The 60,948-nt window shown below is 50.4% G+C and overlaps 3 protein-coding genes across 4 annotated transcripts; all 3 read right to left on the bottom strand.

The window, feature by feature from the left end:
- Positions 1-2,772: 2,772 nt before the first annotated feature.
- LOC108521565 (keratin, type II cuticular Hb5) lies at positions 2,773-10,278 on the bottom strand. 2 transcript variants are annotated; one of them, XM_017861440.1, is made up of 9 exons: positions 9,739-10,278; positions 7,715-7,923; positions 7,062-7,122; positions 6,823-6,918; positions 6,004-6,168; positions 5,587-5,712; positions 4,981-5,201; positions 4,199-4,230; positions 2,773-3,778 (listed from the first exon to the last, which is right to left on the bottom strand). In XM_017861440.1, the coding sequence occupies exons 1-9, from the start codon at positions 10,156-10,158 to the stop codon at positions 3,585-3,587; spliced, it is 1,524 nt and encodes a 507-aa protein (XP_017716929.1). In that variant the 5' UTR covers positions 10,159-10,278; the 3' UTR covers positions 2,773-3,584. The 2 variants fall into 2 exon arrangements, with proteins under 2 accessions (XP_017716929.1, XP_017716930.1); XM_017861441.1 differs by lacking the exons at positions 7,062-7,122; positions 7,715-7,923; positions 9,739-10,278 and adding an exon at positions 7,143-7,176 and having other exon boundaries at positions 3,585-3,778; positions 6,823-6,938.
- Positions 10,279-21,589: 11,311 nt separating this feature from the next.
- Positions 21,590-29,427, bottom strand: KRT84 (keratin 84). Its single transcript, XM_017861439.1, has 9 exons — positions 28,821-29,427; positions 27,359-27,567; positions 26,773-26,833; positions 26,210-26,305; positions 25,134-25,298; positions 24,851-24,976; positions 24,131-24,351; positions 23,641-23,672; positions 21,590-22,158 (listed from the first exon to the last, which is right to left on the bottom strand). The coding sequence occupies exons 1-9, from the start codon at positions 29,364-29,366 to the stop codon at positions 21,812-21,814; spliced, it is 1,803 nt and encodes a 600-aa protein (XP_017716928.1). The 5' UTR covers positions 29,367-29,427; the 3' UTR covers positions 21,590-21,811.
- Positions 29,428-37,750: 8,323 nt separating this feature from the next.
- On the bottom strand, positions 37,751-50,065 carry KRT82 (keratin 82). Its single transcript, XM_017861438.1, has 9 exons — positions 49,543-50,065; positions 47,563-47,771; positions 45,165-45,225; positions 44,404-44,499; positions 43,865-44,029; positions 40,774-40,899; positions 39,903-40,123; positions 39,564-39,595; positions 37,751-39,000 (listed from the first exon to the last, which is right to left on the bottom strand). The coding sequence occupies exons 1-9, from the start codon at positions 49,951-49,953 to the stop codon at positions 38,780-38,782; spliced, it is 1,542 nt and encodes a 513-aa protein (XP_017716927.1). The 5' UTR covers positions 49,954-50,065; the 3' UTR covers positions 37,751-38,779.
- Positions 50,066-60,948: the final 10,883 nt, after the last annotated feature.

The raw sequence follows: 60,948 nt of genomic DNA, 5'->3' as shown, positions 1-60,948 counted from the left end.
GAAGGGTCTGTGTTTCCTTTTTGATGGTGGTGGACGGACTATTATCTGAGTGCCTTGGGTATTTTCTTCATTTTTAATGCGTAAGCTTATCCTGAGTGCTGTCCTTCCCCGCCTCACTTCACTCCCTGGCTGCTCTCTTGCCAACATGAGGGAGCCCCCGGTTTTTGAACAAATCGGAAATGAGCAGGGATTTCCAGGCATACACAGGTTGGGGATTGGGGGAGGCAGGAAGGAGGCCTGAGGCTGTGTGAACTAAGCCTCTCCCATTGCTTGTTCTGCCTGGCACATCCCTACACCCAAGGAGAGTGGTGCTTAGTGCCCATGTCATTTTTGCTCTAATCTTCAATGAGCAAAGCACTTAGTACAGTCACCTCCTAATGCTTATGTTCCCAGAGAGAGGCAGGGGTGTGAATAACCCAGACAAGGGGACATGAATTCCCACATGGTCATGTCCGTGTCTACACAGAACACACTTGGTAATTTTCTTGATAATGTGGTTAATTTGTGTTCCTAACTATGCTTGGCTAAGGTGAGTAGTAACACAAAATTCTATTTTTCTGAGATCCCAAAGATTGAAGTAGGGAACAGTTAGAGACACGGGCTGGGGAAGGAACTCTCTTGGGCATAGGTGTTTGTGAGGATGGGTTGAAGCAGAGTGGGTTGAGAATTGGTGGAGGAGTGTTAGTGGTTTCAGGAGAAAGGAAAAGATGACAGATCCCAAGCGTATCTGTTTCTTTGAAAGGATTATTTTCCATGCTTTGAATCCTCTGGAAGTTTTACGTGTTTGTGGGCAAGGATATCACTAATATTTACATAAGAATTGCATACAGACAGCAGGTCTAATTTTCTCTGATGCTGGTGTTAGCTTGGTTTGTGATGTTTCTAAGGAGGAGGGAGCCCAGGACAGAGATCTGGGATCACTCCCATGGCCCACTTTATTGTTTGGGCCTCTTGAACTTCTGGCTTTTCCTCGATCTCTCGATTTCAGGTCACTTGATGTCTTCAGAATTTTTTTCTTTCTAATAAAATGTTAATCCCTAGTTACCTTTGGACTGTACCCTTTGCATTCCATGGGGAATAGTTCTTTGATCAGGAGAGAGCTGCAGGAGCCCTAGCATCTTTTGAGCCAGAAGAGCTTGCTGTGGGTTTTTGCTGTTGGCTGCAAGGAGGGCTGGGGCAGAGGCTTACCTCCCTATAAGCAAAAGGCACCTCTGGCCAGCTGAATCTGTTGAATGGTATTTGCACACAAAGCACAGAAATGTGTGAAAAAAGTTATTCCTATCTCCCAGGTTCTGGCTGTTTGACTTTTCAATCCATGGTGCCATTATTTTTTGGGTATCAGATTTGGCATTTTAGTTTTGCTCAGCCCAGATCCATGGGAGCATTAAGCTGTTTTCCCCAAGCATAGACTCACTGTAGCATCTCAGAACCACAGGAGACAGCAGACCTGGTAAGGACTCTACCTACTCATCTCACAGACCCCAGACTGACATGCAAGGCATGGAAGCCACTTTCTGCCCAAGGACTCGCCGAGACCTGGCAGTCTTGGCAGAATTGGGGCTCAAATTTCCATTTCCTGATGTTTTAGCCCCTGGGATTTAACATTTCCTGTGGGTGAATAATATTCCCTAAGTTGAAAGTTGGCCTATTGTGATTGTCACCATGCTCTCAGGGCCCAAAGAGCTGGGAGAAAGGAGGCAGCAGGCAAGAGACCTGGAGGAGGCCTGCCAGGTGTCTGCTAGCAAACCTCAAACAGAGCAGCAGCCTGAGCACTCAGAAGCAGCCAGCAGCCTCCTGTGGGGCTACAGCCCTTTGGGCCTGAAGTGAGCATGCATAGGGCCTTAGCTTCTCCTTGCAGGGAAAGAGGATGTGGGATGGATCAGCATGGAGGGGCTGGCAGACGCCGGCCTGATGACAGTGACAGCTAATGGGACTGGATGTCTCTACCTCCGGCTGCACCAGCTGCCTGCATTCATCCAGCACATCCCAGGCCTGGCATATCTTGGAGCTCCATCCTGGGACTCAGTGGAAGGTCAGAGCCAGGAGGAGATACTTCCTGTCCTCATGGAACTTCCAGCTTCATCCAGGTCCAGACACACCCATTGACATCCCTGGCCCAGATCCACAGAGACAGAACCAGAGATTCTCAGGGTTCCAGACACTATGTGATGGGGGAGGGGTGTGGGGTGGAGGGTGTGGGCATAAGGGTGGTAGCTATGGGGAGCAGAGGAGGGCCCTGAGCAAAGGCAAATGGGAGGAGGGATGTGGAATGAGCTATGTGTCCACAAGGGGTATGTAGGAGAGAGTGGCTCTGGGCTGCCTCAGAGGGTAGACTTGTCTTCTTGGGGTAGAGTCCATGATTGGGAGGATGAGCGCTGCGTGGAGGGGTTAGACAGAGCTGAGGAGTAGCTGGGGAAGGAGGTGATGGAGGGAGCCTGCATTTGGCATAAGAAGCACACACATGTGTGGGGAAGTGACTTGAGCCAGGCAGGAGCAGGTGAGAGCGGTGAGTTTGGGATGGAGTTCTGGCTGCTGGGAGTACGCAGGGTGGGTGGGGGAGAAAGAGGCCATTCGGGGGGAGCTGGGCTGTGGTCCAGGCCTGAGGGGATTGAGGGCGACCAAGTGGAATCAGACTGCGGAAGTGGACAGGAAGCAGCAGAGTTTCTGGGGGGTGACTGGGGAAATACTACATGGGGAGGGGGCTGGGATTGGTCAGCTGCAGAAGAAGCAAGAAGGGAGTGGAGAAGTTGTTGTTCACAAGACCACACATCCTTGCATCGCAGCGGCGTTTATTGAAACACAGATTGAGACAACCCAGAAGGCAATGCACCCATAGACAGTCATAAGAGGGAGACCTAGGAAGTGGCTGGACTCTCTGTCCCACCAGCTCTGCATTGGACAGTCCCCACCCGCACCCAGCAAGGGGGCATCTGGAGCAGCCGTGGAGTCTTCTTTGAAATGTACAAAGGTGCACTGAATAGCAAGACCTGTCCAAAGTTCCCTAACCAGGGGCTGTAGGCAAAAGGATGCCGCACAATAATGGGCCTCTTGACTGCGAGGTCACATGAGGAGCCTGGCTGGAACAGGTTAGCCCAGAAGCAGGAAGGCAGTCCGAGAGAGAGGCAAAACATGAACGGGAATGAACAGGCAAGTGCTTGCTGGGGGACCATTCTACCCAGCCAGGAGGAGGGGGCTGCTGGAGAGGGACTTTCTCCCTGTTGTGGCTGGATGGTTAGGATGGCGCCTCCACCCAGGAGGTGGAGCTTCCCTGCTGACCACCACGCTGGGGGACTGGTCTTGTCCCTGAGAACTTGGGGAATAATGCAAATTGGCTACTGGTATTTTGGAGCTAAGTAGGAGTTAAGTGAAGGGCTGGGAACGCCTCTGTAAACGCTGCCAGGAGGACAACTAGGACGCATCTCCCTAGCACGAGACGATGCAGGGGAGCAGCCCGAGGGTCTTTCCCTCTGTAGGAACATCCGGAAGATTCTGGAAGCAAGCACACATTTTACATTCACATGCCATTCAGTGCAGTGATGCAGGCATGTAGGCGGTTGGCAGGAAGCCCTGGCTCCATGACTCTACTAGGCAAAGCGGACCGACCGGCTACTCCCGCAGCTGAAGCTGGAGGAGCGAGGCTGGCAGGGGGCACAGGAGTCAGGGGCCATCACTGTGAAGCTGCCCCCTATGGCTGAGGGGCCAGAAGTGATCTGGCGCCCTGTGGTGGTGCTATAGGAGAGGCCCCCAGAGGAGACTCCGCCACGGGAGCTGCTGACACCTGTGGAGAGAGGAGACATGGAGGGGTGAGCAGCTCCCTGCGATCTCACCCACCCTACAACAAGCCCCAGGGCACTGCAGGAGCTGCCTCCCTCTCCAAGGAATTGGTGGTCAACAACGCAGGCTCTATTCCTGAGATGCACAGTCCATCTAGGGGACTGTGGCAGGAAGGAAGTGAGGACCCTTGGACCCTGGGGAGCAAAGCTTCCAGGCCACAGGTCTATGGCCTATAGCTCACTGTCAACACTAGTGAAGAGCACTCAGCTCTGCTTTCTCTAACACCTGTCATGGCCCCCACTGAGGAGCCAGGGGAGGGTGAAACAGTTGGGGGAACACTCGAGGCTCCATGGGTTAGGCCAATGAGTTCAGCTTTTCCATCGAAAAAGCCATTTTTCTAGGAGAATTTCAGGCAGATACTCACAGACATTCACGGAGCCCACACCTTCACACAGCCTAGGGAGAAGGAAAACTCTGTTAGTTGCAGACACTGAGTTGGATTCCTTGAGACTGATGGTTGCTTGGGGACAGAGAGGGTTATGCTGTGTACAGAGTCTACCTCTGAGAGGGAAGAAGGGCTCCCCCAAATCTGCATTACATGCTTTCTTTCTTTGCTGGTTTTAACCATGAAGACAAGGCTGTCTGATTTTCAGCAGCAGCGGGTGAGATTATGAACAGTGCCCCTAGTTTGAGTGATGGTGACCAGCCTGGATGGTGCCAATCAAGCTCACAGGAAGGAGAGTTGAATCAGATACAGCAGGGTATGAAAGGACTTTGTGGTTAATGAAGAGCTAAATGCATATAGAAGTGCATCATCATCATAACACACAGGACTATGTGGCAGGCCACGCAGCAGCTTCAGTAGGAAGCTATTCAACAAGGACGGATTTGGGAGGCATGAGACTTGGGTGCAGGTACCAGCTCTTCTGCTTATTAACTGTGCAGCCGTGATAAAGGCATTGAATTCTGAGCCTACTTCTTTATCTTTACATGGGAAAAACCATACCTATCTTATTGGATTGTGAAGATTATAAAATAAACACTTAGCACAGGTTGAGCACAGAAGCATTCAGTTATCATTATTATTATTGGAGCTATTGTACTAGCCATGGCCAGAGTTGTAGCTCACACTCAGCTCAAGGAAACTCACTCCTGGAGGACCACAGCCTCCACATCTGAAATCCCACAAAGTCCTCTTAGCCCCACCTGTGTTCCTCGCCCTCCAGCAGGCGCCTGTAGGTGGCGATCTCGATGTCCAGGCCCAGCTTGGAGTTCATCACTTCCTGGTACTCCTTGAGCAGGCAGGCCATGTCCTGCTTGGCCTTCTGCAGGGCACCCTCCAGCTCAGCCAGCTTGCAGCGGGCATCACTGAGGGCCGCCTCACCCTGCTGCTCTGCCTCGGCCACAGCAGCCTCCAGCTTGGCACGCTATCAGGGTGGAGATATGAGGGCCAGGATGAGAGAGAGAAGGCACAGCTTGGCTCGCCCAAGCTGATGGAGCTAGGGCAGGGAGAGGAGGGTCCTGGAGAGAAGGTTGGCCTATGGCCAGGTAGTTAATGGGGCTGTGAACACAAGGGAGGAGATGGGTGGGCTTTTCACCATCTCTCCTTGATGGCAGTCACAGGGTGGCCAAGGAAGTGGCTGGATCCTCCTTTTGGAAGTTAGTGACATGGCCTGAGTGCTGTGAGATATGATAGAGCCCTTGCCCTCCTTCTGGGTCCCTGCTTCCTCATGGGCACGATGTGAGGCCTGATTAAGGGCCAGGTGCTGCAGCCTGCCCGTGCTGGATATTTGAATCCTCCACAGACCCCACCTGGCACTTGGCATTCTCAATCTCGGCCGTCAACCTCTGGATCATGCGGTTCAGCTCGTTGATCTCCTCCTTGGTGCGGCGCAGGGTCTCCCCATGCCTGATCACCGTGGCCTTCATCTCCTCACACTGGGGAAGTAGAGATGCTCATGAGGCTCAGGGTGGGACCTCCCATTCATTCAGGGCACCACGGATGATTGTGCAGGTTGTACAGTGCTCAGCCTGTGCAACCACACATGGCAGTCCTGCCTGGCCACCCTAACCTGAGAACTATTGGACTTTCGCGTACTGTCCTCATGGATCAGAATCCCCAGGCAAGAGAATAGGTGCCTCACATCCCTCTAATCACATCCCTTCTAATAGATGCCTCACATCCCTCCCACTGCCATGCTTAGCAGGCAGGTGTCCTGTGCCACTCACCTTGCTACGGTACCAGGACTCAGCCTCGGCCCGGCTGCGGCTGGCAACATCGTCATACTGAGCCTTGATCTCAGCGACGATGCAGTCCATGTTCAGGTCTCGGCTGTTGTCCATCTTGACTATGACCGAGGTGTCTGAGATGTGGGCTTGGAGAACACGGATCTCCTGTGGGGCCAACAGCCAGTGCATTTGCTTCTGGTACCTGATCTGTCTGGGTCATGTGATCCTCCCCAGGGGGCAATGTCCACTCCCTAGACCAGGCACTGGTCATGAAGGTTACATGACTTCTGCTCCTACCACCTTCACTCATGCACAGGCTCCTTACAAACAACAAAGCTGAAAGGGGCTGTAGAGGCCATCTGGGAACAGTGTCTGCCTTAAAAGTGGGAAAACTGAGGCCCAGAGGGTGAAAAAGGTCTGATCCAAAGTCACCCAGCAGGGAAGTTGGGGTTTGGATGCCAGGATGAGTTATTAGTCCATTAATGAGGACCATGCCCTATGTGCAAAGCCATCCTGACCCCCACCACACATGCACACTTGGTGCCCATCTCTAGACTGGCACCCACACAGGCAGCACACCAACACCCAGAGGTCACAGACACAGAGCAGCCCAAGAACATGTACACCCCATGCTCCTCACACACATGAACTTGGACATGGCCTCTGTATTGTGGGCCGCGGCACATATGTGCAAGCTCTTTTCACACTTACGTTGCACATTGGCAAACATAGGCACACACATGCACCCTGGCCTCACTGCTCCCCTGTCTCCAAAACACCTCTCCACCTTCCCTGGCTGGGTGGCAGGTGCCCCCTTACCTCTTCATAGAGGCGCCTCAGGAAGCTAGACTCCTCCACCAGGGCCTCCACATTGGCCTCCAGGTCTGATTTCCGCAGGTAGGCGCAGTCAACGTCCTGGCAGTGGGACAAAGAGGAGGGGACATGCATGTGAGAGGAAACCAAAGGAAGGTGCCTTTGGTCAGTATGGTGACACTGCCCCTCGCTGGAGTTTGCACTGATGGGCCCCCCTCCTCTTTGCCCCATGACCAGCCCCTCACCTTCTTTAGAACCACAAACTCATTCTCTGCCGTGGCTCTCAGGGCCACCTCCTCTTCATACCTGGTGTGGGAGAGAGAGAGGCCTGGAGCTGAGAAATTGGACCTTGAATACCATCCCACTCCTGGGCAAGTTCTTCAGGGGATTGAAAAGGGGTTAATCCCCTCCAGATGTTGTCTTGGCCCCTCCAGGATCTATTCTCTGTATTATTCATGGGCTAGCCCTTGTCCCAGCCTGGCTTCATTCCACTGCAGTGCTTCTGCCTCTGAGATGGGGTTAGGAATGCACATTCCTTCCCCCAAGTCTAAAATCATCTGTGCATCCTAGGTGCCAAGAGAGCTGGTTCCATTGGCAGGGAGATCACAAAGCCCATGCCATAAAGGTAAGCAGAGAAGGGCAGGGACATACAGTGTGTCAGAATTCCACTGGATTTCCTCTCTTCATTCCCCAGAAGTAGCTCTAAGCTCACAGGGGTGGAGTCTTAGAGGTGAATCCCAGGAATCTGAAGACATCTAGGCCCCACTGGATATCTGCTCTGGGTTCCAGGCAGCCTGCTAGAGGAATCTGAAAGAATCTGTGGCAAGAGGGCTATGGGCAGAGCCTCCCAGCGTTCTCTCTGAGTTTCCCCTGAGTCCCCCCAGCTTGCTGCACTCACTTCTTCTTGAAGCCCTCCAGCACCTCCTGCACGTGGTTGAGTTCTGAGGCCAGCCTCCCGCTGTCGGCCTCCACACACTCGGCCTCCCGCCGCAGAGTCTCAATGTAGCCACTGAACAGTGGCTCCAGGTTGCTCTCGCAGCAGCGCTGGTTCTGGTAGAACTGCCACTTGGTCTCCAGCAGCTTGTTCTGCTGCTCCAGGAAGCGCACCTGCCATTCAGGTGGAGAGAAGAGGGTCAGAGGGAGTCTAGCGGAAGGCGCCTGGTTTCCCACAGCTCTCTCTGCCCTCGGATGCTGGCTGAATGGGCTGAGCCATAAAGCTGAGTGTCTGCGGCTCCAGGGGCCCATTCCCAGGCCCCCAGGGAGGCAGTTGTGGGTGTGAGGGAAAGCAACCTGACTCAAAGCCAAAGGTCTGTTTCAAGTCCCAGTTTTGATACTTTAAAGGGCAAGTTGTTTAACCTCCTGGGGCTCAGTTTTCTCCTTTCTAAAATGGAGCGAATAGTGCCTGTCTTAGCACTGGTGTGAAGATTGAACAAGTTAATGCATATCAAGTGCTTAGAACAGTCCCTGACATGTAGTAAATGCTCAGTGTATTTAACTATTATTATAATTACCAGTTGTCCTTCACTTGCTCATATATGCAACAAACACTTATTAAATATTTATTACTTAGTGCCAAGGCCTGTGCTAAGATATACCTATCCATGTCTAATATCTGTGTCTATGTCTATATCACCTAACAATTCTATCCAATTATCACAGCCCTGTGGGATGTAGATATTACTTAACCCATGTTGCACATGGGGAAATTGAGACTCCAAGTTATGAAATGCCCAGTTCATGGTAAGCGATAGTCTTACCATGAGATAGGCATGTTCTGCCTGCCCCTACGGCACGTCTGAGCTGCTCATATACACCCACTCAGCTCCAAGTTGCTGTCTGATAAGTGGAGATGCTGATACCCACCCCAAACCATCACTGTGAAGATAGACTCAGATTACTAAAGAAAGAGTGAAAACGGGAAGGTCACTGCATCTGCCCCCAAACCCTGATCCTAGACCCCCAAAGCTGGTCCTTCTGCTCTGCTAGAGGCCTGTGGACACAGGAGGAGCCTGTGAAGGAGGCTCCCAGTCTCTCCCTACAAAACTTTCTTGAGAGGCAGACTCACAGCTATGCAGAGTTCCCCACACTCTGGGTGCATTAGGGGGCCTCCTCCTGCCAGCCTGGCCACCTCCCTGTCTGCATTTCGGCTCTCTCTCGTGAAAGGGCTGCCAGGCCTGGGTTGGCTGTCACACCTCCTCACCTACCACTGTCCTTGGAAAATAATGATAATAGCAGCTAACATGTATTGAGTGCTATTTGCCATTATGTTTCATGTATGGACTCATTAATCCTCACAGGTGGATAAGGCAGGTCCTGTTATCCAGCAGAGTAACCTGTCTGGGGTCTCACATGCTGAGTGATGCAGCAAGGACTTGGGGGAGGCAGCATGGCTCTGGGCATTACCTCAGCCCCTTCACTGGCTGCCTGGCTAGGAGCACAAGGCCTTTTGGTCTCCCCGTTATCTCCCACTCTTCCAGCATCTGCTGCCCAGTCTGGTTTTTCAGACACAGTTCTGATAGTCCGATGTCATCTTGGCTCAAGAAACACACTCAAACACATATACACACTCACATGCAGACACACACATATGCTCACACATGTACCCACACTCACACATATACACACACCACACACACACATACATGCACACACACCGCTACACACACACACGCACGCACACACATGCACACACACACATACACACACTTTGGATCACAGGCTCAATTTCTAGACCACACCTGAACCTCATTAAATACTGCGGGAGTTAAGTGATGGAAACTGACCCTTCCACCTGTATGGGTCTGCACGTTATTCCCTCTGCTGCCTCAAACCGGCAGCCATCCTGTCTCCTCAGCGGACTGGGACCTCGCCAAGGGAGGGCAGGGCTGGAGGCTTCTCTGGACCGTCTCAGGCCTCACCCACCTTGTCGATGAAGGCTGCGAACCTGCTGTTAAGGGACTTGATCTGCTCCTTCTCCTCCTGCTTCACACACTGCGCGTTGGGGTCAATCTCCAGGTTGAGGGGCGTGAGGAGGCTCTCGTTGACAGACACGGTGGTGATGCATGGGGGGCTGGGCCCGCACACGCCCCCGGAGCGGTAGCCAAAGCTGCGTCCGCAGGAGCCGGCGCGGAAGCCACCCACAGCTATCCGGGGCCCGCAAGAGCCCAGGTTGCAGAGGCTGCGGCTGCCGAAGCCGGTCAGCCCCCGGTAGCAGGACACCCCTCGGTAGGGGGCGGCGCTGATGCAGCAGCGGTTGCCAGTTTTAGGGGCCACAGCTGAGCAGGAGCTGAAGTTCCTGGTGACCCCGCATCCTGAGCTGATCCTGTAGGAGCGGCACGACATCGTGTGAGGCTGAGCAGAGTCTGAGAAGCAGCGGAAGGCGATGCAGGCGGCAGAGTGCGAGGCTCAGGATCCTTCTGGTCTCTCTGATCCTCCCTGGTCCTTTTATTGGTGGGGAGAGCTGGGGTTGGCTGCATAAAAGAAGTGAAAAGCCATTTTATGTTGTTTATGAGCTTGGGAAGTTTGCCAGCAACTCCCCACGGACTCATCTTAAAGGTGAGCTCAGCAGCGACTCTGGGGCTCCGTGAAGTCTTGAAGATGTTATTAAGGAGACTGCGTTTGCACTTTTCATCTTCAAAGCTCGTTTACATACATTAAGTAATTATTTTTCTCACAGTCTCTCTGTGAGATGGCCTCAACCCACACTTGGAGACGGATTTGAACTCCACAACAGCCTGGGGGTGGCTGGGTTTGGGATACAGGCCGGGGCCATTGTCTCAAGGGAGAGGTTGGAGGGTCCTGGGTTAGGTGAGACTTGGCGGATCATTGCATCCATCTGTCTGGTTCCACAGAGGACACATTCTCAAGTAAATAATTGCATTTCAGGGGCCAATCGGTCAGGTGAATCCCCCCTCTTCTAGGCAGCATTGCTTGGAATGTGGTTCAGGACCAGAGCAGTCGGTTTGACTATGCCCGCGTCAGGATAGAGGTCTGGGGCAGATGATCTCTTGGAACCTTCTGGATTCCAGCCCAGAAGGCGCTGGTCGAGAGCTTTCATTTCTCACCCAGCAAAAGTGCAAACCACACAACTCTCAGTGGCCACAAGAATGGCCACTTGCGGATTATGGGGAGACTCCCTCTAGCCACTTTCTTCCATTTGGTCGAAAGGATTGGGGAACTCAACTTTGGGATAACCTGGGAGCTATAAGTTTGCTGTGGGCACCTTTCCTTTGCTCTTTAAGAAAAAACGGGTCATGTGAGTCTCGCTTCCCAGACCACCAGTTACAGGAGGTATTCCTTCTGTTGGCCAGCCCTTGAATTGTCATCCCTAGAGGAATGTTTAGAGACTGCATTGCACAAAGCTGGAAGTGGGATGGTGGTTTACTCTTGTCTAAGGTTGCTATGATTTCTGGCTCCTGGGGGTTCTGGGAGCCCCATCCTTCTAGTTTCTGCTTCCCTGCGTGTCCTTGGGCCACTTATTAGGATAATGAGTGCTATTCTTTTAATGTTTATGGAGTACAAACCTTGGGGATGTGGATCTTCCCCCGGGGAGGTTAGCCAGACACCCAAGTGTTAGGAACTTAAGGAAGAAGAGCCGTTGAGCTTCCTCAGAGGGTGACTCCTCCTCCAGGAAGCCTTCCATAACCAGACACTGCCATTGTGCTGCTGTTCCCATAAGTCCTTCATGAAATGCCCTGTACTCTGTCTTGCATCTGCTCTAATCTCCACAGCCAGCTGACCTCACCCAGGACCTTCATCCAGGATCAGGCTGATCGATTCCCACTTCACCTCCACACTCCACATTGTTCTTCAGGGCAGGGTAGAGAGACCTTGGCAGCTGGTGGGGGAAGAGCAGGTGGTCTCACCAGCTGACCCTAGAACATATGCAGATCATAATCATCCACGGAAAAGCAACTGGGTTTGGCAACCCGGGCAATGGAATCAAAGCTGGAAGGCCTGGTTCAAGGGCCAGTTTGGATCCTTCCTAGCTGTACGGCTTTGGGGGAAGTTCTTAACCTCTCTGAGCCTCTGTTTCCTTAACTGTAATATGTATTCATCCTTACCTTCCCGGACTGTTGGGAGGGTGAAGAGAATGATACGTGAGAAGGTGCTGTTGGGACAGGAAAGCTCTGTGTAAAGGAAAAGTCCTGTTGCTTCCCATGAGAAACACTCCCACCTGCCTCGCCCAGCAGAGAGGGCCTGCTCCTTGCCCTGCCACGGCCTTCACCTCCTCTGCACATTTATGACTCCTTCACCCTTTCGAGGCTGCTTTTAATGTTTCTTTAGTCTGATTTCACTTGTATAGCAATTTTGGGTGGAGTCTGGGGACAGAGAGAGGAGGCTGTATGGGGAGCTCAGTGTGGGGCCTGTTGCTGGGGTCCAGGGATGTTTGGACAGTGAGTTCACTGACTGAGTACTGTGTAGACCTGGAGCTGGTATGCTATGGGCCAAGAGGGATTCCTGGAGGAGGGTGGGGACTGAGCGTGGCAGGTGGAGGGGCCTGAAAGCCCATAAGCACCTCCCCCTCTCCACAACTCCCGTAAGCCTCTGCCTTCCTCCAGGTTCTTAAAGATGATGGGACCAGAGACATTTCTGTTCCTTCTTGTGGGCAGGAGGTTTTGTCCTGGAGGGAGGCTCCTGTTTCAGCTGCTTTCCCTTGCACCCAACACACACCCCATCCAACCCTCCACCCTAAATTGGGAAGGGGAGGTGAGGCTAGGGGATTCAGGAGTCTGGGGGTAGTCCACTATTTCCAGAGCTAAGATACCTCTTTAGGACCAGCAGGTCTTGTCCAGCCCAAGGGTGTGAGCCCCTTCAAGGGTGTGCGGGAGTGAGACAGGCCCACCCTGCCCACAGGAAGGTGCTCGTGTGTGCTGGGTGAAGCTTGCATCACTGCTGATGGCAGTGCTGAGCCCAGGACTGGGGCTGGGGGCTGCCCAGGACTCTGTCCAGGTGGGGCTTCAGATCGGAGAAGCTGGGCTGAGGGCAAAGACTTGAGGGGAGCAGATTCCTTACGGGGCTGGTCCCAGGTGGTCCAGGGCCAGGGAGCAAGTCAGGCCAGGTGGATCTGGCACAGCTGTCCTGGAAGGGCCTGGGCCTTTGCTTATGGTTCTACCCAGGGAGGACACAGGGAACACATAGTCTCGTGCCTGCCTCTAGCCATCACCCAACCACCCTGCTCAGTGGAACCCAAGTTGCTGCCTGAGAGTCAGGATCTTTTGGGGGCTGGAAGCCCCATCTCCTTTCAGTGTCTCATCCTCATTTACTGTACCCTCATTCACCTGTGCCCTATTGCACCCCTCTCCCTTCCACCAACCTTCTCCCTGTCACACCTTGGCCTGGAATGTCTCAGAACAGCTGCCTCTCCCAGGAAAGTTTTGTGAGATCATCAGGGGGAGGCTGTGATTTCTCCTCCCTGCTGTCTCATAAATGCCCTCTCTGGGACTCCCCAGGTAACACCATGTATCCCCTTCTACACCCTCTTGTCCTAAGGACTGTCACTCATCACCTCCTTTGGCCCTGTCCCCTCTTGCTCCCTGCACCTTTTGAAGGCCCCATCTAGTTTCGGGAACCTAAAGAGTCCACAACCCTCCCATAATTTAAAGAGCTCCCAAGATACTTCTTCTTCCAGAAGGTCTTCAGGAACTACTTGGGGAGAGAAGTTCTTTACCCTGGAGGTCCAGAAAACCTCTGAGACCTCCTGTGAATCTGCTCTGCTCCAGAGTACATATTCTGGGGTTTTTCTCAGAGGTCTCACTGCTCCCACCTCAGCCCCAGGGAGCTGGGATGCTCCCTGGGGAAGCTGACTCTCCCTGACCCCAGAGGCCCACTACCTTCCTTCCCTTCTGCTTTGTCTACTGTGCTAAAATCCCCTCCTTCTAAGAAGAATTCCTGGATTTGTCCAAAGACGGGAGGGTGCTGACACCTTCCCCATCCCGCACTGTCTGTCCTTAGGACTGCCTGTCCATCCTCCCAGTTTTGTGTTTGTGTCTGCCTGGGCTCTTGTGGGCTGTCTTCCCATCCCTCCTAGTGGGTTGGTCCTCCTCAGTCAATCCTGATGGGCTCCCCATGGACAAGGCCTGCACAGCTGATTCAAGTTGGGTACTGCCCTTTGCCTCTGCTGGCCACACTTTTATTATGCATCCAAGGCTGCGCCACTGCAGCTGCTGAGATGCAGCTCTTGGAGGGTCTTCTTAGCCCTCTTTCCCTCTCTTTGGCTTTCACAAGACTTGGGCATCATTCAGGGACTCTAAGTGAGAGAAGGGAGGGTCAGAGCAACTCTATGCTCTCCAGTGTGTCGTGACAGGGTTCCGTGCCCAGCTGACACAGCTACTCCCTGGCCTACTCCACGGGAGCTCCAAGAAACTCCCTTCTGCTCCTGAACTCTGTGCATGTGCCTTCCTATTGTCAGCATTCCCTGGTGCTTTGCTGTTTTCCCTGGTTACTCAGGGTCAGAGCAGAGGCTCAGTCATTACAGAGCCTCTGATTGCAGGAATGGACTGCATGAATAGTTTTGAAATTTTTAAAATTTCTTTTCTTTCTTTTTGGCAGTTGAACCATATTCCAAATCCTAGGAGGAAAACAGCTATATAAAGCCATGTATCTACTGATGTAGTTGTAGAATAGATAAGATTGACATGCTGGTCTCCCTGTTTGCCCCTGGCCCTCCAACTCCATTCTCAACACAGGAGAGTCAGCCCTGTAAAACATAAGTTGGATCATGTCACTCCCCTGCTCAAACAGCTAGCTCCCCATTTTGCTTGGAGTGTTAATGATGGCCAACAAGGCCCTGCACTGCCTGTCTGTGTTGTGGCCTTCGTCACCGATCTCCCTGTGTTCAGCAACCACAGTGATCTCCCACTGCTCCTGGAGCACCAGGACAGGGTGCACTCTTGACTCAGGGCCTGTGCTCTGCTGTCCCTTCCGCCCAAATGCTCCCTCTCATGTACGTGGCTTGCCCATCACCTCCTGCGGGGCTTTGCCCCAGTACTCTCTCTCTGACCCTTAAAAAAATGGCAACCTGCCCTCCACCCCAGGACACTCTCCATCTGGCATATCTTGCTCTGATCTATTTATTTTTCCATCACGCTTAGCACACTCCAGAATTTACTTATTTATTCTATTTATGGATTTTGTCTGTTTTTCCCATTATCCCGAAGTAAACTCCATGGAAGCAGAGATTTTGTGTGTTTTGTTCATTTTGTTCACCTAGAACAGTGCTGGGAATACAGTAAGTGCTCAGGAAATATTGCTGACCGATGAATGTATAAATGAATGGATATCTCGGATACTTTAGACATTTGAGATTTGGCAGAAAATGACAGCTTGTGGGAAGCCTTGGCCCTTGAGCCCCGAGGAGCACATGCAGTTTGAAAGCCATGGGACTAAGACCGCTCCCTGGCTCTTTCCTGCTTCAAGGTTGTAGTTTTCTGAACACCCGTGGAGACAAAGAGCACAGAACAGTGAAAATGGTTGTGTTGGGCTGGTGAGAAAGGAGATAGATTTCTTCTTAAAAGCTGTTACTTACTGTTTTTATGTTTGTGTCCTAATTACAAATTTGGAAAACAACAAAATGGCTTCACAAGACTCTAAGCTCCCTCCTCCCCTTGCTATATTGCTCAAGCCAATGCTGCTGGTAGCCTGCTTTGAAATTCTCCTATGCCTTCTTGTCCGAAGCTGGTGGCCATAAGAGGGCAGCAAATTCCCACAACTGGCCTGGCAGCAGTTCAGTTGTGGCAGAAGCAGAGAAGGCCAGGGATCTGCCTGTGGCTGGCTCTGGTTTCCAGAGCTTTGGAAGCTGGAGACAGTCCCTGATGCTTCTGCGTCCACCTGTGGTTGGTACTGGAGTGGCTGAGCTGCTGACAAAGCTATTGTTCATTGATAAAAGAGAAACACCACCACCACCACTGCTGAAGCAATTGTGTACCCACTGTGTGCCAGGTTGAGTGCCAAGCACCTTGGATTACCATTGCATGTCATCCCCACATCTCTTTGAGGTAGGACATATTTTTTCCACTTTACAAATGAGGCAAGAGGCATATTGAGATTACGTGACAGGCAGAACAGCACAGTGGTGGTGAGCCTGGGCTCAGGAGCCAGAGCTCCTGTGCTTCACCACGTATTTAACCTCTCTGGGCCTCAGTTTTGTCATCTGTCAAATGGCAAATAATAAAAGCACCTACCACCTAAGGATAGTGAAAGAATAAAATGAGCTAACCTGTGAGAATTATTTGGAACACTACTCAGTTCAACATATGTTAGGTATTATTGTTACCTCTCATTACCTTTTGTCATGCAGCCAGTAAGTGGAAGACCTGGGATTGAACTCAGGTCTGCCTGTGCCCTTGTCCATGGGTTTGACCCCTGTGTCATCTTTGGGAGATAACTGACATATTAATAATATTGAGTCTTCCAGTTCATGAACACAGTATATCTCTCCATTTATTTAAGTTTTCTTTGAATTCTTTCATTAATGTTTTGTAGTTTTCAGCGTACAGATCCTCATATACTTTTTAAAGGTTTATGCCTAAGTATTCATCCTTTGGAATTAAGTGGTACTATTGGAAATGATACTTCAACAATTTTTTTTATTTCCATTGCTGGTGTATAGAAATACAATTGATTTCTGTATATTGACCTTGCATCCTGCAACCTTCCTAAAGTCACTTGTTAGCTCTAGTAGATTTTTAAAAAAAGATTTCCTAGAATTTTCTATATAGAAAATGATGACTTCTGAGCTGTATTTCTTGCTTTCCAACCTCTGTATATATTTTTTTTCCTCTGAGGAAAATAATAAAACTTTATTGAAAAATTTAGCCAAAAGAAGTACTAGTCTATGTCCTCAGATTGGAAGAGTCAAATTTTTTTTTTATTATTCTTTGTGTTCTAGGGTACATGTGCACAGCCTGCAGGTTTGTTACATATGTATACATGTGCCATGTTGGTGTGCTGCACCCATTAACTCGTCATTTACATTAGGTATATCTCCTAATGGTATCCCTCTCCCCTCCCCTACCTCAAAACAGGCCCCAGTGTGTGATGTTCCCCTTCCTATGTCCAAATGTTCTCATTGTTTAGTTCCCACCTATAAGTGAGAATATGTGGTATTTGGTTTTCTGTTCTCATGGTAGTTTGCTCAGAATGATGGTTTCCAGCTGCATCCATGTCCCTACAAAGGACATNATTGGAAGAGTCAAATTTTTTTTTTATTATTCTTTGTGTTCTAGGGTACATGTGCACAGCCTGCAGGTTTGTTACATATGTATACATGTGCCATGTTGGTGTGCTGCACCCATTAACTCGTCATTTACATTAGGTATATCTCCTAATGGTATCCCTCTCCCCTCCCCCTACCTCAAAACAGGCCCCAGTGTGTGATGTTCCCCTTCCTATGTCCAAATGTTCTCATTGTTTAGTTCCCACCTATAAGTGAGAATATGTGGTATTTGGTTTTCTGTTCTCATGGTAGTTTGCTCAGAATGATGGTTTCCAGCTGCATCCATGTCCCTACAAAGGACATGAACTCATCCTTTTTTATGGCTACATAGTATTCCATGGTATATATGTACCACATTTTCTTAATCCGGTCTGTCACTGATGGACATTTGGGTTGGTTCCAAGTCTTTGCTATTGTGAATAGTGCCACAATAAACATACATGTGCATGTGTCTTTATAGCAGCATGATTTATAATCCTTTGGGGATATACCCAGTAATGGGATGGCTGGGTCAAACGGTATTTCTAGTTTTAGATTCTTGAGGAATCGCCACACTGTCTTCCGCAATGTCCAACCTATATATTTTTGCCTTAGTTCAGTGGCCGGGACAGCTTTTAAAATACTAAGAGTGGTGTAAGCAGACTTCTTTATCTTGTATCTAATCTTAGAAAGCATTTAGTCTTTTACCATTAAGTATGCTGTCAGCTGTAGGTTTTTTTTTTTTTTCAGATTCCATTTGCCAAGCTAAGGAAGTTCCCTTCAATTTCTAGTTTGCTGAGAATTCTCTCTCTTTTAAGCCAACAATGGATGTTAAATTTTGTCAAATGCTTTTTCTGCATCTATCAAGATAATTATATTGTTTCTTCTATTTAGTCTGTTGATATCATGAATTACATTAATAGACTTCTGAAAGTTGAAACAGCCTTGCATTCCCAGGCTAAACTCTCATTGGTTATGATATACTATCCTTTCATTTGTTACTGTGCTTACTTTACTAATGCCTTGCTGAAGATTTTTTCATTTCTGTTCATTAAGGATACTAGTTTATAGCTTTCTTTTCTTATAATGTTACTTGGTTTTGGTATCAGGGTAATACTAGTCTCAAGAGGAATTGAGACGTTTTCCCTCCTCTTACGTTTTCTGGAAGAGTCTGGGTTGAATTCTTCCTTAAATGTTGGTAGAATTCACAAGTGAAAATGCTTAGGTCTGAATTCTTCTTTGTGGGAAGGTTTAAAACTGTGCATTCAGTGCACACATACTAGACGTAGAGTTATTCAGGCAGGACTGGCTACATAATTTACAAGGTCTATCTTGATGAATGTTCCCTGTTGTCACTTGAAAAGAATGTATATTTTTCTGTTTGAGGTGGTGTGCTCTATAAATGTCAATTAAATGAGGTTGATTGATAGTGACACAAATTACCGAAGACAGTGACAGTAGCCATTAAACTTTCCTTCTGTTAATCTGTCTTTTGTCATTTTAATTCACAGACTCCAAGCACTAAAACTAAGTGGGTAAAGGAAAGCTTTTTCTCCCTGACAGTGTGTTTTGACCATTTATGCTATATGTAATTATTAATATTGTTTTATTTGAGTTCTGTGATCTTATTATTTGTTTTCTTTTTAGCCCTTCTGATGTATGTTTCTCTATTTCTTCTTTTTTTATCTTCTTTGGATTATTTAGATATTAAGATTTTTTCTTTTGATCTATGACTTTAAAAACTCATTTATTATTATTATTATTATTATTATTATTATTATTGCAGAGATAGGATCTTCTGATGTTACCCAGGCTGGTCTCGAACTTCTGTGCTCAAGTGATGCTCCTGCCTCAGTCTCCTACGGTGTTGAGATTGCAGGTGTGAGCCACCACGCCTGACCTCTATTGATTTTTGAGTATATCTCTATGTATTATTTTTTAGTGGCTACTCTGGAGATACAATGTATGTAATCTACTTTTTCACAGTCTACTTAGAGGTAATATGTTATCACGTACATTTACCTTTCCCCATTTATGTGATAGTCATCATAGATATTGCATCTACATAAATTAAAACCCCACCAACAGTTATCATTTTTATTTTCAATAGTCATATATATTTTAAAGAACATAAAAGAAACAAAAATAAGTTTTATATTTACCCAGATATTTACCGTTTCTGTTGTTTTTCCTTCATTCCTGAAATTATGTTTTCCTCTGACATCATTTCCTTTTAGAGCAAGTCTGCAGATGGCAAATTCTCTTCATTTTCCTTCATCTGAGAATTTCTTTTTGTTTCATTGTTGGTTTTGTTTTCTTTTTGCCTTGGCTTCTGAAGGAGGCTTTTGCTGGCTGTAGAATTCTGTGTTTACAGTCCTTCCCTGGCTCCACCGCCCTTGGCACTTTAAATGTGATGTGCCACCGTCGTCTGGCTTTCATGGTTTCTAATGAGAAATCTATGATAATTTGAACTGTTATTCTCCTATATGTAATGTGTTATTTTTCTCTAGCTTAAAAAAAACTTTTTAAAAATCTTATTTTCTCTTTATTCTTCAGGTTGGATAATTTCTATTGATCTGTCTTCAAGTTATTCACTCTCCTTTGTCTACTTCTTTTTGTTATGGGCCCATCAGTGACTTTTAAAATGACAGATACTAAAATTGCCCCCAAGGGGTGTGTGTGACTTTGCACACAGAAGATGAAGTGGGAAGTCATGAGCTCCTGGGAGCAGGAGGGCTAGTGGCTGGTGACCCCACCATCAGGCAGGGCCTGAGGCTATGAGCAAGGCAACCTCTACATCCTCAGAGTGCTGGCTGGGGTCTTGGCAATGCAGAACATACAAAAATGCGAGACGTGCTTCCTGCTGCCTCAGAAGAACTGTCTTGGAGGGAGGCTGACCAGAAAACCATTCCTACTGTGAGACATGTACCCCAATGGAGCTGTGCTGTTCATGACTGTGCCTTGGCTGACTCCTGTCACCACCTGATGCTATGTCTTGCACTCTATGGTATAGTCATGGTCAATTTCAACTCCAGGCAAATTGTCAAGCTTCTGTTCTCTCCAGCATCTGGGTTTTTGCACATGCTGTTGTTGCCTCTGCTTGGGACACTTCTTCCTTCTTAGTATGGCTAATTCATCATCCTTCACATCTCTGCTGGGACGTTATATCCTTCAGGAAGTGTTTAATGATGCCCCAAGTCTGGGCTGGGCCTCTCGTCTGGGTAGTACAGCATGAGTTCTACTTGTAATATAGTACTTAGCATATTGAGTCAAGTGCTTGTGCACTTGTCCATCTATCAGACAGGACTGTAAGCTCTTCGAGGGTTGGGGTTGAATCTTGTCCATTACCATTTTCCCAGCATCATGCCTGGTACGTGGTAGACACTTCTCAAATGTTTGTTGGATGAACAGACAAAAGATGAGAGTGGGCAGTGGGCTGTGTGGAGGGGATGGCTGGGGGTGGAAGTCTATGGGCAGATCACACAGGGCTTGTATGCCATGTTAAGGAGCTTGGGCTATTTCTGGGAGGCAATAGGGAGCTACTGAGGGATATGAGCTGGAGGGAACCACAGCCAGTTTTTTATGTGAGAAAGGCCTTTCGAGCAGCATTGTGATGAATGAGTTGGATGGAGACACGAGTGGGAACAGAAAGACCAGGAAGGACCTATAATGAACTGGGGGAACTGAGAGTGGGTGAGACCTGGGAAACTAGAGATGGAAGGGTTCACTTTGGTCAAGGGAGGGTGCCTCTGGACACAAGGCTATTCCTGGTGGTGGGGGGAAGTGGGCAGTGGGCCGGCTGGCACTTGTTTTTGGAGCCTTTGCTACCTCTCCTATGCCCTGCAGAACTGTGAGTCCCTCCAGGGAAGGGCCTGGGCCCTCTTTCCTCAGTGCCTTCCCTGTGCCCAGGACACCAGTCTTCGCCCCACCTCAGCTTGGTGGGCTGTGATCTCGTGGGGTCTAGGAGGCAACTCCCCCAACCCCAGTGTGATCCAGAAGGAGAGGCCAGAGTCCCTATGAGATGAGCTTGGCAAGTTTATTGAAAACCCAGGAACACAAAGAGCAGCACACACAGGCAGCCCACCCCACCCAGCCCCCAGGCCTCCTTGGAGCTTGCAGTCACAACCCTGCAGCGGACAGGGCTGGGCCTCACACCATGAGCAGGGGCAGGAGTACGGGGAGCATTGCAGAGCCCGCCTTTCTGCCTGCACCCCACCTCGTGGACTTGCATGCCGGAATTACACCAACAACGCAGGAAGAGAAACAGCAGGACAGAAGCCACTGGGAGAAGAGCCATCTTGGGGCTTAGGGAGCCCGGGGTCACCAAAGACTGGGATCCCCTGGATCAGGGAGAGAAGGAAAGAACCTTCTCCTACCAGGGAAAGGAAGAGGAAGGAAGTGAAGGATGTGGACTTAAGGATGCCTGCGGTGTGGACAGTCAACTCCAAATTAACCGGAAGCCACGGGTGGTGAGGGCACTGGGTGGATTGTTGTTATGGCACTGAAAGTGCATTTCTCCAGGCTGTCGCTGACAGGGAGAGAAGTGATCCAAAGGAAAGAAACTGGGAAGCAGGTAGAAGCCAGCTTGGCTGGAATTGCTAATGGAGCATCTACATGGCAGAAAAATCCTCCAAGAGGACATGGGGCCAGGCAGAACAGCTGGGCGAGAGCTAAGAGGTGGCTTCCTGGCAGGAAAGGGAGCTGGAGACCCTCAAGCCCAGAGCCCATGAACCCTGGGGACAGAAGTGGGAGCCGTGGAGCTGCTTCTTCTCTGGGCAGCAGCTGTCTGGGGCTGGGCTCTCAGTACTTGGTCCGGTGGGAGGTGGTAGTGGATACGAAGTGGACACTGGAACTGCGGCCGCCACTGCAGCTGCTGAAGCCCCCCTGGGTGGGCAGGGGGCAGGGGACGCTGGGGACACAGGCCTCGCTGATGAGCACGGAGCCACTCCTGGTACCAGTGCTCAGCAGGTCCCCAGTGGCCGGGGCGACCCGGGCTCCACCCAGGTTCGGGCCACAGGAAGCCAGGACACCACTGGTGGCACAGACGCTGCTGCTGCCTGAGAAGGTGACCCCACTGCGGGAGAGGGTGGAGCTGGCAACCAAAGGCTCAGGCCCGCACACCAGGCCTCCCCGGGAGCTGCTGACAGCTGTGGAGAAAGAAAGCATCAGGCAAGCTGCCAACACCAGGGCCCTCCACCTCCATGCTACCCCTGGGCTGCACCTCCGGGTCTGGTGGGGAGGGAGTTGGGGCAGGGTTGTGGCATCTGGGGAAGTGGTCCCTATTGTCTACACAGTCAGTATACACTTTTTCCCTCTCTTGTCTGGATGGCTCAAAGACTGTGACTACATTAAAATCAAACATCCAGATTAAAATGATGAATTTGTCCAATTCCCCAGATGTTTGCGTACATCCATAGGTTGACTCATTTATATATGGCTAACGTCAAATTGGGTTGTGAGATGTAGATAGTGAACTGGATTATCCAGACAGCTGGAGCAATAGCTTCCATAAAGCCATGGGCCTTTTATCTTCCAGTTGTATTATGCCCCTTGGTGGTCTCCACATTTCCCCTAGCCCAGCACATAGGAAACTCCTCCAACACTAGTCCCTTGTCACCTCTCTCCTGACCCACTGGTGCCTGTGCTCTGTAGCCCTCTGCTCTCCCCTGGACACACCTCCATACCTCAGGACTCGAATCCAGTGAAACCTTGCTAGACCAGCCCCATCCAGGGAGGGGCACACTCTTTCCTGTCCTTTCATCTTACCCAGAATCCTTCCTGCCATCCACGAAGTTCACTCAGGCTTGACCTCCTGCAGAAAGCCATTGCCTGCCGCTTCCCCTGCTCACTCACCGCCTCCGTGGGAGTGGGAAGGGACACTCTCTTCCAAGTACATGTAGCTCTGACTGTCTGACCCACCCAGTTTAGCACTTGGTTCCACTACATGTCAGTGTTCATTTGTGTTTTTGGAGTCAGAAATCTGGGTTTGAAATCTGGTTCACCTTGTGAGTTCTGGCAAATCATGTGCTTTCTTTGAGTGGGCAAAACAGGAATGCCAATATCTGCTCTTCTCCCCAGGGATCCTTCCGGGGTTAGGTTGACCACCATCAACCTAGGTGATGAGCTAGGACTCATCTTCTCAAGAAGATTCTATTTCTAGAGAGCAGGGGCTGGGGCTTGCCTTGCCAGTGTCCCCAGCCTGCCATGTCCAAAGCATGCAGGGCATCGATGGTGGGGAGACTTCCATTCGGCCTTGCTGCATTCCCTGCCATCAGGGGATGAAAGTCTCCCTTGGCAGAGGCCTTCTCATTCCTTCTAAATCCCCTAGATATTTCCCTTGAAGGACAAGGCCACTCAAAGCAAAAATGCTGGCTGTCCTCCACTTTGGAGGCCTTGTAAACCTTTGTGAATGTTTTGCTCTGGGGAAGGCAGACTCTGGGGAGATCTCGGACCTCAGCTAAGAAGGTGCTCCCTGTCCAGGGCTGGATGGTCCCAGCTCCCCTGACTGTCGTGGTTAGACCGTCCTAGACTGGCCATCTAGGACGCCTCCTGACCCCAGTGTGGGCCTGAGTTTAAGGGAAGTTTGAAGAGGAGAGAAATGTGTGAAGAGGAAAAAATAAGTTTCTTACATATGTTTACTGGTCCAACACCTTCACAGAGCCTGGAAAGGGAAAGAAACAAATCATTTCACATGCACTATTGTTTACTGAAAACCTCTTTGCCATAAAAAGGGCTTTCTTGTCTGAGCAGATCTGTGGAGCAGTGGTTCTCACCCCTGGTTGTACACACATCTGGGGAGTGTTGAAAAACTACACGTTCTTAGACCCTATCCCAAAACCATTAAATTAAAATATTTAAGGAAATTTATCATTAGTAGTAATTTTATCAAAATTACTAATGATTCTAGTGAAGCTTGTCTAGACTTGCATTTGAGAGTCACAGATCTAGAGCCTTCTTCTAACTCCCTGACAAGGACAATGCAACTAATGTTTGCAGAGAAGGTATTGTCATCTTTAAAGACTAAGTATTTCTGCAGTTCTTCACTGTCCCCTTCTCTTCCTTAATCTTTCTAGATGCCTAAGTCTGACTTCACTCTCCTGCTGGACTGAGAGCACTCACCGGCTCTCCTCGCCCTCCAGCAGGCGCCTGTAGGTGGCGATCTCGATGTCCAGGCCCAGCTTGGCATTCATCAGCTCCTGGTACTCGCGCAGCTGCCGCGCCATGTCCTGCTTGGCCTGCTGCAGGGCACACTCCAGGTCTGCCAGCTTGCATTTGGCGTCATTGAGGGTCGCCTCACCCTGCTGCTCGGCCTCGGCCACTGCAGCCTCCAACTTGGCACGCTGCAGGGAAGGTAGTTTGCAGGTAGGCTTTGGCAGTGCCAGAACATCCCCAGGTTGGGTTAGAAACACTGCCCCTCTTAGTGGGAACATAGCCTGGGGCCAAGGCAGGGATAGACCCCGTGGTGCTTGCTTTCCAGGGCACTGGAGATCCTGTAGTTTGATGTCACTATGGGGTAGGGCATTGCTCTTCTTGTTTCCATCCCCACTGAGTTTGTCCCTCCTGATTTCAGCTGCTCCAGAGCCATGGCATCTAGAGGGTAATCTTATTCTTTCTGTACCACCTTTCCTGCTGGGTCTGCCCTAGCCCTTTACTTCTGTGTGGGAAGCTCTCCTTCCCTTCCATATTTTTATCCTCCAGAAGGCCTTCCTGGACTGGTCCCTCCATTCCTTGGTTTCTGGGTCTTGATGGTCTCCCTTACCTCATTAGACTTGGGGGTTCCCAAAGCCTGAGGCCCTGGTTCTCCCTCATCTGAGGTTTTCCCTCCTTTCCTTTGCCCACCTGAGCCTTGGTGTGCTCAATCTCTGCCTTCAGCCTCTGGATCAGGCGGGTCAGTTCGTTGATCTCGTTCCGTGTGTTGCGCAGGTTGTCACAGTGTTGGCCAGCTGTCACCTGCATCTCTTCATACTGGGGAGAGAGGAGGGTATTTTGAGGGTTCAAAGGTCAGGTCAAGATCACAGCCCCCACTGAGTTGGGGGCCTCAAACCTCCCTGGGCCCGCTCTGTTATATATGAGTCTTATCCCCAGAGTTGCCTCCATCCCTTCCCCAGCCTCCACTGCCCACCTTGGTCTGGTACCAGGCCTCAGCATCAGCCCGGCTGCGCCTGGCCACTTCCTCATACTGGGCCTTGACCTCAGCGATGATCCCGTCAAGGTCCAGATCACGGCTGTTGTCCATCTTCACAATGACCGATGTCTCTGAGATGTGTGACTGCAGCAACTGGATTTCCTGTGTTGGAGGATTGGGGAGACAGATGTGCTTAGAGTCTCATTTAGTAGCTGGGACTCTGCCACAGGGTGCCCAGGAAGTGGTGTCATGGGCAGAGAGCATCACTCATTGGTTCATAAAAAAGCAAGACCATCTAAATTGGTGATAAAGAAAAAGACATGCCTGAGAACCATCTCAGGCTGACTTTAGAACTCTTGTGATCTACTCAGAGACATCCCTTTAACACACTACTTTGCTCAGTGAGTATTAAAACCATGGGGACCTAAAAACATGGTGGAAGAAAGTGGGAGCTTCTCTAGGGCTTAAACTTTTCTTAGATTATCTGCAAAGTGGCTGGGCTGGTCACAGACCATTGAGACCTGACAATATTTTAGCACATGGTGGTCTAGGAATTCCTATATCCCAAGCCCTTAACAGAAGAACCAAGGGGCTTGGGACTGTCCTGCAAATAGAATTCCAGAGGAGACTTTCCTCAGCCTCTTCACTTAGAGCTAGCAATTCAGCTCTGGCTGGGCCTATACCAGACTGGACAGATTGCTTATGAAGCAAAAGACAGCTGGTTTGGCTAATTAGGTCAAACATATTTTTTCTCACCTCTTCTGGCAAATCAATTTTTCAGTCTTCTGGTCAGTACACAGGAAGTGACATTTCTAGATCCCAGTCTTTAAATTGGCAAATAAGGAGTTGGATCATAGATCCAAGGAGTTTGACCTGCATCCGACTGCTGAAAAGCCTGCTCACCTTCCCTTCCCCATTTGAAGATATATTGGCATATACAGCATACAGATTTGAGTGAGAGGAAAGCTATATTATAGTAAATGTTTGAAAATATGCTAGCCCAGACTAAGCCCTCAGGGAGTCCAGACCAAGCATTGATCTCCTTGGGTGCCCTAGAGAAGATGAGCCCTCACCTCCATGTAAAGGGTTTTTAGAAAGTCAATTTCCTGAGTTAGGGTATCCACGTTGGCCTCAAGATCAGACTTATTCATGAAAGCTGCATCCACATCCTGTATAAAAGAGAGAAGGATAAATACTCATCGCCTGGCCACTGTTTCACCTTCCCACCTGGGTCTGGAGATGGGGGCAAAGAGGCAGCCACTTCCCACAGATGGTAAGGTCGCTGCATAGAAGTGAAGCTCAGTGACTTTTACTCTTTTCCCTATTATAATGCCAGCATTCCCCCAGGGGCTGCTGGACATTTTCTGATGTTCAGTTAGAGGCAAAGAAAATCTAGACAATCCAAGATACTTAGGTCATCTTTTCATACCTCTGCTCATGTGTGACCCAATCCTAAAGAATCTGAGGCTGAACCTGAACTTTGTAGGAAATCTCTTTTTATCTCTGAGGTTCCACTGTTCTTGGTGGTGTGAGTAGTCCCAGACTCCACAGGGCTGCCTGGGCAGTTTCCTGGGGAGTCTTGAGAACATTTGCCAGTCCGGAGGAGAAGCTGGCCAGGGCTGTGGTTCCCCCTTACCTTCTTCAGAGCCACAAACTCATTCTCAGCATTGGCCCGACATACCACTTCCTCTTCATACCTGATGATAAAAGTTAAGAAGGTAAGTTCTTGCTCTGAACTGAGAGACAGTTACTCCCAACTCCCCAGTGAACCTCTCAAGACCTCTCAGTTCATGCAGGAGCGTGATTCCCTACTGCTATCTGAATGCTATAACATCATCTCCTCTGTCTCATCTTCATGACCTTTCATAAGCCAGTGCCTCTCAGTTTCTCCAAAGCCGTTCCACTTTCTTAATGTGGGTTTGGGATCTGAAAGCTTGGTCTATTGCTTTGTTCCTCTGATGGAAATGATGTAGGATTATTGCACTCGACTACAGAGCAAGTAGGGCCCAACTGAAAAAGATGCTGAACATGGGCACCTTTTTCCTCAGCAGGGCCTCCTCCTCTCTGTTCACGTATCATTACCCCTCACCCCTGTCCCCAGGCTTGATGTGGTAACCAGCATTCAACCCTGATCCTTCCAGCTGCTCTCATCTGAGCTTGGCAGCTGATTCTGGGGCCAGCCCAGGCCTGTCATTGTTCTGTGCAGCTCAGATGTCACTCACTTCTTCTTGAAGCCCTCAAGGACATCCTGCAGGTGGTTCCTCTCAGCCTGGAGCCGGGCCTGGTCACTGACCAGCGCCTCCAGCTGCCTCCGCAGGTTGGTGATGTAGCTCTCGAAGAGTGGCTCCAGGTTGCTCCTGACACATTTCTGCTCTTGGAGGAAGCTCCACTTGGTCTCTAGGAGCTTATTCTGCTGCTCTAGGAACCGCACCTAAATCCACAGGGCACACAAATGGCATTTGAAGTGCTTGGTAGGGTTCATGCCTTGACCAAGCTCTTGAGATGGCCAGCGATGACTTGACCACATGTCGACAGGGTTCTCTCCTCTGCTGACTGTCATTCCTCCACTAACTCAGCAGAAGCTGGAAGGGCAGGTTGTAACTCCCTCCTTGTGCTCAGTAAGGCCTAGTTACCAATATGGGGTTTTTGAACCATAGCACTTCAGTACCATTCCCCTATCTAGCCTCAAAGAAAGGGATACACCTGTGCATTAGGAAGTTGGAAGAATTGGTTCTATTTAAGCTGGGGTTTGCCTATATTTGAAAACTGATGCCAGGCATTCCTGGCAGAGAATGAGGAGCAGAGTAAACTACATTTGGGGTGGGATATGATACTAGAAGGTGGGAATTGTCAGATTGTAAGTCCTATCCAACATCTCAGATAGTCCATTGGCTGAGATGTGTAAAGCTGGAAGATAGCTTATAGACCCTTTACCCCAGTCTCTCATTTTAGAGAGGAAGAACTCAAAACTCACAGAGGTTCTCCTCCATTCTCAGACATAACCATTCCATCTCCACATAGACATGGTGTGTGGGATGTCAGTTCTTTTGGGTTATCCTCATCACTGTTCCCACTTATCTCCCTGGAGACCAGTGACTACCAGTGGTCATTCCCTACAATTTCCCTGAATCTAGGCAACTTGGCCGAATTTTGATACCCCATGAGGGGGTATGAATTCTTCTTCTTTTTTTTTAATTACTCAACTCCATTCTCTACTTTTCTAAGCCTGAGCAGATGAGGCCACTCAGCCTCAGAAACTATGAAAACTTCATAAGGAACAAAAGAATCTCAAAGAATAAAACCTCTTAAACATATACCAGCCAACACATGGCTAAAGTCCCAGTGTTTCCAGTCTGTTTCACAGACATTTCTAAGTGACCAGGTGGAACATCTTAGTTTGTCGAGATGCCCTCGAGTTTGGCTGGATGCTCCTCTGTCCTCCAGAAGATGTCACCACTGTCTGAGTCTATCCCACCATGTAGCACGTCCTCTGGCTTGGCCTTGCTCTGCAGCAGAGCAACCCGGAAAGCATACCACCACCACAATGCCTGAGGAAGGCACTTGAAAGATCTGAGGTCAAGGTCAAGTCCCCAGAACTGGGCCAGTTCTTTTTAAGGGAAAGAGCACTCTAGTGCATTTTGGCTGTCATATTCCTAGACCCAGAGATTCAGCTATCATAGGTACCTTGTCAATGAAGGAGGCAAACTTGTTGTTAAGGGTCTTGATTTGCTCCTTCTCATCCTTCTTCACCCTCTGGGCATTGGGGTCAATCTCCAGGTTGAGGGGGGTCAGCAGGCTCTTGTTCACAGTCACAGCTGTGATAGATGGGGCTGCTGGGACTCCAACTCCACCAACTCTGTAGCCAAAGCCAGGGCCACCAAAGCCATAGCCAATGCCACTGCCAGCTCCAAAGCCCAGACCAACACAGCTGCCAGCCCCAGGCCCCAGACCAACACCTCTCTCATCACCAAAACCCATCCCACAGCCAGCACCAAAGCTGACTCCACAGCGGACAGGCCGAGGACCTACAGCTGCTCTCCGGGGTGAGTATGATCCAAAGGTAATGACGCTCCGACTACCAAAGCTGCCAAGGCTCCGGAAGCTGGGCCCACTCCAGCAGGAGACAGAGTTGGCCCGGAAGCGGTTCAGGTTCTGCGGCGTCATTGCTGAGCAAGAGCTGAAGTTGCCCACCCGGTGACCAGAGCTGAGTCGGTAGGAGCGGCAAGACATGGTGTCTTCCTGGTTGGGAGCAAAAGAGCGAGTGTAGAATGGGCAAGCTGGAGCTGGGAGTCCCTCTGAGGCCAGTGGATCCCTTGCACCGCTTTTATGTGCATGGTGATCTGAGGCTTGGTCCCATAAAAATGAAAAAATCCATTTGCAGGCATTTATGAGCTTGGGTAGTTAGCAGAAACTCTTCATGCCTATAACCTCCTTGACAATGAGTTAACTCAGACACACCTAGTCTCATCGGGATGAGGACTGTAACAGCAAACCAATAAACATTAAAAACACATAAACACATAAACATTAAAGTCCTATTTTTCCCTATAAGTCCACCACAATTGCCATTATGGGGACATTAATTTGCTTTGGTCATAAATGCAATAAGTTTTTTCACTGTAAGTGTGGCTAACCACCAGAAAGTTAGGATGGCAACAGCTCCAGCAAGAGGCTCACAAAGGATGCATCCATGAAGATATAACCCCCTAAAGAGGTGGGGGTGTGTGCACATCTCCAAGTAAGAAGTGATATGGAGAAAATATAGTTTGTTGCATTTCTGTAAATCAATTAAATCATCAAAAAACCTTCAGCCATGTTTTATCTGATATGGTTGTTTATACAAGAGTTGAATCTACAGTAAAGTTCATTTGGGCTAGTGTAGACACATCTGTGATTTGAGATACTCAGAGATATTCATTCATTCAACAGTTTTAGAGTGCCTACTATGTATCCAGCAGTGTGCTTGGTGCTGAGGGTACAGAGATTACAAAGACAGTCCTATCTTCATGGTAGTAGGGGAAGATTTATCTAAAAATTACATTTTTTTTAGAGACAGGATCTATGTTGTCCAGGCTGGTCTTGAACTCCTGGGCTCAAGTGATCCTCCCGTCTCCACCTCCCAGGTAGCTGGGACTACAGGCATGCACCGCCATGCCCAGTAGAACGTTTATCTTGAGGACTTCCAGCAGTCAACACTTTGTAGCATGATTTGAGGCCAGAGCATTGGAAATTTTCTGTGTAGAAAGTTAACTACATGATTTTTAGCCTCCAAATACACCATAGGGGTGATTTATAGGCCTGTCCATTCAGGTTCCTTGAATTATTGATGAATCTTTGGTTAGGGTAGAGAGACACATAGCAATATACATCTGGATAGAAAAGGAAAAGTTCTCAGCAACTGAATGAATATTATCGTTGTTATCAACATTGCAGCTCTTTTAGGACCCTGAGCCAGGCTGGTGTTTACCTCTTCTATTGTAGTGTGTCCTCTGCCCAGGGGAACTCATGTTTGACTGGATGCTGGAGATTCTTTGGGATGCTTGAAATTCTACTTGGAAGGGGATGTATACATGCTTTTGACCAGAAGCATCCAGCTCATTTGTGCAGTATTTCTTTTTTTCCCAGCTATCAGGAAATGAATATATGTTTAAGGGGGAAATGAAGCAGAAAAACAGTAAGAAGTGCATACTTCTCGTCAAAACCACCAGTGGCCTCCATGTTAAATTCAGTGGTCTGTCCCCAGCCCTCACTTTCTTCACATAGCTGACCATGCCCTTTCTCTTGAAACATATTCTTCTTTCGATTTTCAGACACTACACTCTCTCGATTTCTTGCCACTCTTTTCAGCCTTCTTAGCCAGTTCCTCCTCATATCCCCAACCTCTAGACACTGAAGAGCCCCTGGCTCAATCTTTGGGTATCTAGTCTCTTCTTTAGACTCGTTGCCTTGGTGATGTTATACAGACTCACGACTTCAAATACCATCTATCCATTCATGACTGCCAAGGCACATCTCCATCTCAGACCTTCTTACCCCTAAATGCCATGCATATGTTTTAACTGACATCTCTATTTGGATATCAGATAAGCCTCTCAAACTTTATATAGTCATCCCTTGATATCTCCAGGGAGTTGGTTCCAGGATCCCCCGTGGATACCAAAATCCATGGATGCTCGTCGAGCCTCTGATATAAAATTGTGTGGTATTTGCATGTAACCCACACACATCCTCCTGTATACTTGAAATCATCACTGGATTATAATATCTAATACAATGTAAATGCTATGTAAATAGTTGTTATACTCTATTGAGAAGAAAAAAGTCTGTATTTGTTCAGCACAGATGCAATTTTGTTTGAATAGTTTCAATCTGCAGTTGGTTGAATCCACAAAGCTGGGAGCCACAGCTACAGGGCTGACTTTGTAATCAAAACTGTTCTCCTAATTGTTCCTACTAAGTATGTTCCACTTGCCAACATCACTATCTCTGCAATAGTTCACGCCAGCAATCTTGAAGTCATCCTTTTGTCCTGTTTTATATTTCCCTTTTCCCACATTCAATTTATTGGCAAATTCTCCCTTCAAACTATATCCAGACTCCTACTCCTTCTCACCATCCTGCCGCTCCCATGCTGGCCCAGGCCCATCTCTTCCCACAGCATCTTCTGAACTATGCTCCCAGCTGGTCTCCCAGCTTCCTCCCTTGCCCCTTCAGACTTTTCTTAGCAGCACAGAGCAATCCTTTAAAAATGTGTCAGATCATGCCATTTCCATGCCCAAACTCCTCCCATGGTTTCCCACCCACTCAGAGTCAATGCCCTGTAAGACGCTATGCAGTGTGCCTCCCTCTTCCCTGACTTCGTCCCCTGCACCTGTCCTGCTGCCCACTGTGTTCCAGCCACTCGGGCATCCTGGCTGTCCATCAAACAGGCAGAACGACTCCTGCCTCGGATGCTTTCCCTCTTGCTGTTTTCTCTGCTGGGAACCTTTTTCCTCAAATAGCTGCATGGTTGGATCCCTTGACTCTTCCAGGGCTTTGTTCATATGTCATCCTCTCAGCTTCTATTGGAAACTCCCTGTCCTCCCTGTACGCCTGCCCCACTTCCTTGTCTCCTTAGCATTTACAGTCATCTGAGGTCCTCTCCTTGGGTGGATTTACCTGTTGTAGTTGACTTGCCCTGGCTGAAGCAAAGCTTTAGGAGGCAGACACCACTGTGCATTTTGCTCTGTTAGGGGTCACCAGGGCTCAGAGTGGGGCACATGATGGGTATTCTGTATAGTTTCGTTGAGTGAATGGAAGAGGCTGCAAAGATTAAAAGCAGGAGGAGAAACGAACAGGGAGTATGAAGAACAGGAATTTGGACATTTGGTTTTGCAGATATTTCAGGAAAAAGAGACTCCAGGTTCCCAAATGGACAGGAATGGCCCAGGAGGGGACGGTGGTGCAGAAACTCAAGTGCTCACAGAACCAATCTGGTTTGTCCCCCAGCTCCAGCCTCTTGGGGTTTGAGCCAGGCTGCTTGAATGAAAGGGCATCCCACTCTTCTGAGGCCAGGCAAGGGGTTCCAGGAGATTGGGGCAGGGGGACCAGAGGCTGCCTGGTGGAGGTGAAAGGGGAAGGGAGTGGGAAGGATGGCCTGCCTAGAGAACCCTATTGGGGACCCAGAAGATGATATCGATTTTAGAGTCAGATGGACCTGGGTGAAACTCAGATTTGTCACCAACTAGCAGTATGATCTTGAATAGTGCTATACCAAGGGCAGGGTGGTGGCCAGGTTCTGCTGCAGGTGCAGGCACTAGAGGAACTTATCTGCAGAGAACTTTAAAACCAAATACAACCAGCTTATTAACAATTTTTGGCACACATTGGCCATTCTAAATAATGTTAGTAGTCCATTCCACCCCTGTGGTATACCAAAGACCTTGGGGAAATTGTTTAACCTCTAAGCCTCAGTTTCCTCACGTGTAATATGGAATATTCCCTGTTTCATAGTATGATGAGGATTGAATAGGAAGTGCCTGGGATGTGCACTGTGCAGTGCCTGGCAGCTGCTACTGTACTCCATTCCCTTCCCTTGCTCTTCCTCCCTCCCTTCCTCCCTTTTCTTCTCTGTTTTGCACAATCCTCCCTTCACTTCTACACTGTCATCCCTGTTCCCATCCACACCCACCTCCTTCCCGTTCCAGTGGCAGACACATTCATACCCCATTAGCCATTCCTGTCCCATGTCCCAGCTTCCCTCAACCCTGATCAGGCTGGGTGGGGTGGGGTTAACTGTAATTGGGACCAGTCAAGCATAGCCCTTGCTCTGTGATGAGCTGTAGCCATCAGCAATTTGCAGTTTGGAAGCAGTATTTCGCCAGATGATGCATAACACAACCCTCAGTCATTTTTTAGGGGGTGGCAGATGGGGAGAGGGGGTGGAGTTGCCCTGGCAACTCTGGGCGGGAGGTTTTGCTGCTGCAACAGTTTCTTCTTGCTGTTGTCAGTCAGCCTGAGTGTAACTCCAGAGACCTGCAGGCTGAGCCCAGGCTCCGTGGCTGCGTTACTATGCCTGGTTGCTGGGTCATCAGGATGCTATCTGCGGAGCAGGGAGGAGGCAGAAATGCTGAGTAGAGGAAAGGGAGGGGAAGGGCTGCATGAGGGAGGGGGACATCCTGGTTGGCCATGCAGGTTCTGGCAACCCTGTTTGCACTGTGGCTGGGTGTGTATGTGGGAAAGGGGATGACAGGGGAAGAAGCCCAGATACTGAGAAGTCTTCAGAGGGCTTCTGTTTTGCCTGGGGACGAGTTTGTGCTGGAGAGAGGCACTGGCTGGGGAGGTTTTCATGCTGAGACCTGCTCCTGCTGGGAAAGGAAGCTTCGGAGTCCCCTAGCAGGGGTGGGTTGGGGGGCAGGGGGATGTGTGTGAAAGGCTAGGTCTACCCTTGCCAGTACCTCCTCCTCTCTCCCCTCTCAGATGAATGAACACACCTTCCCAGGGGAGATAAAGCACCCCCTTCTTGTTTTCTACCCACCCCTAACACTTCTTCTAGGAGGGATGATTTTTTTCAGGTTTAATGCAATGTCTCACATTGCCCACAAGGCTGTCACCTCTCCAGAGTGAAAACGTTGCTCCTGGTAGACGTCTAGTTCAGTTTGCTTCAACACTCCTTTATTGGTTGCTAATGTGTGCCTGGTATTGCACTGAGGTGCTAGGATGGCTAGGACAGCCTCTTCCAGGTTCAGTGACCCCAAGCGCCCCTCCTTTGCTCATGGTGCCATTTCTAGAGCCATTTTCCCAATTCAAGCCCCTGCCAGGATTCTTTCTAGGTACTTGGTGACCCTGGCTGGAGCGTGGCAGTCGTGGGTGGACCTGGGACCACAGATGTGACTGGTGTGAGGAAGGGCCATTAAGGGCAGAGTCACCCAAGGGAGGGGCCAGGGGAGCAAGCAGGGGCCGTGTGGGAGGGAGAGAAACTCTGGTGAGCACTTGAGAGCTTCGGGAGGAAGAAGGCCAGGAAATGGGAGACTTTCTGTGGAGACAGGCACAGAAACACAGAGCTCCACTCCAGGTCCCCCCAGCCTCACGAGGCCTCTCTGGGCTGTTCCCCATCCTATCCTCACTGGTACACTCTGGAGGGGCTGGGGTTAGGAGACTCCAGGCCAAGCCGAGTGCAGTGAAGCTCTGGCTTCATACAGACAGTTCTCTTTCTCACCAGGGCAGGAGGCCAGGGACTGTTCCTTCTGTATCCCAGCACCCAGTGCAGGGCTGACCCCAGAAGACACTCAAGGAGGTGTTTGCTGTGTTGAATGGAATGCAGATGTCCCAGCCACCGCCAGGAGGCACTTTCGTCCCGCCTGTTTTGAATGTTTCCTCTCCTGGGGAGGAAGGGGGAATGGGGACTCAGCTACACGACACTGGATGCTGGGGAGTCCCTGGTGGGTGTCCTGGAGGGGATGCCCTGGTCTCTGTGCTCACATCCAGGGCTGAGCGGGGGAGCACACTCCTGGGATGAGCAGTGCTTATGGGATGGCTCCAGGCAGCCTCCCTGCCCAGCAGACACTTATCAGGGGCCGGGCACTCTGGAACCAAAGTCTCAAGGGGATGGTCACCAGGCCCTGAGCTTGTCTCACTGCAGTGGACGGAGTCTTCCTTCCCTCTCCTCCTTCATTCTTATCTCAGTCCCGACACAAAGGTGGGCTGTGTCCTGGGCCTTGGGCAGCCATCTGTGAGATGGGGTGGCCAGTCTCCTTGGAATCTGTTTGCTGACTACAGGGCGGAGTGTCCCTGTGGCTCTAGGGTGCTCTGAGTTAGTCCTCAGCAGGGAGTGGAGCTGGGCCAGGGCCAGGGCCAGGGCCAGAGTGACGAGGCTTCAAGTGGGAACGAGGCTCTCAGATCCATCATTTCCTCCTCTCCTTCCCGGCATGTGGATGTGCGGCCCCGGAATCACATTCACAGGCCCCAGCCATGTGCTGCGTGCCCAGCTGGCAGCTGTGATGCCCCAGCCTGGAGCCTGCTGCCAGCATCCTGCCCAGGCAGTCCTGTGGGCCTCCAGGGCTCAGGCTTGCCTGCCTCTCCTCCTGGGAGCTTCCGGAGCCTCAGGACTAAGGCAGGACCCTCAGTTCTGTCCCCATGGCCTTCTGCTCTGCCACCATCACAACAGTCCTCACAGCTGTAATTTTGCGTCCCCGGTCTGTATTTCCTGGTAGGCTGTAAGGCCATGGGGTGTGCGGCCAGGGCCCCATTTAAAAAAAATAGCCTTATTGAGATATAATTCCTATACTGTATAATTCATTCATTTAAAATGTAGGAGTCAATGGCTTTTAGAATGTGCAACCATCAGTACAGCCAATCTTAGAACATTTTCATCACCTCAGAAGAAACTTTTATTTTTTATTAAAAAAAAATGTTTTTTAAGAGACAAAGTCTTGCTCTGTCACCCAGGCTGGAGTGCAGTGGTGTGATTATAGCTCACTGTGGCCTTGAACTCCTGGGCTCAAGTGATCCTCCTGCTTCAGCCTCCCAAGTAGCTGGGACTGCAGGTGCAGCCACCACACCGGGCTGAAGAAACCTTTAGCTGTGGCTCCTATGACTCCCCTAAGCCCTGTCTTCTCCTCCTTCCAGCCCTAAGCAGCCACAGCTCTGCTTTCTCTGTGGATTCCCATATTCTGAACATTCATAGGAATGGAATTGTAAAATAGATGGCCTTTTGTGGCTGGCTTCTTGCCCTTTGCATAATGTTTCCAAGGTTCATCCATGCTGTAGCATGTATCAGCACAGGACTCCTTTATATGGCAGAGAAGATTCCATCGTGTAGGTGTGCCATATTTTGGATAGACACTGTGGCATGTCTACACAGTGTTGTTTTCACCTTTTAGTTATTAAGAATAATGTTGTGATAAATTTTCACGGGCATGTTTTTGCATGGACATAGGTTTCTGTCTCTTTCTTGGGTGTATGCCTATGAGTGACAGTGCTGACTCACCTGGTACCTCCGTGGGGACCATGCTCAGGAACTGCCAGGCTGTCTTCCACAGTGGCTGCCCCATCTTACATTGTCTACCATCGGCCCCACGTACGGTGTCTACTGCGCTTATGGGGTAAACTGGCCGTGACCAGGGCTGTCTCATTCCCCACTGTGTCTCCAGGCCCAGGGTAGCCAGCCCCATAGCAGGTGCTTGAGAGATGCAGACTGAGCCAATGAGAATGTGAAGGAATGGGTTCTGTTGACTGTGCTTGCCCACAGATCTGACTCTAGACTTCCCTTCAGTCCCTGTCCATACAGTATTCCTTGTGATCCTGTCTCTGACCCTTGCCAGGCAGTCGTGAGCTGTTTCTTGGGGCTCCCATGCTGTTTGGCACTCATTATTTATGAATCCTCCTTCCCGGAGGCTGAGCGTCCTTCCAGGGTTAAGAGGGCGTCTTAGTCATTTCTGCATCATCAGTCTCTAATGCAGGCTTGGCGCAGCATGGGTGCTCTTTGGGGAGAGTGGGGAGTCACTCCAACTCTCAGGAGAGGGAAGCCATAAGGGGGAAAGCACCCCTCCAGGAGTGGCTGTTTCAGGAGGTCAGTGAGGCAAAGAAAAGGGGACTGAGGCCTCGCAGAGGGTGGAAACGCTGCCGCCAAATCTCCAGGTCTTGGGCTCTCTAAATGGGGAGAGGAGACTAGAGTGCCCTGGTCCTCCTCAAACCATGGGTGGCCACCATCTTCACTGCTTTCCTGGAGCTGGGGGTGTCCAGGCACTGAGAATGGTTCTGGATAGGGACAGAACTCAGGGCTTGGGGGCTGCTAAGTCTAGACATGATAGAGGACCCCATGGATTTTCTCTAGGATGTGTATAGGGCACCATGGAGTGAGGAGGCCTGTGTGCAACGGGCTCATGGTTTTTAACGTGGCAAGTGACTTGCGAACCACTGGGGTGTGATGTGCAGGTTTTGAGTGTGATTTGTATGGAGCCCTATTTCTTCCACAGGCCATTTGCAAATTATTTACATGTAGTGTTTCTGTTTGTGTAATATTCTTCATTTATGTTCCCGAACCCCCAGTCCCCAAAAGCTGCTCACCAGTTCCCCCTCAGCCTTATCACACTTTCCACAGAGCAGAGTAAATAATCCTGATTTCTATAATCCATGAACAGAGTAGGTTTATTTTGAACAGAAGCCCAGACGCTCAGGGCAGAGGCCCTGGAGCCCCAGTGGGACAGGGCTTGGCAAGAGGGACTTCTGGGAGGTGGAGTCAGCCCTCCCACTCCTCTGTCTATGAGCTCCTGAGCCCAGGGCCTCCAAGTCAGCTGGGGCAGCCACACATCACTGTCATATCAGACCCAAAGCAAGAGGAGCTAAAGGGAGGGGGAACAGGAAGGGGCTACTATGTACAGAAGGGGTTGGGTGGAGGCGGGACTGATTCCATTGACTAAATGATATCTGTTTTTGGTTTTCCATCTGTCCAGTAAACATTCCATATCCCTTTGCCCTTTGTTCTAGGCATTTGCCTGACATCACCTGCTAATGTGAGCTCAGGAGAAAGATTTTTTCTCATAGTTTGAGTTCAACATACCCGAGACAGTAAATCTACTGCCCAAAGGCCACCGTTTGATTCTCTGTGCTGAGAGGACATTGGCAGGTCCTGACAGATCCTGAAATCGTGGCTCTTGACTTTGGAATTCAGAGTGGGATTTGGGGTGTCTCTTTTGATATTTGCAGTGGTGCATGTTTCAGGTGGTGTTAAAGGAAATTCACTCTTCTTAGGGGCGTGAGAGCCTGAAGTAAGGGCAGTGTGGAGCCTGTGGTGGGAGAGGAGCTGGCTTTGTGAGGAAACTTCCATGGGATGATCCACAGAGCAGAACTGTGGTGTGTCCATTTGACCTTCTGGGGGTTATTGCCATTCTGGGGTTAGGAGCAATGCATTCTCTTTCTCTGCTGTCCATCCCCACAGTCCCGGCCTAGCTGAGGGTCTGCACACAGCTGAGTGGAAGGTGACTCATGAGGCAAAGGAGGGGTCCGAGGGGCAGCTCAGTTCCCAAGGAGGGAACACTGGAGGGGAATGTGGAGTCAATACAGGGAGGTGGGATTTTGGAACATCCTTGCCTTTAGCCCTGGTGGGAGTGTGACATCCAGGGCCATGGGGCTGGGGCCCTGTCTCCTGGATGTCTGGGATTGTGCTAACACTTGTGACTGGAGGAGCTACCCCCAGCCCCTAGTTTTGTGCTGGAGTTACGCCCGCTCCCACAGCTCAGTATCCCCTGGGGCTCGCAGGGGACATACAGTTCACCAGTGCCCACGATGCTGCAGCCCCCACTGCTCCTGAGGACGCCGGTGCTGAGGACAGGCGTGCTGACCCCACAAGGCTCGTACAGGATGGCGCCTTTGGAGCTGCTCACCGCTGTGGGAACAGGAAGGGGTGCTCAGGGTCCCACACGGTGTGGCTTTCAGTGTACTGCCCTGAAACCCCCCAGCCAGGCCGTTCTTCCCACCTGCTGCCACTCACCTCTACGGACACCCCATTCCAGCCTCCAGCTTCTGTGTCTCCCACCCTAGCCACACAAAGTATTTGCAAGGTCCCCATGCACCTCTCTCTTTTCCCTAGAGTCTGGGTGAGGCCAGGCCGGATTCAGCTTCACCCTTTCTCAGTTTCTACTGGTCCCTCCTTCCCGAGCTTGCTTCAAATCCTCTTCTTCTAGAAGAGCATCCTCTTGTCAGGGTGGTTCTTTGTGGCTTCTGGGCCCCCAAGCACTTGGACCATGCTGTTGCAAATCTGCTCCTAGTCTGACTCCCAAAATATTTGGCTAGCCCTTTCCATCAGCCTGGGAGCTCACGGCAGACAGAGCTCTTCCTTTGGGGTAGGGGAGGCATCAGAGGTCTGGGAAGGGGTGGTGTGGACTGCCTGTATTGGAGTGATCAATCCCCAAGACCCCAGAGCCAGTGGGGCACAGCTCATCTACTTACAGATATTCACGGGCCCGATGCCTTCGCACAGCCTGGGGATGTGAAAAAAAAGAAGAACCAGATGTCACAATCCTAGGATGAAGCTTGCAGCAAATGTAAGCCTGGCACATAGCCACCCCCATGTTCTCTCTGCTCTTCTGCAAGTCTGGCAGATCAAACAGATGCAGGTAAATGCAGCATCTCCCTGCTCCTGCCCTTACTGTGGGCCATATGCTGCTGTGGGTTTTCAATGACTGGGGTGGGGGACAGGGGTGAGAGATACTAGCAGCCGCCGCCAGAGGGCTGGGTGATGGTCACACCTGGTGCCCATCTTTGCCCCCCCCCCCCAGAGGAGCTCACCTGTGCTCCTCGCCCTCCAGCAGGCGCCTGTAGGTGGCGATCTCGATGTCCAGGCCCAGCTTGGAGTTCATCACCTCCTGGTACTCCTTGAGCAGGCAGGCCATGTCCTGCTTGGCCTTCTGCAGAGCCTCCTCCAGCCCTGCCAGCTTGCACTTGGCATCGTTGAGAGCCGCCTCGCCCTGCTGCTCTGCCTCGGTTATGGCACCCTCAAGTTTGCAGCGCTGTGGGAGGGGCACAGAAAAGCATCACTGGGGGCCCTGGAGCCCCAAGCCAGACTTGCAGAAGAGCAGAGAGAACATGGGGGTGGCTATGTGCCAGGCTTACATTTGCTGCAAGCTTCATCCTAGGATTGTGACATCTGGTTCCTCCAGGGAACTGGGATGGGTTTTCTGTCTAAAATACCTCCAAGAGAGCTGGGATTTTCCTCTTAAGTATGCTGAGAATTTCTGTGGGGCTACTAGGTTTTAAATGCCTAGCTGGTCTTCCCTAGCCCAGAAGAATGGAGTGGGTCTGATTTTATGAACAATTCAGAGTCACCTTGAATTTCAGGATCACAGAATCACAGTCTTGGGTCTGAAGGGACCATGGAGAACATCTTTTCTATCCTTACACCTAGTGAACCATCCTTGTTTTTCATCTTTGACGTTGGTCACCTCATTTCTGTTGGGGACCTGACTATTTCCTGTGGCTGCTCATCCTGCTGTGGGTCAGCCCTTTTGTAGAAAGGGCTTGTTTCTGCTTGAGCAAGGCAGCACAAGTTTATTCGCTCTTCAACAGCACTCACAGCAGGGCCTGAACCCGCCCTGCATGGCACAGACTGGCAGTCAGCCTAGGATGCCTCTCACAGCGAGGAGGTCCTCCCCGGCCTCACCTGGGCTTTGACATTCTCGATTTCTTGCTGCAGCCGCTGGATCAGCTTGTTCATTTCCAGGATCTCGTTCTTACGGTTGCGGAGGTTATCACAGTGGTTCCCAGCTGTGACTCTTAGCTCCTCATACTGCCAGGACAGAGAAGTCAGAGCCGCAGGCACGGCAAGGTGACATCTCCTAGCCTCCTTTCTCACTGTTCCCAGTCTTTTCTCCCATGACTTCCTAGTTCAAGTGCTCTCTGGTTCTCATACTGGTTCTGCTCCTTTACCTTCTTCCACTTCTTGGCAATTTTGGGGTCTTTATGTGGGCTGCTCCTGATTCCCATCTCACCCCATCCCCAGCTCCAGGCTTATTAGATTATTCTCCAACCTCTGAGATCCCCTCCTCTGTTTAGCTGTTCTGTGTCTGGTCCTTTTCTCTGTCTCAGAGTCCAAGTTCACCCGAGGGCTCTCTCCCTTTTAGATATGCCTCTGGACCTTGGAAGGGGTTTCTGTGCTCCGCCTAGGTTGCCTAACAGACCAAGGACTGCCCATTGGGATGGGTCTGCCCATCAGGATGAAAACATTTGTATGTTTTCCCTAAAAACCATAAAAAAACAAAATGCAATTTATGTCCTACCTTGAGGTAACACTTTTTTATAAAAACCTTTGCACTCTGAATCCAATTTCTGAATAGTGTGTACAGATTACATTTGTAAGTTTTAAAAAATTAGCTGATTTTAGATTTTTCTAATAGTGGGTGGGAGTGTATTATATAGAAAATGCAAAACGAGAGATAAGCACATAATCACACTCATTGGCTCTTTTGTTATTTGGTTACAGTAGGAAAGTCTGCAGTTGCCCAATAAATATCCATTCCTCTCTTCTTAAAACAGAACCTCTGGCTGGGCACAGTGACTGGCGCCTGTAATGCCAGCATTTTGGGAGGCCGAGGCAGGCAGATCATTTGAGGTCAAGAGTTCAAGACCAGCCTGGCCAACCTGGCCAACATGGTGAAACTCCTTCGCTACTAAAAGTACACAAATTAGTTGGGCATGGTGGTGCATGCTTGTAATCCCAGCTACTTGGGAGGCTGAGGCGGGAGGATCACTTGAACTTGGGAGGCAGAGGTTGCAGTGGTGCAAGATTGCACCACTCACTGCACTCCAGCCTGGGCAATAGAGCAAGACTCCATCTCAAAAAACAAACAACAACAGCAAACAAAAAACAAACAACAGCAACAACAACAACAACAAAAACAACAAAAACCCAGAACCAGACAGAACCCTGCTTTTATTTAGGGTAACAATGAGCCCAGATAAGAGAATATTTCTCAGCTTTCCTATCAATGAGATCTATGGCCATGGCTGGGCAGGGCTTCTGGGTAAGCTCTTTAAAGGAGGGAATGACCCAGTTGGTTTTTTTCCCCTCTGTTCTCCTTGCTGCCTGGCGTAAGCATGTAAGACTGGAGGTGCTGCAGCTGTCTTGGAACGTGAGGCAACCAAGAGGATGAAGCATGTATTACAGATGGCAGAATGGTGAGCTAGAAGGATCCTGGGTCCCTGATGGTGTCACAGAACCTCTGTGTCATCCTGAGCAGTCTATTTTGTACTTCAAGCCACTTGAGAAAAAAGTAAAAATTCAATTTTAACTACTTTTTTTTTTTAGAATTTCTGATCCTGGTAGCCAAATGCAGTCCTTAACTAATAGAATTGTCTCTACGATTCTGACTTAGCAGGATGGGAAAATGAGGTGGTTGTAATCCTAAACCCAACCTAGCTGATGGTGGTTGCCAGGGGCAACCAGAGGACGGGCCAGCCAGAGTGAAACCTGGCCGTGGGTGGGCCACAGACGGGTTCACCAGGAGCTGACTCCAGGTCAAGGTTTCATACTTCCAACCACCATGGAGCTCCAGAAAATAGGTAGAGCATCACTTTGGGCACTCCCTGGGTAGGGGCACCTGCTGCCTTCAAAACAAAGCCAAATGACTTAGCACAGCCCTGCAGGTGTACTGTGACCTGGCCTCAAGATACCCCTCCAGCCCGGTCTCCACAGCACATGGCACTCCAGGCCCCTCACTTTCTGCTGCTGTGTCCTAGCACCCGCTGCTCAGCCTGGCACACCCTTCCCCCATCTGCCCATTGAATCTTATTTGTCCTTCAAGATTAGATCAAATGACAACATCTTTGCCTTTGCAGACACAATTTGTTCCCTCTGTCATCAAACTCCCTTTACCTGCTGCTCCACCTTTGCAATCACTTCCTGCTAGCTTGTGTTTTGGTTTGGGAAGCGCATCTTTGCTGGCCACCCTCCCTACCCTTCCCCTGGTTTATTTTCTTTCCAGCACTTGGTACCACCATCTAACAAACGTCCACTGCACTTATGTGCCTTGTTTATCATCCATCCCCCTGCCCCTTCAACCCCTGGTCCCCAACTTGTCTCTGGAATGAAAGCGACATGAAGGCAAGGACTAGTGTCTATTCTGTTCCTTGCTGTGTCTCCAGCTTCTAGAACTGTGCTTGGCACGTGGTGGATGCTGAATACACATGTTGAATGAGTGGGCCAATGAGTGCATGCATACTTGGTGCCTTTCATAGGCAGGGCAAAAGAGGCTGAGCTGATGATATTTGTTAAATCTAATTACCCTTAGGGGCCCCCTGCCCTCCAAGCAAGCCCCTAGTTATTAAGTCTGAGGCCATCTTAATCACTGTTTCTGCTCTACCATTAGTAGCCACCCCATGCCACCAGCCTCCTCCCACGCCTCGAAGCTTAGAGCCCTCTTTGCCATCACCACCAATTAGTATTTGTTGAATGCTGCCTACAGGAGCACTTCCGGTGAGTCTTCAGGTACAAACAGCCAGGTGCCCTGGCACCCTGATGACAGGCCTGGGTTGTCCAGGGAAGGAGGGGTCCCCCCACGTGCTCTGCAGGGATGTGGCCTGGGGCCTGGCAGAAACAAAGCAGCTGGGCTTTATGGGATTCCCTGTGTCTGTGGCATGGCGTGGCTCTTATTAACTCCTCACCCACTTCTGCAGGGAAGGAGTCTGGGGGTCCTCCCCTCTCCTGTCTCTTTGTCACCTCTCCAGTCTCCCTGCCCCCAACCCCTGGGCCTCACCCGGCACTGGTACCAGGCCTCTGCTTCGGCTTTGCTGCGGCTGGCAACGTCGTCATACTGTGCCTTGATCTCAGCAACGATGCCATCCACGTCCAGCTCCCGGCTGTTGTCCATCTTCACAATGACCGAGGTCTCAGAGATCTGAGACTGGAGCAGGCAGATCTCCTAGGGAGAGGGCCCAGGTGAGAAGGAGTGAGCTCTCTGAGCTTCCAGGGGCAGAAGAAGGGGAGAACCAGTTCTGACCTTCCCAGAGCAGAGTGCATAGAACTCTGCTATGGCTGTTCTGGGCTTCAGTCACCAACTGACTCCTTGTCCCCACCCTCTGGTTGCCCAGAGCTTGGTGGAGACTTTCCCAGAGGGGCCTGTGAGCCATGGCCTGGATGATCCAACTTCTGTGATTCTCACTGCCTGAGAACCGTCTCTCCAGTGTGGACCTCTTCTCATGCTTGCCCTGAAATGTACCCACCGGACGGCCACTCTGCTGCCCTCTCACTCCCTTGGCTCCAGCCCAAACTAACCAAGGGCAGGGCTGTGGGTACCTCCTCATACAGGCCTTTTAGGAAGTCGATCTCCTGCACGAGTGCCTCTGCGTTGGTCTCCAGGTCAGCCTTCATCAGGAAGGCTGTGTCCACATCCTGCAGCAGAGCAGGGACAGAATGTGACCTGGCTGGGCCACCTCACAGGCAAGCTGGTGGCAGGGGGAAGGTGCGGGGCTCACCTTTCCTCACAGACCCCCCACAGGCAGTGAAGGGGTGATGGAGCCAAGATGAGAAAAAGGGGTCCCTAGTCCCGGGACTCCAGGCCTGGCTTCCTGATGGGAAAGAACCTGAAGGGGGCGGAGTTTAAATGAGCCTTGGCAACAGCCTCTCAGAGCCTGCTTTGCAGAGTCTGGGCCTGGAAATACCTGGCTACCTGTCTGAGGAACCATCGCGACTGTTGTCATATTTGGGGGCTTGCAGCACAGCTTTTGAGATTTTGTTTTGATTTGGCATTGGTGTCTGTCCCATCTCCAGCTGCTCGGGCAGGGGTAGACATGACTTTAACCCAGCTTGGGCCTGCATGAGTCGGGAAGTGGAGGCCGGGCCAATGGCTGGCCTTTTGCAAGGGGACAAGGTCGGGGGAGAGGAGGCTGGCCTTCCTCATTCTCAGGGTTAGTGGGACTGGCACAGGAGTCCGAGGGGCGAGAAACCCTTTTTCAGGGTGGGTGGGCGGCAGACACGTTTGGACTCAGTTCAGGGCTAGGTGGCCTGGGGCAAGGCATCCAGCTCAGGGGCTCTGCCTGTCTGAGCATCCTCCTCACCTTCTTCAAGGCAACAAACTCATTCTCGACACAGGGACGCAGGGAGAGCTCTTCTTCATATCTGATGGAAAGGGCAGGAAAAAAATGCTTTAGTCGGGCTTGTGGATTTTCGAAGAGATCTTGGCATCAGGCCTTTGAGGGCGACTCTGCCTGTCACTTACTGAATGCCCTGGGGAGTGCCCAGGTCCAGCCCTGTCTTGGCACCTCTAGCTCCTCCACCCACTTGAGATGGGTGAGTAGCCACTTTTCAAGCTTACTCTTCTCCCCATTCCTCAGGAGCCTGTTCCTGCGATGAGTCCTCCTCTGGGAAGTCCTCCTTAAGGCTACCTTCATTCTATCTTGCTGCCGAGGAGGTTCACTTCACCTAGTGGCCTCCCCTGGGAAGGTGGAAGAAGGCTGTGCTGCTGGCCTGGCTGTTTTTTCTGAGTCACTGGAATTCCCGGCTGACCCGTGCATCCTCCTTGTTGGGAGGGTTCAGAGCCTGGCCTCTACCTGTGGTCCATTTGCAGAGGTAGCAATTATCCATTTTACCAGACCCACAGAGACAGCCAGGCTATTTCCTCAAGCTCCCTGGGGCTCCCCAGCCCACTCACCATTCTCCTAAGGCAGAGGGAATTGGTCAGGGGGTTCAGTTTGATGAGCAGCATCAATCCATTAAAAGCTGCTCTGCTTCATCATGCCCATCTCTATTTTTTTCCCAGCAGAACTGCTGCAGCACTGGCCCTGGACTCTGGAGCCTAGTGCCCTGGGTTTGAATCCTGGCTCTGTCCTATGCAAGCTGTAGGCAAGTTGGGTAAGTGACTTGGCCTTTCTGCCTCATTGTGCACAGCTTCATCATCCATAGATAACACTATGTCCTGCCTCACAGGGCTGTTGTGGGCTAACATGTCATATGCATTAATACCTGAAGAGCACTAGGACAGTGCCTGGCACAGGCTCTGTACTGTGAAAGTGTTTGCTATTATTCTTAAAATACCAGTTTGATCTCATCCTTCTCCGATTGTCTCATGTTTAAAAGCCAAAGTTCTCATCTTGAGCTGCAAATCCTGTCTCTTAATCTCACCTTGCTACTCACTCCTCAAGAAAGGCATTGCTTCTACTGAGAGGCTGGCCTCCACCCCTCCCACAGCCTCACTGCATCTCACCTGTCACAGTCTGCTAGAGTTGCCCCCTTCACTTGGCACGCCCTGCCTCTTCCTTGTCACCCATTCCTGTCCTTTCCCCATTTCCGAAATGGAGGATAATGCCATTGAAATGAGCCATTATCCTCCAAGGGCCAGAGTAAAGGCTACCTCCTCCAGGAAGGCTTCCTGGACTCCTGTTTTCTCCCTTTCTTGGGATTTCTCCCCCTTTTTCTCTGTTTGTGTGTAGGTGCAGGTGGTCTGTGCACACTGGACTGGGAAAGAGCTAGCCTTTCTTTTTTCCATAGCACCCACACTTTCTAGCACAGTGTCTGGCATTGAGTAGGCATGTGGTTGACACCTGCAGTGAGTGTCCCCAATGTGGTTCCACTCCACTGACCCAAACCCTTATGACCTGTTGCTCTCAGTATATTTGCCGTGTTTCTCCTCAATAAAAAGACACCTGTTTCAACTCGCCTGCCTCTAACATGCACTCCCATAGGACACTGGACTGTCACGGGGCACTGGATTCTCATGGGGCACTGGATTCCCATGGGGCACTGGGCCCAGGACCTGGTGAGACAATTTGTCTGGGCCTCAGCCTCTTGCAAGCACTTAATTACCATATGCTTATCAACCACCTACTCCAAGTTGTGAATCAGACCTGGAGCTCGTCCTCAGGGGGAGCAAGTGTAGCAGAAGAGAAAACAGGAACCACAAAGAACTGGGAACCACAAAGAACTGGGAAGGAGCTACAGCCTGATATGCAGGGAAGGGGCAGAAGGGCTGTGCAGGAAGCCAGAGTTGGGGGTGAGAGAAAAGGTGGGCTGTGGTAGCTTGGACATGGTGCAGAGAGATGCTGTAAGGGGTGTGCCAGGCAGGAGGAGCAGCAGGAACAAAAGCCAGGAAGGAAGAGGACTGGGGATCTGTCTATGGAACAGGAAGTAGTTCAGGATCTGCAAAGGCAGAACAGGCGGTTTCAGCCGAAACCTGGAACTCCAGAAGCCACACATGAAAGAGCTTGTTTTACAGAGAGAGAGAGAGACAGTTCCTGAGGGCCTTATTTAGGTGGAGTAGTGGGGAGAGAGATGGCAATACACAGTCTCAGAGCTCCCACCGTGTGCCAAGTGGGATGCCCTGCTGACAGGATCCTACCTAACTCTTCTGCCTCCCAATGAACTAAGTTTAGGCTCCCCATTTTATAAATGGAACCGGCCCGGACTGTTTCTGTCCCTTGCCCCAGGTCCCCCAGTAGGGTGAAAGCAGCACTGACTCACTTTTTCTTGTAGCCCTCCAGTGCATCCTGGAGGCTGCAGAGCTCTGACTCTAGCCTCACGCGGTCCCCAGACACACAATCCAGCTGCCGCCGAAGGGCGCTGATATAGCCCTCGAAGATGGGCTCGATGTTGGTCTGGCAGCACCTCTGCTGCTGCATGAAGTTCCACTTGGTCTCCAGCAGCTTGTTCTTCTGCTCCAGGTAACGGACCTGCAGCCAAGAGTGGAATGTCAACAGGCAGCAGAGATCCTGGGGACCATGGCTTAGAGAGGGCAATGGAATGAGTTTGTGCCCTCTCTCCCAACACATGACTACCAGTGCACTAGATTTGCAAAAATCAGGGTCTCTGCATAGACTGGCATCTGAGGGCATGTTTCTCTGTGTCTCCCCTGCCTGGGGGAGCCTAGTGGACTCCTGCCTTCCACTCAGAGGTTGTGTGTTGTAGTGGACAGCACTTCTCCAAGAGGCCTGGGCAATCCCTGTTTCAGCACTGCCTGCCTGCCTGTCTCTATCCTCATGACCTTGACCAAGACATCCTGTCCCTTCAAGCCTTGCTTTGCTTCCCAAAGCTCCTACTTGGGACAGTGTATGGGAAGGGACTCTGTTAACTTCACACTAATTTCAGAGGATGTGAAGATTGGGTGTCAAGGCTTTCCTTTATGACAGCCTAGGGACACTCAGTGGAAAAGTCAGATCAAGGAACTCTAAGCTCTTTTTACTTACTGTGCTGCATCCTACATGGCTGTATCTGAAAAAAAAGTCCAGGTCATGGTAACGTGGATAGCTGCTGGCCACCTCCTCCCGTTTCATGAGGTGAAAACTGAGATTAGGAGTTGAGTAAGTTGACCATGGCCACCCGGCTGGACATTGACAAAGGGAACGTCCTTGCTGTGGAATTTTCTATATTGTGCATTGTCTGTCAAGAAAACTGCAGAAGTAGCATTGCCTTACTTCTGGTCAGTGGCTACATCAACAGGAGTCTCCCAGCCTAACAGGTGGTGTGATGTTTTTGCTAATCAGGGCCCATTTGTTGGAATAAGTTTATAGCCAGAACTTAATAAGCTTTAGAAATAAAACTGTAAGTTTGACTAAACAAGTTCCTCTGTGAAGCACTTTGGCATATATTACCTCCCCTAATCTCCCACCGTCACTCCTCCCCTTCCTCACTGGGCAGCATCGTCCAGAGGCCAAGAGGTGAATGGCTTGCACAGAGATTCCAGGTATAGGAGGAGAGTCAACGCCAGTGGCCAGGGCTCCTGACCTCTGGCCCAGGACTCTTGCCCCTAAACTTTGGTGTCACTAGAAGCACGAGCTCAAACTGTGGAATGAATCCTGATGCCAGGAGCCTCCCTGGGGCGTGGGATGGGCCCAGGGGCTGCTGAGGGATGGCAGGCCAGCTCAGCACCTTCTGAAGGCACGCCTTCCTAGCAGCCTTTCAGTGGCTCTGGGGTTGACAGATGTCAGACTTTCGTGACCGTCACCTTGTGCCTCTAGCTCTGACTGTCTGCTTTCCTCTCATCCCAGGCCTAAATTGATGGGAAATTCTGGGGTCGCAGTGCCCATCCTCACCTTCGGGCTCGAGGGTTGTGACCCAGCTCAGGCACACAGAAGGTAGTTCTACTGTTAAAGCCTCATCAGGAAGGCATTCATTTCTCTGCCTCTCTGGTCATTCCTTTCAGTATTGCTTTGGAAGTTCCTCTTACAGTCTGACCTCAGGCAACCTTGGTGATTGGTGATTTTGTCAGATAATATTCAGAGAAAGATAATATATTTTTAAAAAGACAAGGAAGCAGAAATGTTTAGTGTGGAGTCTGATCTAACTGGCTTTCAAATGTTGGTGGTCATGGAATGTGAGAGAGGCCACTGGACAAACTGAGGCTTCCTCAATGTCAGTCTCCTCCTGGTTCCCTTGGATCAGAACGAGACCAGACCTCAGATCTGCAGTGGGTCATCCCATGGCCCTGGGCTACTGCCCCCTTACCTTGTTGATGAAAGATGCGAAGCGGTTATTGAGGCACTTGATCTGCTCCTTCTCATCCCTCTTTACCCTCTGCACGGTCGGGTCAATGTCCAGCGCCAGTGGGACCAGCAGGCTCTCATTGATGGTGACAGGGGTGATGCAGGCAGAAGGCCCGCAGGTGGCCCCCAGTCGGTACCCGAAGCCAGGCAGGGTACCTCCACACCTGGAGGCTACCCGGGGCCTCCCAAAGCCCACATTGCACAGGCTCCGTGAGCCGAGGCAGCCCAGAGCTCGGAGGCCCCCACCACCCCCGGGCCGGCATGGCCCCTTGCTCACTGCATAGTGAGTGACCATCCGGGGCATGACAGCTGAGTATGAGCTGAAACTCTGACTGCCACACCTGGAGCCTGGCTGGAAGGAGTGGTACGACATGGCAGGAGAGAGAGGCAGAGAAATGGGGCCCTGGAGGAAAGAACAGGGGGCACGATGATCAAGTCATGGCTCAGCTTCCCCCCTTTTATCTGGTGGGGGGATGGAGGGCTGAACTGGGCCAAACCCCAAATCACCATTAAACTAGGTTTATGAGTTTGGGATATTGGCAGCGCTAAGTAGTAAGGTGGATAATTAGGGTAGCGAAGAGCAAAGAGAAGGGGCCAATGGTCAGTGCTGGTGGGCCCTATAAAAATCCTATTTGTCCTCCTTCCTTGATTGTGGGGGTGATGAAAGGGGCCAACCAGACAGATATGTTCCATGTATCCAGTGGCTCAGCCTCAAGGAAAGAGAGAGCTGGGACTATGTCATTTCATAGGAGGGAGGTGTGCCTTGAATTATACACCCCGGCTTCCGTGGGATTACAGGGCAAGTCCCATACACTTGAGGATGCTCTGGCTGTGTCCCCAAGGCTGCTTCTAGTCTTTTTTGCAGATCCTCCCAACCCGAGTGTCCTCTCTGGGCTCCTAGGTGAGTCAGGAAGTTCCCAGGAGGAAGGCTTTTGGGGTGGGAGAAGTCTCCCTACAACAGGCCAGACTTTAACCCTCCTGAGCTCTAGCTCAGTGACCCACTGTCCCATGGGGGTCTTGAAGGTAGACAGGCTCCAGGTGTAGATGCTTCTCTACAGGGCCCATCAATCCACAAAGGCTGTAGGGAACTCGAGAGGAGAGGCCTGGTGCTTGAGAAGGGCAGAGGAAGGGACGCTCTCCCCAACGCTTCTGGGGTCTGCAAAAGGCATGATTTCAGCATCAGGTCTCAGCTTCCATGTGGCTGTTCCTTTCCCCTTCTGCCCAACCCAGCCTGAGTGCCCCTGAGGTCAACAGAGCCAGCTTTGGCCTGAGAATGTCTCTGGGGAGAGTTGTTGCCTTTGGGAATTTTCAGGTGGATGTGGAATTCAGGCTTTCTTTCCAGCAGCAGGTCACAGACACAGATCTTTGGAGATGTCTGAAGTCCCCGCCTCACTTTCTTTCCTCCTCCTTTCCATCAATTTCATCAGTGAAACTTTTGCCATGGCCAACTGGCCTTTCCCTTCCACACTGAGACTCCTTACCAGGCCAAAATCAAGCCAATAATAATAATAATAATAACAACAATAAACATTTATTGGGCATTTACCATGTGCTGGGACCACTCCGTACTCTTTACATCCATGGTCTCATTTAATTCCCTGACCACACCATGAGGTAGTTACTAAGCCACAGACAGGAAAATGGGGAGCAGAGCAGTTAAGAGCAGCATCCCCAAGTCACACAGCTTGTGGCTGATCAGCTGGGAGTCCATCCTGTTCCTTCTGACGTCACCCTGCCATGCTGCTCCAGAGCAGGGAAGTCCTAGTGAGGAATTGGGAATCTGCTGCCCATAACACATTCTGTCGTCCCTCTCCATCAACCTTCCAACCTGTGGATTAGGACACTGGGACTCAAAGGTTTCTTGAGCCTCAGAAATTCTCAGTCTCACTGTGACATTTCACACTCCCTGTCCCCTTTTTCATAGTCCTAACTGTGGGCCCCAGAGTAGTGGAGAGGGGAGGGGTGCAAGGCGAGACCACAGGCCACGATGGAAGGCAGAGGGTTGGGTGAGGGGGTTCAATTGCAGGGTGTCAGGGGAAGAAGACCACACTCTGCCCTGGACTGAGTCCACAGAGAGGGCCCAGGATGGTGTGAATGTCGATGGAGACACTCAGAGGCCCCACCAGACAGCAGATTCCCACTAGGGCGGGTGAGGGAGACAGTGGGCAGCACCGGAGGGCAGGGGTCACTGCAGCAGTGGACACAGCAGAGTCTCATGTCCAGGCCAGAGGAGGGCTTCAGTGAGCATGTTGGGTTCCTGGAGCCCAGGACCAGAGCTCAGGAGCAGTGGCCAGGGTGGTTCCTTGGATTCATTGTGGGTGGAAGGCAACTATTCCCTGAGCCCCCCGAGTCTAGGGTTGCCCTCTGAGTGTGAGCTAGGACAGGACTCAGTCAAGACCTAGAGAGCTTGGTGGTATTTTATGAAAGTGGGTTCAGGAACTAGGGGGCATAAGGGAACAGGCAGTTGAGAAGGGTGTGATTTTCTTCGGAAGCAGTGAACTCCGTCTTCACTTTGGCAGTGCAGTAGACAATCTCTACCTGCCTTTGGAATGTGTTTTGGCAGGTGTTGGTGGGGGTTGATAACTTTTCAAATTAAATACAGAAACCACCCTGTGAAGGCCTCAAAGAAGAACCCCATGCCTACCCCTTCCCCATTTCCAAGCCACCTCCTCCTGTGTCCTTCTGGGGCTCAGCAATGTGTCCCCTCAGAGTGAGGAAAACCACTAAAGAAAGAGCCACCTCTCCTCTGAGTGCACTATCCTGGGCCTCTGCTGTGGGGCAGGGAATGTGGTGTCCTGGCTTAAGGAGCTTCAGTGTCAGCCACGGCTGAAGACATGGAACAGAGATGTTCAGAGACAGGAAGATAGAAAAAGGGAGGTCGGAAGAGAAAGAGCAGGCAATATTAATAGATTGCCAAATGGAAAGAGTGGGAGAGGAAGAAGGGTGAAAAATACAGGACAGGAGGAGAAAAGGGGATTAAGAGAGAGGAGGTGCGGGGGGGCGGCAGTGGGGAAAGGTGAGGAGAAAAAGAAGTGAGGGTGAAAGGTGAAAAAGGCAAGGTTAAAAGGAAGGAAAACTTTCCAGAAGAGAGATGTGGCTAGCACAAGAGAAGAGAAACAGTCCTGAGCCTGGAGGATTATTTTGCAGGAATCTCACAGGGCAGTTCTTAATGCAGGAGAAGTAAAATAGGCTTTTCATGATGTATTTCTGGCAAACATATTGGGCTGAGCTGCCTTCCCACACCCTCACATGAACCTGCTTCCCTCCCACCCCTCTGTCATCGGGGCATTTCTGTTTAGGAACAGCAAGTCTAATATTGACTTAAATAAAGCAGACTTGAAAAATTTGGCTGTGAACTCTCATTCATTGCAGCTCTGGGCCATGGAGGGCTTTTGAATTCTTGATAACATCTTTCCATTCTATTATGAATAAACAAGAGTTGATCATATTTTGAAGGGTGTTGATTTCTCACTCAAATATTCTGCTGGTGGGAGTTGTCAGGGGACTTGACTGGGGCCAGGGCTGGGGGAAGAAAGGAGGTGAGGAGGTGGTGTGTGTGACAGGGTTTGCAAGACGTGTCCTGGCCTGAGCGGGAAAAGTGTTCCCATCTGCAATGAGAAATGTGCGTGGAAACTTGGGCCTGCACTGCACTTGACCTCTCTAGGGCACCATGGTCAGTTCTGAGGTCCTGGAAAGGACTGCATAAGAGGCCTTGTCTTGTGGTTGCTGTGGGTCTGGCTCAGACAGGAGGGGGAAGACCCTATTGCGCCCCCTATTCTGGAAGTTTCTTAAGGGCAAAGTGCTAGCCCAGGTCCTGGCACAGAGCAGTTGAGTCAGCTTTGTTTGGAATGGATGCCTGTGGACCCTGCAGGGCTCTGAGATGGGGAGTGGGTGGGGTACCTCTGTGGGGACCTTCTGGAGGCAGAGGGATGGACAGGATGACCTCACAAGCCACTCCTGCTGCCTGTGCCTCCTGCTATTGATTTTGTGTGTAGGATGTCAGCAAAGCATCAAGCCTTGGGACTGGGAAGCTTGAAGGCTTGAGGGGAGTGGCAGTGGAGGCAGGTGGGGTGTGTGGTTCCCATGACTTCTTCGTGGACCATCTCTTGGAGAAAATGAATATGGTGGAGCTGATGCCACTGCTCCTGTTGTTGTGGCAGAGGCCACTACTGCGGCCACCCCCACCCACACAGAGGACACTGCCCCCACTGGAGCCTGTGCCCCTGAAGGAAGAGACCTCAGCTGTGGAGAGAGGGCACAGGGTATGTTGGCAGGCTTTTCCCATTTCCCATGACGCCTTTCTTGGGTGTCATCCCCATGCCTGCTCCCCTCCTGCAGTGCCTTGTTCCAGGCAACCCTCCCTCCCCTGAGAGCCTTGGGGAACACCTAAGCCAGTGTGAGACAGGGTGGGCATGGACTCACCACTCTATCATACGCTACCTCCTCATGAACCTCTGCAGAGGGCATCGCCATGCTCAAGGCACATTCACAGCTGTGACCATGTGGATCTCAATGGGGCTGAGAGGACACTATTACTACAATCACTCCCATTTTGTAGAGGAAAAAATGAGGTGCAAAGAGATCAAGTGGCATACCCAAGTCCACGCCCACCAGAAGCCAAGGCTTTTAGCTCCTGTGCTCGGTTCATTCCCTTGTCTTGTAGGAGGCTCTCACATTGGATGGAAGAGGAGGCCTTGTATTCTGGAAGGGAGCCATAGACTCCTGTGTTGAAAGAGGCCCGAAGGCCACCTGGACAAGCCTCCCCCAGTACCAGAACCCCTCAATGACATTGCCAAGATGCAATTGTTCAGCTTCTGCTTCAATATTTTCAGCAACAGGGGCTCCCTACTTGGATGCATCTTTGCAAGCCAGGTAAACATTTGGAAATGTCTCATTGATTTCCCCTCTTGGCGTCTGTTTTTCCTGGTGAAGCATTCCTACCTCTCTGATGAGTTGGTTCCAGGCTCTTCCCAATCCTGGCAGGTCAACCTCTGTAATGTGATCTGACCCACACGAATCTTAAGGGGATTCTACTCCCATGACCAGGAGTCAATGCTCCCATTAATGCCGCCTACGATGCTGAGCTTTTACACACAGCCCCAGAGCCCTGGTGGGTCACTCTGTGAGGTCATTCCTGCTCTCCCTCCTGTGAATTGAGGCCACGCTAGATCAGTCACTGTTCTATTTGTTGAATTAATATGCTTCAATTCTAAATATAGGTCTTTACATTTAATCTGTTTAATAGCCTCTCGTTACATGTGTTAGTTTGAGTTCCTGATAGCACTAGCTGAGAAATCAGGCATTCAGACTAGGCACCCATGATTGTTTGAATAATCTTGTCCCATCACTGGGATCTTCTGGGACCAGCCCTGGGGGTGAGGGGTCACCTGCAGATTAATCTCCACAATTTTTGTGGAGATTAGGCCAGAGTGAGGATTAAGTTGTTGAGTTCCTTAGTGACATGGAATGTGCCCCTTTTGAGTTCTCTTGACTTCACGGGGAAGAAGGGCACAAAAAGAGTCTCCGTAGAGCCTCCAAAAGGGTCTTCATGACATCCCTGCCCTTACCTGTTCATCTTTGACCCACCAGACCCTCATGAGTGATGCTCTCAGCTTCCATTGTGCCCCCTACTTTTCTACCATTCCAAGACATTGACTCATGGGTGCTCACGGCTCTGACATCTTCAGTGAGTCTGTGACCACTGGGAAGCGAAAGAGACATTTTGTTTACTCAGAGGTTAAGGGGCCCTGAGTTCTTCGTATTTAAAGTTATCAGCACAGAGTGCTTACATGTATCAGGCACTGTGCTTGGCAAACTCTCCCCTCAGCTCGTTAGCCTTGGGAAGCTCATGTGCGTCAGTGAGGGAAATCCAGGAGATAGAGCAAGCCACAAATACAGAGAGAAATGAGAAGAGGCAGCTGTGACAGGGAGGTAGTGTGAGACTGTCAGCTTGTCGGGCAATTCCAGAGCCCCTGAGGCTTGTCCCAAGCATAGTTGCATTTGTTACAGGACTTGGGAGGAAAGGGTCTTGCTTAGAGTCCTTTCCTTGATCCCTTTGACCCTCACCCCTGCCCTGGGTCCAACAGCTGCAGGATGCAGTAAGATCCTCTATGAACTTTAGGTTGAAAATATGAAAGAATTCCCTGAAGTGGATTTAATGCAAAGGAGGTTGGAGCTTCATCATCTTTAAAATAAGATCGATTTCTGTCCCCTTGGATAATTTGAGACTTAGCCCCCTTGGATAATTTGAGACTTAGAATGGAGAAAATGATGTTCTGAGGTTCTTTTCTTTTCTTTTCTTTTCTTTTCTTTTCTTTTCTTTTCTTTTCTTTTCTTTTCTTTTCTTTTTTGAGATGGAGTTTTGCTCTGTCTCCCAGGTTGGAGTGCAGTGGCATGATCTCGGCTCACTGCAAACCTCACCTCCCAGGTTCAAGCTATTCTCCTGCCTCAGCCTCCTGAGTAGCTGGGATTATAGGTGTGCACAACCACGCCCCACTAATTTCTGTATTTTTAGCGGAGATGGGGTTTCACCATGTTGGTCAGGCTGGTCTCGAACTCCTGACCTCAGGTGATCCGCCCGCCTCGGCCTCCCAAAGTGCTGGGATTACAGCTGTGAGCCACTGCATCCAGCCCTCTGAGGTTCTTTTCAATGCTGAGCTTTTCTAGATTGAGAGTAAGTAAAGCAAACTAAAGTTTTGCCATTTACTCCTCTAGAAGAAAATGCCTTTTTCGCATCCTTCAATCCAATCAAGTTGACAATATAACCATTGCACTAGGTGAATGAATATTTATATTCCTGGAAGGCCACTCGTCTGGGAGGCTCCTCTCTGCAGGAGCTGAGTGAGGCCCAGATGCAAGTCCACCTGGAGGCAGGAGCATGGATGGGAGGACACCTGGGAACTCAGCCCTACCTGCTTCTACAAGTTATCAATCTCATAGCGCAGCCTCTGCATTAACAGTTCAGCTCAGAGATCTCCATCTTGGTGGTATGGAGGTCATCCTGTGCAGGCTAGCAGAGTGCTGTAGCTCCTTGTACTAGGAGGGAGGAGAAGCAGACCTCGGATGGGGGATGCGTGCAGTGGGCAGGGACAGCCAGGCCAGGGAAGAGAAGGCTGTGGCTTCCCATAGCCCCATAGGCTTTCATGTGTGTCTGACAGCCTCCCTGCTGGGCCGCCTCTGGCCCAATCAAATTCATCTGCATTTTCTCTTGGCTCTGTCCCTCACTTTCAATGCCCACTGGCTTCACCCTACAGCTAGACAGCTGTGACTGTGTTCTTTCCCTTCTTCCTGTACCTGGTCTTTCTTCCCTCTCCCTTGACACCATGTATCTCACCCTCCCAGACTCAGTATCATGCAGGGTGCCAATCACTTTTCCTTTGTTTGTATTTTCCTTGGCATTGCAACTTATCATCCCAATGACTCCCAGGGCAGAATGTTTGCTCTCATCTGGAAAATCCCATTCTGTGACTTAGATCAAGCCTTTGTCCTCCAGCCCCTGGGCCCCAGCCATTCCTCCTTTCTTCTCTGGATCCAGAAGCCTCCTCCACAAGGAGTTAAACTTTCCTCTTGTCCCCACCCTCCCTCTCTCTTCCTCCTGTTGGCACTGATGGCTGGAACTGTCCAGCTGTCCCTTGTCTTTCTGATACAGGGCATTGGTGTTTCCATCTTCCTCTTGGCAGAGGGACTGACCACCTCTTGCCTTTAACTGGCTGTTCCCCAGGTCCTGACATGCTTCCCCCAGGTAACACAGCGTGAGCCCCAAGCTGCACTTTGATCCCTTGACCCTATCAGACTGGGACATCTGAGAGGACATGGCTCTTAACTTGTTTGTCTTTGAAATCTCAGTTTTTTTGTGCTTGTTTAATGAACTTGACCTTGATGTCTCACTTTGGTTTAGTACCAAATGCAGCCTTGGCCCTGCTGTTGTTGGTGATGTCTTCATGCTGGGCTTTGACTTCAATGATGATGCTATTCAGGTCCAAGTTGCAGTTGTTGTCCATCAACAGGAGGACCACAGAGGTTTCAGAGATCTGGGCCTGAAGCTGAGCCAGCTTTTGTGGTTGGGTTCAAATGAGAGAGATGAGGCAGAGTGTGCATGTGCATGTGTGCATGTGTGTATGTGTGTATGTGTGCATGTGTATCCGTGTATGCATGCATGTATATGTATGTGTGTGCATGCACGTGGGTGTGTGAGCATGTGTATGCATGTGTGTGTGTCAGGGGCATGTTTTGGGAGGCTGTGACTTGCCCCCTAGAACAGACCTTGGCATTAAGGGTCTTGCACGGTTGGGATGGAGTGGCCTGTGTAGGCTGAAAGGGCTGGGAAGAACATTAGGGAGGTTGTTGAGTTTATAGCTGTTCTTTGTCATCAGCTCTTCTGTGTGGAGGGAGCAGCAGCACATGTAACTCTAGCCAGAATTCTCCAGAAGCCACTCTTGTTGTCACAGGAGCACACCATGTTGTGACCTGTCAGTATCACAGATGTCTCATGTTCTGAGAAAATATAGCCCTTCACACCAAATAAAGAAAATATCTTGTGAAAGAAAACTGAGTCAGAAGGAGCCAGAAAACTTGACTACTTCTCAGTTGTGTTTCCCAATTTGGCTCCTCCCTGCTCCTCAGGGATAGGATGAGAAATGGAAATCAGCTGGAAATTGCAGAAAGGGCACCCAACTGACAAATTCAAGTCTTGTATCTGCCAATCACGTTTAAATAGCATCCTGGATCTCAGCAAGGCTCATCATAATACTGGCCTTGTATGAATTTGTGAAGATTAAATGACATCCAGATGGTCTGGAAACAGTAAACCCACAATTAATTTGTTAATGATCCCTTTTCAGGATCATCTAACTCAGTAGTTCTCAGAATGTGACCTCAAACCAGCAGCATCAGCATCACTGGAAACTTGATTGAAATGCAACACTGTGGGCCCAGCCCAGACTTACTAAATCAGAATTGGTGTTTAGCAAAACTACTAGAAGATTCTGATGCTCTTTAAAATTTGAGAATCAGTAGGCCAAAGCAGAAGTCTAAGTAAAAATATTCCTTTGCTCTCTTTATTAATGACTGATTCATACGTTCCCTGTTTCAACAAATTATTATTTTGTTATTGTGCTGCAGCTAGTTTTTCCCAAATGGTTTTTCCTGGCTGTGGATATAGTTTGAAGGTCTCGGCCCTCAGGCTCGCTGGCTGTGGGCTAGTTCAGAATTGGGAGCCAATACCACCCTAGTTGTCAGCATTGAAGAGAACAAGCAGAGAGGGGGCTGGTTATCCCCCTGTCAGCTGTAAGGTGGAATTGGAGCCCACCCAAACAATCAGAGCTGAAGCCCCAGGTCCTGGAACAATGCGACCAGCTTCTGTTGGGCATTACGTGTGTGTGACCCCTGTGGGCATATCACCTGTTCTTACCAGGCCTACCTGGAGGCACTCCACTCACTCTATACCCCACCTCGACACTGCTGGCCCTATCTTCACCACTCTCCCCTCTGCCCTAGTCACACTGTCCTCCTCCTGGCATTCCTGGATCACACCAGGGGGAATTTATACTTCCCATTCCCTCTTGCTGGAGCACTGCCCCCGCCCACCACACTTCCTGGCTGACATCCTCAATTCCTTCAAGTTTCTTGTCCAACGTCACCCGCCCACTGCATATGGTTGCTTTCTACTGTCATTTGTCTTCATTGCCTCTGTAGCACCTGAAATGGTACAGTGATTTATCTCTGTTGTGCCTTTCTCCTGCACTATACTGTAAGCTTCAAGAACTTACAGGCTCCAGGCTCCGTTGTGTTTGCTCAGTACTGTGCCTGCAGCTCTGTGGAGGACACAAATGGAGAGCCAGGCAATTGTGTTGCTTGCTTCCAGAATCACCTGAGGGCTCACTAATTGCCACTTGATTTGTGTAATTGCATCACTGGGCAGTTGCTCTAGGAAGAGCAGCAGGTAAATTTGGGCAGGGCAGGATGAGCCAAGTTGCTCAGAAAGTTCTACGGAAATCCATATTTTAATGACAGGTGGCCCATTTTTCTGCCTGCCCAACAGAACATGCTTGATCCAAATGGTTAAGGCTGAATTTTTCATCTCTCCTGACCTGCCGGCCGCTCTATGGAACCTCATTTTCTCCTGTGGTAGGAGAAGCGGCATCCGCCTTGCAATATGCAGATGGGATAAGGAGCAGAGAGAAGACCAGGGAAGGAGCCCACAGACTCTGTGCCCAGTTGGGGCTCCAACCTCCAGCCCCCAGTCCTTCTGTTGGAGGGGGCACCGGGCACTCTCATTACCTTGTAGAAAGTGCTCAGGAAGTTGGTTTCATTCCATCAGGGCATCCACTTTGGCCTCCAGCCCCGCCTTGTTTATGTAGGCAGCATCCATGTTCCACAGAACACGCTATCACTCTGGGCCTTACCCTTCCAGGGATGACCAGCCCCCTCTGTCTATGAATTAGGTGGAAGAGCTTCAGTTCCCAAGGTCAGAACATCTGTCTACTCCAGGCCATGGAGTAGAACTTGGCAGGGAGGGAGGGAGTAGAACTTCCAAACTGTGTGAAGACCCGGGCCTTCAGGGGTGCCCACCTGCTCATTAGCTCTGGTGCCACATGGAAAGATCTCCTGCGTCACCTCACATGGTGAGGACTACCCTGTCCTGGCCCCGGCCACCAGGCAGGAAGGCCCAGAACTCCGTGGAGCTGCTTCAGGAATGCCCTGTCCTCCTAAGCCTGACTGGGTGCCTGGAGACCCAGCCCAGGACAAGGCCCATTTTGCTTCCCGTCTCCACACTGGACTCTACACGGGGTAGGGGCTGGTGTTGGGATTTGCGGCTCAGACTCTGGAGTCCTGGGTCCTGACTCACTCCTGATTATCTAGGTAGCCCTGGGCAAGTGTCTTTACCTCTCCGAATTGTAGTTTTCCCACGGTTAAAGTAAGACCTACTTCTAGGCTTGCTGTGCAATTAAATAAGGCCTTGTATGAGGCCACTGGGAGCTGGGCAGGAGAAACTCTCTCCACTCACCTTGAGCACCACAAACTCATTCTCTGCCTCAGTGCACCTGTTGAGTTCTTCTTCATACCTGTGGGAAGGATCAATAAGTGGTTTGGGGTTGGAGTGGGTGCTGGGAGTTAGGTCACAACAGTGGGGTGGAGGTGGGCAGACAATGGCGGGTCTGCAGAGCAGCCTTCGCAAATGCTCCACTGTAGCCTGGCTCTCCTATGACACACATGGCCCCAAATCCCAAATCAAACAAACCATCAAACAAAACCCAAAACCAAAACAACAACAAAACAGATCCCCTCTCATTCTTTCTGAGGTTTCTTTTCTGACAGCTCGGCGCCTTGGAGTATTTGGGTTTCCTAAAGGGCATATACATTTCCTTTT

This window comes from Rhinopithecus bieti, unplaced genomic scaffold (assembly GCF_001698545.2).
Source record: "Rhinopithecus bieti isolate Rb0 unplaced genomic scaffold, ASM169854v2 scaffold_56806, whole genome shotgun sequence".
NCBI lineage: Eukaryota > Metazoa > Chordata > Mammalia > Primates > Cercopithecidae > Rhinopithecus > Rhinopithecus bieti.
Note: the sequence above shows the minus strand (reverse complement) of the source record. Positions and strands in the feature narration are given on the sequence as shown.

Coding starts and splice junctions, on each gene's coding strand:
- LOC108521565 (XM_017861440.1), bottom strand. CDS start 10,158: ATGTCGTGCCGCTCCTACAGGATCAGCTCAGGATGCGGGGTCACCAGG. Junction 7,924..9,738: donor TCGCAGCCTTCATCGACAAG/GTGGGTGAGGCC, acceptor CCTGAATGGCAG/GTGCGCTTCCTGGAGCAGCA. Junction 5,202..5,586: donor TTGAGAATGCCAAGTGCCAG/GTGGGGTCTGTG, acceptor CCACCCTGATAG/CGTGCCAAGCTGGAGGCTGC.
- KRT84 (XM_017861439.1), bottom strand. CDS start 29,366: ATGTCTTGCCGCTCCTACCGACTCAGCTCTGGTCACCGGGTGGGCAAC. Junction 25,299..26,209: donor TAAAAACCCTTTACATGGAG/GTGAGGGCTCAT, acceptor CCTCCAACACAG/GAAATCCAGTTGCTGCAGTC. Junction 22,159..23,640: donor TGTTGGACCAGTAAACATAT/GTAAGAAACTTA, acceptor CTTTCTCCACAG/CTGTCAGCAGCTCCCGGGGA.
- KRT82 (XM_017861438.1), bottom strand. CDS start 49,953: ATGTCGTACCACTCCTTCCAGCCAGGCTCCAGGTGTGGCAGTCAGAGT. Junction 40,900..43,864: donor AGGCCTGGTACCAGTGCCGG/GTGAGGCCCAGG, acceptor CTGTCCTGGCAG/TATGAGGAGCTAAGAGTCAC. Junction 40,124..40,773: donor TCGAGAATGTCAAAGCCCAG/GTGAGGCCGGGG, acceptor CCCCTCCCACAG/CGCTGCAAACTTGAGGGTGC.